Source organism: Cornus florida, unplaced genomic scaffold (genome assembly GCF_030987335.1).
Source record: "Cornus florida cultivar Cherokee Brave unplaced genomic scaffold, ASM3098733v1 CherokeeBrave_3.0.0_Hap2_Chr08, whole genome shotgun sequence".
In the NCBI taxonomy this organism is placed as follows: Eukaryota; Viridiplantae; Streptophyta; class Magnoliopsida; order Cornales; family Cornaceae; genus Cornus; species Cornus florida.
In genome coordinates, this window is record NW_026775578.1 from 60744321 (window position 1) to 60816409 (window position 72089).

At 36.3% G+C, this 72089-nt stretch overlaps 4 protein-coding genes and 1 long non-coding RNA gene across 8 annotated transcripts; 3 read left to right on the forward strand and 2 right to left on the reverse strand.

The window, feature by feature from the left end:
• The first annotated feature begins 5655 nt into the window (after positions 1-5655).
• On the forward strand, positions 5656-6706 carry LOC132271831 (1-aminocyclopropane-1-carboxylate oxidase homolog 1-like). Its single transcript, XM_059773325.1, has one exon. The coding sequence runs from the start codon at positions 5657-5659 to the stop codon at positions 6539-6541; it is 885 nt and encodes a 294-aa protein (XP_059629308.1). The 5' UTR covers position 5656; the 3' UTR covers positions 6542-6706.
• A 5831-nt stretch (positions 6707-12537) lies between these two features.
• LOC132270366 (uncharacterized) lies at positions 12538-14909 on the forward strand. Its single transcript, XM_059771543.1, has 5 exons — positions 12538-12670; positions 12929-13264; positions 13354-14163; positions 14245-14363; positions 14517-14909. The coding sequence occupies exons 1-5, from the start codon at positions 12538-12540 to the stop codon at positions 14907-14909; spliced, it is 1791 nt and encodes a 596-aa protein (XP_059627526.1).
• A 3022-nt stretch (positions 14910-17931) lies between these two features.
• LOC132270367 (codeine O-demethylase-like) lies at positions 17932-33899 on the forward strand. The gene is made up of 5 exons (XM_059771544.1): positions 17932-17972; positions 18460-18564; positions 18979-19155; positions 20024-20153; positions 33645-33899. Exons 1-5 carry the CDS (start codon positions 17932-17934, stop codon positions 33897-33899), a joined length of 708 nt encoding a protein of 235 aa, XP_059627527.1.
• A 6058-nt stretch (positions 33900-39957) lies between these two features.
• LOC132271832 (uncharacterized) lies at positions 39958-51537 on the reverse strand. Of its 4 annotated transcripts, none has more exons than XR_009469846.1 (10): positions 51184-51537; positions 50955-51088; positions 44354-44525; positions 44072-44228; positions 43792-43995; positions 43585-43674; positions 43368-43472; positions 40452-40764; positions 40292-40366; positions 39958-40207 (listed from the first exon to the last, which is right to left on the reverse strand). XR_009469846.1 is itself a non-coding variant. In XM_059773328.1 (10 exons), the coding sequence occupies exons 4-8, from the start codon at positions 44087-44089 to the stop codon at positions 40739-40741; spliced, it is 495 nt and encodes a 164-aa protein (XP_059629311.1). In that variant the 5' UTR covers positions 44090-44228; positions 44354-44525; positions 50955-51074; positions 51184-51528; the 3' UTR covers positions 39958-40207; positions 40292-40366; positions 40452-40738. The 4 variants fall into 4 exon arrangements, 3 of the variants coding, with proteins under 3 accessions (XP_059629311.1, XP_059629310.1, XP_059629312.1); XM_059773328.1 differs by having other exon boundaries at positions 40452-40816; positions 50955-51074; positions 51184-51528; XM_059773327.1 differs by having other exon boundaries at positions 40452-40816; positions 51184-51528.
• A 9292-nt stretch (positions 51538-60829) lies between these two features.
• On the reverse strand, positions 60830-61589 carry LOC132271833 (uncharacterized). Its single transcript, XR_009469847.1, has 2 exons — positions 61175-61589; positions 60830-60975 (listed from the first exon to the last, which is right to left on the reverse strand). It is a non-coding gene; the product is annotated as an uncharacterized LOC132271833 (long non-coding RNA).
• Positions 61590-72089: the final 10500 nt, after the last annotated feature.

Consider the following 72089-nt stretch of genomic DNA (forward strand, 5'->3'; position numbering starts at 1 on the left):
AGGTTTTTCAACCTTATTTCTTTTCCTAGGTTTAGGATAAGATAAGGGAGTTTGGTAGGCAAATTGATCACAAAATTCACTTACTTCCTTTCGACCAGTTAATCTTTGTGATTTTAACTGGGATTGTAATTTCAGATCATTACAGAAAGCTAGACCTTCCTGGATTACAATGTTGACTAGTCCACCATAGGTATAGTTTCTGTAAGGGATAGAGATACCATTATTCATCTCTCTAAGCTTTTTCCTGATTCTTTCGGCAAAAAAGGTTGGTAAACCATCCACAAATTTTGCCTTCCAATGCTCATGATTTGCATCATTGAGTTGGAGAACCTTTGCCAAGAAGACATCTTTATACCACCGAAAATGAGTTAAAGATGGACATCGTAAATTCTGTAGAAGTTCACGACTCCGCTCATTATTAGCACTTTCAGGGCCAACAAAATGTTGGATAATAGTGGTAATGAGGGTGTAAACCGCATCAGGAGCAGGTCCTGCTTGTTGAGTAGCTTCATCTTTAACAAGCTTGGTAGCAGAAAAGATTTCAGCTTTCTGAATGTCAGTGAGAACATTATCCCACCATCCTTTAAGGATTCCTGTAAAACCAGCAACGACAAACTTAGCAATGGTTGGGTCAGTATTGTTGTTGATTTTACAAACTTGGCTATACATCAATATTTGATGAATAACCTCGTAAATCTGATAATCAGATTTGCCATCTATGTTCCATTCATAAATGGTCTTGCCATGAAAAGATTTCTGTGTATGAAAATAATCTTCTTCATACAAGATATCTTGAGGTGTGGGTCTGGGATAATAATATCTACTCGGAGCAGGGGCTGTATTAGAGTGGATATTCTTATCATAGACAATTCGGTTTAACTCAGGCATCTGAGTAAAATCATTTTGGAATACCTCAATATGAGGTAACACATTCTCAGAATCAGAACCAATTTCAGATTCATCATGGGATAAAGTCTGAATTTTGAGTCCTTGAATTTTCTGAGTAAGAAGAGTAAGAAATTCTTCATTCTTCTTAGGATGTGTCAGATTGAAGCCTTGAACTTCAATTGTAGGTTTCACCAATGCTTTGGATAAGGAAGCTTTTGGAGGAGAAGTTTTAACAGTAATACACTTAGTATTAATTGTATTTAATACCGTGTCAATTCCCGTTTCAATTCTCCCAAGCTGGGACCCTATCGTTTATAAGCAAACATTAGTGTAATTGTTCTGCCTGTAAACATGAGAAATGTCCTTTTTAGTAGCATTACAGGATGGATCAATTATTCTGGGTTGGCTATAAGCCTTGGTTTCCACTTTAGAACCACTGTCAGGGTCAATTCTTTTCAGAATTAGATGTTCAGTGGGAGGATGGACAGAGTGAAAAACCTTATCTTCAGATGTGGTCCATGGTTTGAGAAAATCATCCAATATGTTTATATTAACAAGAGAATGATTGGTCATGTAGAACCAAGAAACAAAAGGTATAACCATTTTGTGTTCTTGTAGAAATTCATAAAATTGGGTTTTAAAAAGCTGTAATTGATTTTGGTCAAAAACTTTAAAATACCAATTTCTGAATTCTTTATATTGATCCTGTTGAAATTCAGTATTAATGGTAATTTTATCAGGGACAAAATCCATTAAAACTAATATTCATGAGGGTCATTGATGTCTGGAGGATCATCAAATTGATCCTTGACAGATTCATTTCCGATTCCCATTTCAGATGGAGTTGGGCTGAATTCAATTCTGATTTGGCGACGAGACATACCTATTGGTGCTTTCTCGTAGACTCCTCTGGGAATTTGATTCTGAGATTGCTGTATTCCTTTCAGCTTGAGTTTGGAACCAACCGCTTCAGGGATTTCTTCCTTTCGGTAATCCGACGAGATCGAATGTCGAGAAGGAGGACAAGAAACATGATAAGGAAGATGACTTCCTTTAGATGATGTAGATCTGGATAGATCGATGGATTTTCTGAAATTCAGAAAAACATCACCATCTTGGTCCTAAATAACACAGTCTAAGCTATGATTAGCAATTGGCTGTGCTGGAACGGCATTAGAAATCGTCCAGTGTTCAGGAAATGTTATCTCACTCCAAGGAATCATCCTTTTTGTGGCAACATTTGATGTGTACATGTTGGTATCCCATAACGCTGTTACTCCTTTAGAGTCTTTGCGTATGGCATTGGGACACATAGTATCAAGTACTTTGTAATGGATGCGATAAATAACACTTATCACTTCCGATCCAGGTAAGTAATCATACCCATAAGTCTGAACCCTAAGACTAACTGCCTCATGGATATTTTTATCTGTCAAAGATAAATTCAGACTAGGATAGACATTAAAATAAACCGGTCCATGACATAGACTGGTTTCCAGTGCACCCATCAAGGAAGGGTGAAATTTCAGACATCGAGCATCCTTAAGGGTTGCTTGAATACAAGCATCCATACCTAACAAGGTTAAAGGTTTAAAAGCAATTTGAATTAAACCTATATGGATGTACTTATATTTATGCATGTGCCTCTGAAGGTCACGAGAAGACAATAACTTAATTATTGTATCCTTAGTGCTTAATTGCATGGTCTGTTCCATGGTCTTGATAGTCCATAGATCAGTTAAATTAAGCATTCCGATTTTGTAAATGCTTTTTGCATTTACTGGAGGGATAGTCCGTCTGTTCAATTTATTTTGAACATTGGTCCATTCCACTACTTCCGTATTTTTTACCAGTTCTGAATCCTGGTTTTCCTGTATTCCTGAAGAGGAGGAAGAAGATGGTTGTAACATGTCTGTTAATTATTGTTAATGCTTTAAGGTCTGCATAGTATAAATATTATAATATTATATAGTGAACAGTAAGTTACTATTCTGTCGTCTTTCTGCTTAAGAGAGATTCTATTACTCGTCTGTCAACGATTTACTGGAAACAATACCCTGTGCAGCAATCTAATGCAAAAACGGGTTAAACATTCCAACGCGACTTTTGGACGACCCATAATTGAATCTGGGATAAACATAATTTAGACAGAATAATATTCATATTGTTCATTACATAATTACGATAATAATCATGCTACCAGAACCTAAAAAGCATTAACAATAAGAAATTAAGCCATCATGGCTCTGATACCGCAAGGTTAAGGAAATCTCCTTCCCCATGGACTTTGGAACACACCAAGGCAGTCCAGAAGATTAAACTCAGAGCCAAACAAATTCCTTGCTTAGCTCTAGCCAATTCTTCATGGTTCAAAATTGTGGAAACAGATGCCTCCAATATTGGATACGGTGGTATTCTTAAACAGAAAAATCCAAACACAGGAACAGAGGAGCTTGTTCGCTTCACTTCAGGAACTTGGAAAAATGCACAATTAAATTATTCAACCATCAAAAAGGAAATTCTTTCTTTGGTTAAATGCATTTATACATTCCAAGATGATTTAATCAATCAGAAATTCTTGTTACGCATTGATTGTAGTGCTGCTAAACAAGTACTGGAAAAAGATGTAAAGAATTTAAAGTCCAAATAGATATTTGCTGGTTGGCAAGCTGATTTATCTGCTTTTGATTTTTCTATTGAATATATTAAAGGCAGTTCTAATTCTTTACCTGATTTTCTAACTCGTGAATTTTTGCAGGGTTCATGAATCCGCCCCCCCATGGGCAGGGCCGGGGTAATACTCTAAAGGCTCGTGGCAAAAACAAGGCTAAGGCCAAAGTGGTTATACCACTCACTGATGATCAATTTCCATACTTGGAACATGTTGCTGATCTGCTCAACACACCTTCTAAAGGAAGCAGCAGTTCCCAGCAAAAACAACAGAAACCAACCATGAAAGAGGTTCTTGAACAAGAAACTCCATGGATACCTAATCAAAGGTATATTCAAACAGTACTGATACTGGATTCTCAAGATGAGCAATGGATGCCAGATCCTTGGGAAGTAAAATCCAGATATTTCCAAACTCAACAATATGCTGCACCGGATGGTCGCCATAGATATATCTATGAAGCCATTCTTACTGAAACTTCCTCTGTGGAGATCAACCACACGAAGTAATTTCCGAATTCCAAAGATAGTCCTCTTACTTATAGTAAAGCTATCTTTAAGAGGCTTATACGGCCTAGTGACTGGGGATTAAATCCCAATTTTTCAAGGAAAATATCCTATGGTCACAGTTATAATTATTGGGATTATATCTCAGCTTGGACATATTCGTTCTTTTATCAAAATCCGAAGCATAAGCATTCTTGGTTCTTCAAGATATGCCCTCAATCAGTTAAGGCTGATTTCCCCAGCTGGGTTATACCCTGGTAGGCTATATTTGGCCCTGATCTGGATATGTTGCCCGAATCTATCAGCCAATTATACTTACCATGGCAACAATTTCATCCTCAATTACGAGGGCAGGATAATATTCCTGTAGGGAAATCCACCCTATTGTTCTTTACTGAATTTGTAATCCCTTGGATTTGGAAATGGGATTTCCAATGTGGTTATACCACTGATAAGTTACCAGTCCTCCAGAGGATCTTTTATTACCGATGGTGGTCAGGCATGACTCAAGAACCTATCCAAGCCCTCCTCCATCAGATCAGAAAGAAAACACTGGAATACATGGATAAGATTCCAAAGTTAACTATTCCAGAACCCGAAATCTTTAACCCATTTGAACTTGTTAAAGATATGATCAGAAAACAACAACCATTAATTACCGAAGCTGATTTAATGGTTAAATGCATGGATTTTATGAGGACCAAATTTGTTAAATCCTTTGATTCCTCCACTCCTACAGTACGAGATGATGCATCCATGGTGTCAGTCTCTAGCCAGACCAGTCAAGACGGTAATCAGTTTTCCTGTCTAGCCGGTTATGCACAAGATCCCAATGAAGATCTTATTTCTGAAGATGAGCCTACAGTAGCAGACTATTGGGACTCTCTCACCAGTCACTTGATGGACAAGATGAATCCACCCAAAAAGTAAAGATTCCTCTTATCCTGCCGACAGAAGCAGCCAAAGAACTTTTTCCCAAAAGTCTTTGGTTCTACAGTATGTCCTTCATCTAATATCTACATTCCATCCGATAAGGAGACAGAACTTAGTGGTGGGCCGACCGACTGCAATATTTTAGCACACGATCCCATGCACTATGCGGATTTCAAAATGATAATTTCAAGTCCATTTTATGTATAAATAGAGGGCAAAGTTTCCCATCAATGTATCTTTCAATTTCCTTTTCTCTCTTTTGTAATATTTCTCTGTATTAGCTTGGAAGTTTAATAAAGAAAGTTTTCTGTAAGTCTGTTCAACTCTTGTTTAAATCTTGTTATTTAATCTTATATTATTAATCGTTTAGTATCATTATTATTGATCGATCCTACACACACCCTTGTGCTATATATATATATATATATATATATATATATATATATATATATCTGTTCAAGAAAGACGGCTATATACATTATAACAAGGAACTGGGTATATATATATCTGTTCAAGAAAGACGGCTATATATATAACTGATATTGCATTAAAAATTCTATATATTTATATATATCACACATGGACACACTGTACTAGTGTAAGCTGGAAGATGGCTTCTTCAGGCTTTGCAACTGTGGGTTATGAGAGGATGAAGGAAATGAAAAAGTTCGACCAGTCGAAAATGGGCGTCAAAGGTCTTTCTGATTCCGGCATCACCACCATCCCTAGCTTCTTCCTACACCCTCCCGAAACCCTCCCCAATCTCAAATCTTCTTCCACTTGCACCGCAATCCCTCTCGTCGATCTCTCAGGCATAAAATCCGAGCTTCATAGGCCAAAGATTGTCCAACAAATCCGAGAAGCCGCGAAAACCTGGGGATTCTTCCAGGTGATCAACCACGGCTTGCCAGTCTCCATGCTAGACGAGACCATCGCCGCCATCAAGGCGTTCCACGACCAGCCACCGGAGGTGAAGGCGAAGCACTACAAGCGAGAAGAGGGACGCGGTGTCATGTACACGAGCAATAATGATTTGTATCGGTCTAAGGCAGCTAGCTGGCATGATTCGCTGCAGGTGTGGACGGGGCCGGAGCCACCCAACGCGGAGGAGATACCGGTGGTGTGCCGGAGGGAGGTGGTGGAGTGGGACATCCATGCGAAGATGGTAAGTGAGACGGTGATGGAGTTACTGTGTGAAGGGTTAGGGTTGGAGGCTGCCAAGTTTAAAGAGTTGACTTTTTCTGATGCTAGGGTGTTTCTCGGCCACTGCTACCCTTACTGTCCTCAGCCTGATCTGACGCTGGGGATTACATCACACACTGATCCTTCGTTTATGACAGTCTTGTTGCAGAACCAGGTGCATGGTTTGCAAGTCAAGCATGGTGAGGAGTGGGTGGACGTCAAACCTCTTCCCGGAGGGTTGATAATTAACATTGGGGACTTTCTTCAGGTAAAATATATTTCAATTTTTTGCATTAGAAAATCAAAATACAGTTTCCCCTTTTCCTTCAACGAAATTGATTTACCGAAAAATAAAAAATAAAAAAAAATATAGAAATTTTAGAAATTTCTTATTAATATTAATTAGTAGAGAAGTTTCTATTGTTCCCTTTAGAAATTTATGTATATTAATCAATTAGAGCACCTTCTAATTATATATTTTTTTATTTGAAAATAATAATATTTAATATTTTCTATGGAATGTACACACCGGCTTTGCCGGAAAAGCGTGCGCAATCAATTAGCTTTATGTTCTATCATTGTTTGTGACCGAAATACTTAATAATTAAGTCTTCAAATTATTCTTTCATTTTTTATATTGTATGTATATTAATAAAATTATATTGCGTATAATATTTCATTCACACATACACATATATATTACCTGACATAATTAATTACATGCATACATACACTAAGTCACCCAATTCTTTTTAATGGGTGTCGCTTTCACGTTTCGGGTGCGCTTCTGCTTTCACACTTTGCACGCGTTCTGACTCAAATTCTCACTATTTATAACTTAATTTTGCTTCTCTCACTCTCCTGCTCTCGAATTTGCTCCCGTTCCCGCTTTATGTGACTTAGTATGTGTGAATCGTACGCAGCGATTCGTATTTCAGGAAAGTTTTAGATTTTATAAAACAGATATGTGCCGTTATTAACTTTACTTATTTTAGCAATTAAGCAATTAATCACATGCAAATAAAATAAAGCAAAGCAAAGTTAGAGATGACACCAGGATTTTAGCGAGAAAACCCCAGTTGATAAAATACGTCAACTGTTATGGGAAAAACCTCATGGACTTGTGTAGTCTAAAGTAAATCAATCCACTATGGAAACAAAGTATACTGAACTTTGACTCTGGCTCACACTCTATCGTTCTACCGAACACCAACCGCTGACGATCCTCTAGCTTTGCGACTCCCCGTCCAACAGTAACTTGACTTCATGTTTAGACTTGATATTTATAGAAGAGTAGCAGGTAGATCAGATAGCACTCCACGAATGCTCAAACCCTTCCAAAGTGTGACTGCGTTTATTTCTGTTCTTCAACCGTTTGAATGATGTAGAAGAAGATCTGTATAGTCTGATCGATGTTAATACGACTGTATGATCACGATTAGGATTCAAACTCCACAACTCTAACCTAACTAGGTAAATATGTGTATGTTCTAGGAAGACACCAGAAAAATCAACTTTGATTTTTTGAGAGGGATAAACTTGCTAAGGCTTTGTATGATATATGAATAATGATTAAAAACTGTAAATAAACCAATGTATATGACATGGTTTATATAGAGAATAGAATGACCTAATTTTTCTGAAAATAAGGAAAAATTCATACATAGGATTTGGTACAATTCTAGACTAACTGGTGAACAATTCAGGATAAGGAAACTGAAGTTGTATTGCAAACAAGACATCTTGAACTGGTTCAAGTTTGGCAGAGAATTTTCAAAGCCAAACTTGAGCATCTTGAACCGGTTCAGAGGGGCTGAACTAGTTCAAGGTTGGCAGATCTGAATTTTTTAGTTCCTTCAACCTAGATTCATTCTACGGTAAATTCCGACCAAAATGGTAAGTGTAGAATGTGTCCAACCTTGTTTAGAATCCTTCCTAAAGTGGTGTTCTTACCTTATTCTTCAAAAATCTTCAAGTATGGTAAGTTTGAACATCTTCCTAGTTCTGTAGTCCCTGTCGAACTTGATAACTTGTAGAACAAGTAATTTGAATTACAACTCAACTTGGACTTGTTATGTCTACGATAATTGCCAAAAATAAATTAATTTCTCACAATCTCCCCCTCGTGACAAAACCCTAAAAATAATTTTTGCAATCTACCCCAAAGCAGAAAAGTAAATTACATTCATTGTGAAAAGGCAAAAATTGGACATATGATCACCATTCTTCTTAGATACTAAACTTGACCCGATTCTTGCACACTATCAAGCAACACTACTAGTGAAGTTTAATATATAAAAATTTATAAAAACTTCCCCTTAAGTATATATATATGATTTTGATTATCTGTTCTCTCCCTCTTAAAATCATACTTTGGTATCTCCCCTTTTTTTGTAACAAATTGACAAAGAACAGTAGAGCATATTCTAAATAAGCATATACCAAAGTCATTTAAAGCATATTCCATGAATATCCAAAAAGACAGACAAGATGTGCAATAATTAAACAAAACATGATGTCATGATGCATAAGAAAATAACATTAAAAGCAGCATCATGTCCCCTCAACCACTCAGAGATAATAAACTTCATCCTTAGTCTTCACCACTCTCCTCCTCATCCTCATCTGTATACTCATCCCCTTATTCATCTTCTTCCTCATCTTCAGCTCTCAGAGATGGATCTGGAGGTGTAGGTCTGTATACATCTTCATCTGGAACTCTTGATGGTTGTCCTCTCAGCTGAGTTATCTGTTGTTTGAGATCCTGGATCTCAACCACCATCCTATCAAACAACGAATTCTGATGCTAAAGTAGATGAGAATACACGACGTTGGCATCTGCTCTTGTGAAATTTCCTTTTGGAGGAAATAGCTGAGTAATCTCTGAAACCTGTGATGACCTTTTATCAACAGATCTCCTTGCTTTTCTAGCATTCTCCCGAGCAGTCTTTGACTTGTTCAAAGTACGAGGATCCAATTCAGTCATGATAGGTTTATGATAAGCCCTTGGAGGAATCTGCACATTCTTCTGTTTAAGAATTTCCATGATGATCATTGGAAACGGAGAAGAATACTTGTGAGATTTTTTCTTGTAATGAGCTATCATAAGTTACACAATAGATTCTGCAAGCAGTATAGTCTCATTATTAGCAAGAAAATAAAGCACTTGTGCTCGCTCAAGAGGTAGTTCATCCTTTTTTTCGAAGTAGCCCAGATTAGCCATAGCAAATAAGTTGAAGAAGGCCGCTTCATCTGTCAGAAAGCAAGTTGGAATACTATCTTGGTTCAGTGAAGAGTTTGACACACATATCTTTGGAACAATCCGGGTAAAATCAGGACCCGTGACTGTCAAAGGCAGAGTATGTCTACTAAAATGACGATTGTCCTAAAGACCAAGAATAGTCTCAATATCCTTCTTTTCAACAGTATAATCAACTCCAAACAGAGAGACAATGAAGTAAGTGTCATGAACTTCACGGATAGTAGCATAGAAATAACTAATCATATCCGAACAATAATAATAGCCTTTGTCAAGCTTAGTGAAGTAAAGCCAATTATTCGATTTGATGTAGTTCACTAGTTTGCACCCTACTGTGTCTTGGAGTTTTTGATGATTAACATTCCTTTCTGTCTTTATTGGCCCATCCTTGTAAACAGAGAGATACACCTTCCAAGCTTCCTCATTGTAAAATTGGGACTCATCAAATTCAATCATACTAGTGCTAGAAATTGATGGATATCTCATTGTAGCCATGCTTGTGAACCACTTTGAGGTTCTTGGATGGAGATGCTGGTACGGGACCTTTTTGGTGGTCTTGGATTCATAATTCCTTTTCCCTTTGCTTCCTTAGTCAATTTAGGAGCCATGTTATTTAGAAAATTTCTCACTTTGAAGCTTGTAACTCTTTCAGGAATTTTATCAAACACTTGGTGTGCAACTCCAAAAGTGTTGATAGAATGGCTTAATTTCTTCTTCAATATTTCCAAAAATTAATCAACAATTGCAAGATTCTATCCTCTAAACACAATAAAGCTTCAATCTCTTCAATCAATGCAAAAACTTAATCAATCCTCCAAGATTTTAAGCCCAAACTCCATAACTTCCATTCAAACCCATTTTACAAATTTTTAATGTTCACACTCTTTAATTCTTGTCTTCAATCTTATGTATATCATGTAATGATCATATATATCATAAATGAATGACAAAAATATATGATATGATGCATATGGATATAAATTTTGAGTTGGGGTAATGACATGGAGTGAAGGAGAGCAAGAAAGATGGAGTGTTGTATGCAAAAATGAGGCCTGAAGCATGATTTAAACCAAAATACCCAAGCTCTTGAACCGATTCAGCCTTCTTAAACCGGTTCAAGAAGGACAGCGCACAATTGTGTATTAAGCTTGAACCGGTTCAGCTATCTTGAACCGGTTCAAGATGGACAGTCATTTGAGACTCGGCCATGGTTGTTAAAAGCGCGCCTGGGCACAGGCGCCTATAGGTGCAGCAACTACGCCTCACAATAGCCCAGGCGCAGCGACCTCCACTAGGCGCGAGCCTGGGCTGCGCCTTGAAGGTTGTATTAGGCACGCCTCATGTATTATGCAGCATATATTTTGTGTTTGACTGGTTATAGTTTATATTATTATATTTAGTATATATATACAGCTTTGGAAGTTCAAAGCTTTGAAAACTTAAAAGTAAAAAATTGGAATTTTGTCATCTTGTGAGGCAACATATCCAATCAATAAAAATCTGCAGAAGAAATGTGATGATGGAGTGGGAAAGTCAACAAGTCAAAAGTGGGAAAGAGAAGAGAGAGAAAGAAAGAAAAAAAGAAAAGAAAAGAGAAGAGAAACATCTAGAATCTGAATCTGTTGCTCCGACGAAGCCACAACCCAGGTCAGTAATTTCATTTAAGTTTTTTTTTTTCCTCCTCCTCTTCTCTTCTCTTCTTTACTCCTCTCCTCTTCTCTCTCTCATCTGTTTTTTTTTTTTTTTCTCTGGCTCTCCTATTTTTCTTCTTTCTCGATTTTTTTTTTTTTTCTTCTTTCTGGGTCCCTGTTTTTCTTTCTTTTTCTTCAGGCTCTGTTTAGGGGCTCTATTCCCCCCCCCCCCCACTATCTTCTAGTTTCAGATTACTCCTTTCTCTGTCTTCTCTCCGGCCAAACTGGCCTTCAATTTTTATTTTTTATTTATATATATATATTTTTTCCTTCATCTACAGTCTACTCCAGTACTCTAATTTTTTTTTTTTTTTTCCCTCCTCCTCATCTTCTCTTCTATTCTCTTCTCCTTTCCTCTCCTCTTCTCTTTCTCATCCGGTTTATTTTTTTTTTATTTTTTTCTGGGTCTCTGTTTTTCTTCGTGTCTGTAATTTTTTTTTTTCCCTCCTTTCTGAGTCTTCTCTCTAGCCTAAAATGTTGATGTAATATGATGGACTAAATATAAGCCCTTCAATTTTTTATTTTTTTTTCCCTTCATCTACAGTTTACTCCTGTAGTCTTTTTTTTTTTTTTTTTTTTCCCTCCTCCTCTTTTTTTCTCTTCTCCTCTCCTCCTCTCTCTCTCATCTGGCTTATTTTATTTATTTTTTTCTGGGTCTCTATTTTTCTTCGTGTCTGTAATTTATTTATTTATTTTTCCTCCTTTCTGAGTCTTCTTTCTAGCCTAAAATGCTGATGTGCTATGATGGACTAAATATATGCCCTTCGTCTAGCCACTGATCATGCCAATGGTAAAAGAAAATTGGACTAAAATTGGACTCCTTAGCACACAATTAATTCTATATAATTATGTATATAAGTTATATAACATTACCTTGTATATATATATCTATCATCAGTTTCTGCTCCTCTGTTTTTTCTTTCTTTCTTTATTTTCTTCATCTACTTGTCTCTTTATTATTATTTTAATCTCTGCCTCTCATTTTTTTCGGATCTCTATCTCTCATTTTTTTCTCCCTTCTTGGCTTCTTTTGAATGCAATTTACTGCATGTTATTTGCTGGAATTTGCTAGATTATTTAAATTTTGAATGTTTGTGCTTGAATACTGTTTGTTGCATTGCCTGAATGCTTGTTTGCTGAATGCTTGTTTGCTGAATTTAACTTGGTCCCATTGACTCCATTCTATTTCTCATTGTAAATAGATAGGAAAAAATGTCAAAGGATCCAGGTTGGAATTATTGTCACCTGCAAAACCCGCAAGATAGGAATGCAACAACGTGTAATTTTTGTGAAAAAGTTATGAAAGGAGGTGTTTATAGGGCTAAGCAACACATTGTAAGGGGATATAGAAATGGATAAGCATGTAAAAAGTGCCCTGAACATGTGAAAGAAGATATTAGAGAATACATGAGCAAGAAGAAAGAAGAAAAGGAACACACAAATTTGTTGTCTGATTTTGATGACATGGATTATCAAGATGAGGATGATGTAACAATTATTGATGTTAAGGGTAAAAGAGTGGCAAGTGGAACTGGAAGCAGTAATATTTGATCAAAAAAGTAAAAGCAGAAAGGTCCTATTGATTTGTACTTCACCCCTCCTCCGTAAGTAGTTGTGCAAAATAGAAAAAATGACAAGGGTAAGTAAATAATAATTGATAATGCTTGCAAGAAAGAACTTAGAAACCAAGCATGTCAACGGTTTGCAAGATGGATGTATAATACTGGGACATCATTCAATGCCCTTAATTATGATAGTTTTGCACCAGTTGTTGAAGCTATTGGCTAACATGGTCCAGGAATGAAACCTCCTTCTTATCATGAGGTGAGACTTCCCCTCCTCAAGAAAGAACTGGAGTATACAGACAATTTAATGCGGGATCATAGAGAGGAATGGGCAAAATGCGGATGCACAATTATAGCAGATGGATGGGAGGATAAAAGACACTGGTGTTTGATTAATTTTCTGGTGAATTGTCTTAAAGGGACAATGTTCATTCAATCTGTTGATGCTTCCTCTTATTCAAAGACCGGTGAAAAAATGTTTGACTTGCTTAACAAGTTCGTGCAGCAAATTGGAGTATCAAATGTGATTCAAGTAGTCACTGATAGTGCCTCTTCTAATGTTGTGGCAGGTATAAATTTAAATATGTACTTGATGTGGAAATTTTAGGTTTATTGCTTCTAGCCTTCTATTAATTCATATTTTCTTTCTTTACAATAGGGAGAATGTTGGAGGGAATGTACCGACATTTGTATTGGTCACCTTATGCTGCACATTGTGTGGACCTGATGTTGGAGGACATTGCTAAGATCGCAAATATAATGAGGACCATAAAGAGAGCTATAATGTTAAATGGTTATATTTATAACCGTTCGGGTTTGTTGAACATGATGAGGCATTATACTGGACATAAAGAGTTGCTTAGACCTGCAATGACTCGATTTGCCACTTCATTTATCACGTTATCAAGCATCCATCATCAAAAGGATTGCTTGAAGAAGATGTTCACTTCACAAGAATGGATCTCCAGTAAATGGGCGAAAGAGATAGAAGGGAAAAATGTAGCACAGATTGTGTTGATGCCTACATTTTGGACAAGCATTGTGTACTCTCTCAAAGTAGCAAGCCCTCTTGTTCGTGTACTTAAGTTGGTTGATGGTGAGAGAAGGCCTCCAATGGGATATATTTATGAGGTTATGGAAAGGGCTAAAGAAGCGATAGCTAAAGCTTTTGGTGGTAATGAGGAGAAGTATAAGGACATCTTTAAGATCATTGATACTAGGTGGAATATCCAACTCCATCGCCCTTTGCATGCAGCTGGGCATTTCTTGAACCCAGAATATTTTTACAGCAATCCAAATATTGAGCAAGTTGAAGAGGTGATGGGTGGTTTATATCAATGCATAGAAAGATTGGTTCCAACCACTGAAGAGCAAGATAAAATTTCTTTGGAGTTGAGTAGATATATGAAAGCTAATGGTCTATTTGGCTCATCAATTGCTGTTAGACAAAGAAAGTCAAGGGCACCAGGTAAACAAGTCAATTAATCATTTTTTAGTATATTTGAATTTTAATTTTGTTAATTTTTTACTAATAATATGTAAATAATAGCCGATTGGTGGTCCGCATATGGTTCTACAACTCCTAATTTGCAAAAGTTTGCTATTAAAGTGCTTAGCCTCACATGTAGCGCATCTGGGTGTGAACGAAATTGGAGTGTATTTGAACATGTAAGTTTGTAGTACTAGTAATTCAATGATAAAAAATTAGATTATAAACAGTTATACATTTATACTTATTAATTATTTGAATTAATGCAACTTCATAGCAAGAAGAGGAACCGGCTAACTCAATGTCGATTGAATGATTTGTTTTTCATCAAGTATAATAGAGTACTAAAACGACAATATGACATGTGTGATAGGATCGATCCCATCTTTTTAAAAGATATAGATGATAGCAATGAGTGGTTGGTTGGAGTAATGGATGAAGATGTAGATGCCGAAAATGAGTTGGTGTTTGAAGATGGCTCTTTGACATGGGGTGCAGTTGTTAAAGCTACCGGGGCTGGAGAGTCCAGCCATAATTTAAGATCAAGATCAGCTCCAAGGGCAACAAAGAGGACAACACCTTCATGCTCGTCTTTACTACGAATCATACATGATGACGAGGCAAACTCTGAAGAGACAGAAGAGGAAGAAGATGCTGAGCGTTACAAATCTTTTGATGGGGACGATGATGAGACTATGTTGTTTGGTGAAGAGGATGATATTTAGGTCCCTTAAGATTGTTTGGTAACTTTGGTTTTAGGAGTCCTTGTCAAAACTCAAAACTGAAACTAATATTTTGTTGCTTGGTTTATAGATTTGGTAGGCTACTAAGTATTGACTATGATACTTTATAGATTTGGTAGGCTACTAAGTATCTTTTGATGGATCTGTTTTGGAGTCAAATGATAGCTTTTGCTTAAGACATCAAGTATAAATTTATAATATATGGTTAATTGGTTTATGTTTTGCTGCTTTTGAATATTTCTTATGAATAAATAGCTTTCTTAGTTTAATTATTCTATTTTACTGGTTGCTTTATTGGTTTAATTGTGATATATTTAGATTAATTTAGTGTTTTTATTATTGGATGTTCATTGTTTAATTGTGTTAGTTTTGCTAAGAATTATTGTTTTAAAATTTTACTTGTGTGTCTCACATAACTCAAGCTCATGCCTCGCCGTGCGACTCGCGCCTAGGTTCCAAGGGACCTCTAGCGCCTCGGTGCGCCTTGGGCTTTTAATAACTATGGACTCGGCTAAATGACATGCTTGAACCGGTTCACCCCTATTGAACCGGTTCAAGACCTCCAGTTTTAAAACTATAGTGTATTTTTGAAAAAAAAAAATAATTAACTTTTCCAATGAATTTCCAGAATATTTTAACACATCGGTGATAAAAAAAAAAAAAAAAAAAACAACAACAACAACAGAAAATAAACTAAAAATCTAAAAATCAAAATCTTTTTGAATTTTCCAAATTTTTCAATTTTTTATTTTTTATTTTTTATTTTTTATAAACTTTACTCTAAATCACGAATCATCAAAATCATCCAGTTAACACATAATTCAAAACCCTTTCAGAGAATTTTTTAAAAATATCTCAGAGATCAAATATTTGACTCCACAGACTTTTCAAATAATTCCAAATCTCAGAAAGTACTCAAAACATGAAATCAAACTTGCAAATTTTACTGAAAAATTTAGAAATTAATTTAGCAAGTTCATATGTGTGTGAAATCCAATCTAATCCATCTTTAGTTGAATTTCAACAGCTGATTGTCTAAACCTTATTGATCGAAAAACATCAAGATAAAATTGTTTTGAGCAGTTTTTCTAAGCAAGACAGCTTTCACTCTAAAGAGTAGTCAGCAATTCCCCAACTCAACTTATTTCCACTTTTCACTTCAATTTCACAGTTTAATGGGAGTTTTCGATCAAATCTCAATAGGTAGCCTTTTCCTTAGCAAAGTATTCAGTAAAATATTTTTCTTTTCAGGCTGAATATTTTTCAATTTTTTTTAAGCTCCTATTTTATTTTTAGATAATAAATCCTAGTCAATAGATCAAAAGATTTTCAACCAAATTTGTCACAGATGGACTAGTGCACAAAAGTCCATGAACTTAAAAGATTCAAATCTAAAAACCCCCTAATCAATGCAAATCATCTTTCATTGTATAGATTACAGACCAAGAATCTATTCTTATTCAAATTATCATGTGTCTCAATTTGCATTCAAAGATATATCATAAATTTCTTAAAAGAATTTTCACATGTATATCAAGAAAATTATGATCAGAAACTCAAACCCTAACAAGTGATCCAATGGCAACAAAATTTTCCTTTAAACACAGGCCATGATCACTGAATTTTGTAGGAATTAGTTTGATTGTGAAGTCCTTTTGGAAACTTGTTCCAAGGACTCAACAGGTACATAATTGATCAAATCAGACTTTTTGATCCATACAGTTCTCACTCTCATTTCTTGAAACTCTCTCTCATTCTTTACCTCTTTCTTAGGCAAAATTTCAGTTCTAGAAACCTTAGGTGACACTTTCTTTTTCCCTTTAGAATGCACCCTGTTCTTAACATGAGAATTTTGAGAATCAATTTTAGAAAAGTCTTTCTTTTTTCTGTGAAGGCATGAGTTATACTTATGTTCATTCTTTCCACAAAAATTACAATGCAACAATTTAGGCACATAAGTCATATCAGAATGTGATACATCAGGCAAACATGGTTTAGGCATATTAACAAGTTTAACAAAATTTGTTTTACTTTAATTACTAGAAGAACCTTTAACAAATCCTAACCCTGTTTTATCTTTTACATCCTTACCCATGTTAATTATTTTATTCAAATTGTTTTGACTCATATTGAATCCTCTCAATTTATCTTGTTCAGATTTCAATTCAATTTCAAGATAGTCATTTTTCAAAGCGAGACATTCCTTCAAAGAGTTAACAACATTTACCTTATCTTCAAGAATGATGATCTGCTTCTCAAGCTCAGTGATGACAGACTTGCTTTCAACAGCCTTCCTTTTGCCTTCATCAATCTGTTTCTTTAGATCTTCATTCTCTCATTTTGCTTGGATAAGCTCATTTACTAGCTTATTGGCAGCCTGTTTGGTCTCTATAGTTTCTTTGACCATCTTCTTTAGTCTTTCATCGTCCTTTTCAGCCTCTTCAACTTTTTCATCATGAACTTCACTGTCTTCGTTATTTGAACTGTTAGAGTCAGATAAATTAACAACATGAGAACCCCTATCAAGAAAAGCGACATAAGAAAAATCATTAGTATCATCCCGGGGAGAATCACTATTGCTCAAAGTAGACTTTTCAACCATAGAAACTTTCATTGCTTTTCCTTTATTCCTATCCTTTTGTTCTTTCCTAGGACTAGGACAAACATTAGATGTGTGACCTTTGCTACCACAATTCCAGCAAGTAAATTCAGTTTCTTTTGATTCTTCTACTTTCTTCTCATTAAACCTAAACTTTGATGTTTTGTCAAAATTTTGAGGATTAGCCATGTTGCTATTCCTTTTCCTCTGTTGCCTTTCCAAAATCTGGCTGAATTGCCTAGACAAGAATGCAATATCATCTTCAGAATCATCATTCACAGAATGTTCAACCTGTTTAGATTTTAAAGCAAAATTTTTCTCCTTCTGATTTAAATCAAAATTCTGCATCTCAAAATTTTTTAATGAACCTAACATCTCATCAACTCGACAAGTAGTCAAATCCCAATGTTCAAAGATGGTTTCAACCCTAATCTGGAATCTTTTAGGTAAAGACCTTATGATTTTTTTACAGATTTTTTTATCACTAACTTTTTTTCCTAAGTGACGCAATTCAGAGATTATTTCAAGAAGACTAAAATAAAAATTAGAAAATGATTCATCTTCTTTCATCACAATGTTGCCAAATTTATGAGAAAGCAAATGTATTTTGGACAACTTCACTTCAAAGTTCCTTTATGAGCAACCCGTGTTGATAATCGTGCTACGCTAGCTGTCCAAGTGGCGCCACCTTTGAAAATAGGCACACCTGGCCAATACTTATTTGGCATGCCTCTGCCCCTGAAGGGACTAAGCGTTTGTCTGGCTATCATCAGTGCCGAGCGCTCGTCCGAAGCATTGAGCGCTCGCCCGGCAATCATCAGTGCCGAGCACTCGTCCGAAGCTCTCTACTCTTCCTCCCTTTCTTTTCGAGGTTGCTTCCTGCAAGCGTAACCTCGGGCATTTTTCTCTTCTCGAGCTCCCTTTTAACTGCAGGGACCTCGAGGCGCAGATCCAGGATAGAGCTCGTAGGGCCGAGAAGGCGGAACCCCGGGGGAGGCTCTTTCCTTATCTTCGATTGCGGGAATCTGAGTATCAGTGGTTAGGTGGCTGAGTTCTAAGGAATTGCCTTACTTCGAGGTCTACACAAGGGGGAGAGAATATTTAATACCCAATATCTGAGCTCGAGTAATAGAGACCACATAATATGTATTAAATGTATATCTCACAGAATGACCATTGGATAAAGAAAGAGCTACCATTGTAACCAGGGGTCCTTATCGAGCCAGAGTGACCACTGGATAAAGAGAGAGTTAGCTCTCATAACCAAGGGTCTTTATCCAAATGAAAGTAATATAAATAGGGCTTAACTCTCACCATTTAGGGGGGTGGAAAAATACAAAGGCACAACCATAACCATAAAGAATGGTCTTCTAGAACTCGAGCTACCATAGGGTGTTAAACAAATCTGCCTTCTATCTCTTAATCTCTTTTATGGAGAATCCCTTGTGCTAGCTTGGAGCTCCACGCAGCCTCTGATCTCAGCACCCCTGACAGACGTGGAATGATCTCCTCATATCATCACGAACTATCATCAACATTTGGCGACTTCACTGGGGAGGAGCATTCCATCAATGTCGAGCTTGCAAGAGATTGGCCCTCTATGGATATGGAAGAAGTTTTCTATGACCGGTGATTTTACTCCTAACTCATTTTCTTGTTGCTTGCTCTAGTTTCAAATTGACACACTCAGTCTTAAAATTTTTACTCCATTTATACTGATATACCATGTTATGTCATTTACATTCAACAATATGATATGCATGTCATGACTGTTGTACTATTCTGTATCTCTGAAAATCATTTGCTTTTTTATTTTATTGTTTGTTCACGCCGATTCATCAACTATTTCAGGCAAATTATCTGATTAAATATAATAATAATAATAATAATAATAATAATAATAATATATAAAATTCTTTTACTTCATCTCTGGGTAGATTGGTTCCTTGAGCTCTTGAGCGTTTCGTCATATATATTTACTTCACTCGGTGTAGGAGCTGTCTGTACCTTTGGTTTTTTTTTTTTTTCATATCTGATACATTAATAATTAACCCATCACTCCTATCTTTTGGTGAATGCCTCCCTCGCGAGATGATTCTTGCCTGACAGTATCTCAAATGAAATATTGTACCTTTTCTGTCATTATTATATTAGTGATTAAAATAAAAGCTAACATAGTTCCACCATTAGGTGATTAGAACAAGTTAATACCTCATGTGTTATTCAGGACCAGGATGGTGATGTTTTTCTAAATTTCAGTTTTGCATAACTCCAAGTAGTCAGCTTTCATGTGGCTGGGACTAGCTTTAGAAGGAATCATGAGATCGGTAAATCCCTTTTCATAGGGTAAAGAAAAGCCCAAGGCTGAGGCTAAATGTTTCAAATGTGGACGCATAGGCCACTATGCAAACAAGTGCAGGACTAAGGAGAAACTTAGTAGTCTTCACATAGAAGATGAACTAAGACTTCAATTAAGTAAATTGTTACTTAATACTAGTTCTTCTGAATCAGAATCATCGGCTGATTATAAGGATGTTGTTATGGAATTACAGTCTTCTTCTTCCTCTGAAGCAGAAGTTGAAAATCCAAAATGCTCCTGTAATCCCTCTCATGATGATTACTATAAGGCAATTGTTGAAATGAATGGGTTAAGCTTAAATGTTTTGACTTCGACTCAACAATCCTTATTGGATCTTATAGATCACATTCAAGATCCTCAACTCAAGATGAAAGTCTTTGAAATCGGTTCTGCTTTAGCAAGAACTACTGAGGATACTGATAATCCAGATTTTCTGCGAGCAGAAAATCATTACAGCATGAAAGAAGTTCTAAGTAGATTAGAACACCACGGACAGAATTCACGTCCTGCTAATCTCCCTGATCTCAGAATGGAGGTTAATCTTTTAAAAGAAGAAATTCGTCAGTTAAAGTCTCGTCAGACTAAGATAGACTGGAAATTACTCTTTTAAAAACAACATCTGTAACTGAAACTTCATCATCCCAGATTGAAGTTCCCTAATCCGAAAGCACGAATTATCTTCAACTCTTGAATCAAGTTACTTACCAAAAATGGTATATCTCTATCAATTTGGTAATTAATCAAGAGTACACTATCACGAATGCTATTGCCTTAGTTGATAGTGGTGCAGATATGAACTGTATACAGGAAGGATTGGTTCCTACTCAATATTTTGAGAAAACCACTCAAGATCTTACCAGTGCAAGTGGAGGAAAGATGCAGATTAAGTATAAACTTAATCATGTTTTCATTTGTAAAGAAGGTATTTGTTTACCATCTACTTTCTTACTTATCAGAAATATGGCACAACAAGTTATTTTGGGTACCCCCTTTTTAGCTTTAATCATGCCAATTGAGAAAATTGATTCTCATGGAATATGCTCTAATTTACATGGCCAGTCAATCACTTTTCAGTTTTTGACCCCACTAGTAAACAAGCATATCAATACTCTTAAAGATAATATTATCTTTAAGGAAAAGTAACTGAATTATTTGCAAAAGGAGGTATCCTCCTTAGCAATTCGTCAAAGATTGGTCCAACCCACTAAGCAACAGAAAATTGAGTTCATACGACAAAATTTTCTAAAGGAAATCTGTAGTGAGATTCCTAATGCTTTTTGGGCCAGAAAGAAGCATATTGTTTCTTTACCCTATGAAAAGGGATTTACCGATCTCATGATTCCTTCTAAAGCTAGTCCCAGCCATATGAAAGCTGACTACTTGGAGTTATGCAAAACTGAAATTCAGAAAAACATCACCATCCTGGTCCTGAATAACACAGTCCAAGCTACGATAAGCAATTAGCTTTGCCGGAACTGCATTAGAAATTGTCCAATGTTCAGGAAATGTTATTTCACTCCAAGGAATCATCCTTTTTGTGGCAACATTTGATGTGAACATATTGGTGTCCCATAACGCTGTTACTCCTTGAAAGTCTTTGCGTATGGCATTTGGACACATAGTATCAAGTACTTTGTAATGGATGCGATAAATAACACTTATCACTTCCGATCCAGGTAAATAATCATACCCATAGGTCTGAACACGAAGACTAACTGCCTCATGGATATTCTTATCTGTCAAAGATAAATTCAGACTAGGATAGACATTAAAATAAACCGGTCCATGACATAGACTGGTTTCCAGTGCACCCATCAAAGAGGGATGAAATTTCAGACATCGAGCATCCCTAAGGGTTGCTTGAATACAAGTATCCATACCTAACAAGGTTAAAGATTTAAAAGCAATTTGAATTAAACCTATATGGATGTACTTATATTTGTGCATGTGCCTCTGAAGGTCACGAGAAGACAACAATCTAATTATGGTGTCTTCAGTGCTTAACTGCATAGTTTGTTCCATGGTCTTGATAGTCCATAGATCAGTCATATTAAGCATTCCGATTTTGTAAATGCTCTTAGCACTTACTGGAGGGATAGTCCATCTGTTCAATTTATTTTGAACATTGGTCCATTCCACTAATTCAGTATTTTTTACCAATTCTGACTCCTGGTTTTCCTGTACTCCTGAAGAGGAGGAAGAAGATGGTTTTAACATGTCTGTTAATTATTGTTAATGCTTTAAGGTCTGCATAGTATAAATATTATAATATTATATAATGAACAGTAAGTTACTATTCTGTCGTCGTTCTGCTTAAGAGAGATTCTATTACTCGTCTGTCAACGATTTACTGGAAACAATACCCTATGCAGCAATTTAATGCAAAAAGCGGGCTAAACATTCCAACGCGACTTGTGGACGACCCATAATTGAATCTGGGATAAACATAAGTTAGACAGAAAAGTAGGCTTATTGTTTATTACATAATTACGATAATAATCATGCTACCAGTACCTAATAAGCATTAACAATAAAAAGTTAAGCCCTCATGGCTCTGATACCAAAAAGGGTTTGGATCGGGTTTTAGAGAGATCTAACAATTATCACAGGAATATAATAATAATTTTACAAAATAAGAAACTGAAACTTAAAGACTTACAGAAAACTTTCTTCTTTATTGAACTTCCAAACTAGTACAGAGAGAAATGTTACAAGAGGAAGAAAGGAAAATTAAAAGATACATTAAAGGGAAACTTTGCCCTCTATTTATATATGAAATGGACTTGAAATTAACATTTTGAAGTTCGCATAGTGCATAGGATCGTGTGTTTGAATAATGCAGTCGGTCGGCCCACCACTAAGTGCTGTCTCCTTATCTGATGGAAAGTAGACATCTGATTAAGGAATTACTGTAGAATCAAAGACTTTTGGGAAAAGTTCTTTGTCTTCTTCTGTCGGCAGGATAAGAGGAATCTTTACTTTTTGGGTGGATTCATCTTGTCCATCAAGTGGCTGGTGAGGGAGTCCCAATAGTCGGCTACTGTAGGCTCATCTTCAGAAATAAGATCTTCATTGGGATCTTGTGCATAACTAGCTAGACAGGAAAACTGATTACCTTCTTGATTGGTCTGGCTAGAGACTGACACCATGGATGCATCATCTCGTACTGTAGGTGTGGAGGAATCAAAGGATTTAACAAATTTGGTCATCATAAAATCCATGCATTTAACCATTAAATCTGCTTCGGTAATTAATGGTTGTTGCTTTCTGATCATATCTTTAACAAGTTCAAATGGGTTAAAGATTTCGGGTTCTGGAATAGTTAACTTTGGAACCTTATCCATGTATTCCAGTGTTTTCTTTCTGATATGATGGAGGAGGGCTTGGATAGGGTCTTGAGTCATGCCGGACCATCATCGGTAATAAAAGATCCTCTGAAGGACTGGTAACTTGTCAGTGGTATAACCACATTGGAAATCCCATTTCCAAATCCAAGGGATTCCAAATTCAGTAAAGAACAATAGGGTGGATTTCCCTACAGGAATATTATCATGTCCCCGTAATTGAGGATGAAATTGTTGCCATGGCAAGTATAATTACCGAATTGATTCTGGCAAAATATCCAGATCAGGGCCAAATATAGCCCACCAGGGTATAACCCAGTTTGGGAAATCAGCCTTAACTGATTGGGGCATATCTTGAAGAACCAAGAATGCTTATGTTTCGAATTTTGATAAAAGAACGAATATGTCCAAGCTGAGATATAATCCCAATAATTGTAACTGTGACCATATGATATTTTCCTTGGCAAATTAGGATTTAATCCCCAGTCACTAGGCCGTATAAGCCTCTTAAAGATAGCTTTACTATAAGTAAGAGGACTATCTTTGGAATTCGGAAATTTCTTCGTGTGGTTGATCTCCACAGAGGAAGTTTCAGTAAGAATGGCTTCATAGATATATCTATGGCGACCATCCGGTGCAGCATATTGTTGAGTTTGGAAATATCTGGATTTCACTTCCCAAGGATCTGGCATCCATTGCTCATCTTGAGAATCCAGTACCAATACTGTCTGAATATACCTTTGATTAGGTATCCATGGAGTTTCTTGTTCAAGAACCTCTTTCATGGTTGGTTTCTGTTGTTTCTGTTGTGTACTGCTGTTTCCTTTAGAAGGTGTGTTGAGCAGATCAGCAACATGATCCAAATATAGAAATTGATCATCATTTAGTGGTATAGTCACTTTGGCCTTAGCCTTGTTTTTGCCACGAGCCTTTAGAATATTACCCCGGCCCTGCCCATGGGTGGGCTGATTCATGAACCCTGCAAAAATTCACGAGTTAGAAAATCGGGTAAAGAATTAGAACTGCCTTTAATATATTCAATAGAAAAATCAAAAGCAGATAAATCAGCTTGCCAACCAGCAAATATCTATTTGGAAACTAAATTCTTTACATCTTTTTCCAGTACTTGTTTAGCAGCACTACAATCAATGCGTAACAAGAATTTCTGATTGATTAAATCATCTTGGAATTTATAAATGCATTTAACCAAAGAAAGAATTTCTTTTTTGATGGTTGAATAATTTAGTTGTGCATTTTTCCAAGTTCCTGAAGTGAAGCGAACAAGCTCCTCAGTTCCTGTATTTGGATTCTTTTGCTTAAGAATACCACTATATCCAATATTGGATGCATCTGTTTCCACAATTTTGAACCATGAAGAATTGGCTAGAGCTAAGCAAGGAATTTGTTTTGCTCTGAGTTTAATCTTCTGGACGGCCTTGGTGTGTTCCAAAGTCCATGGGGAAGGAGATTTCCTTAACCTGGTGTACAAAATTGCTGTATCCTGTGCAAGATCTCTGTAGTGATTTCAAACTACCAAGAAATCTCTGAAGTTGAGTTTTATCTTTAATTTCATCTGGAAATTTAGAAGCAAACTCAATACTGCGATCAATAGGTCTAATTTTCCCATCACAAATTTCATGACCAAGAAATCTGACCTTAGTTAAAAACAGTTTTAGTTTAGGAGCAGAAACTACTAAACTACTTCGGTAAATAACATCTTTGAAAATTTTCAAGTGTTTATAATGCTGATCGATTGATTTTGAAAATATGAGAATATCATCAATATAAACAACAGAAAATTCAGTAAAAGGATTAAATATGTCATTCAAAATATGTTGAAATTCTAAAGGGACATTTTTTAATCCAAATGGCATTACTGTCCATTCATATTGTCCAAAAGGTACGCAAAAAGCTGTTTTGTACCTGTCCTCCTCTGCAATCTGTACCTGGTAATATCCAGATTTAAGATCAAATTTAGAAAATATTACAGCAGATTGTAACCTATCTAAAAGATCTTTGATGTTGGGAATTGGATATCGGATCCAACTCAAAGCAAGATTGAGTGGTCGATAATCAATAACCAATCGAGGAATTCCTTTCTTTTTCAGCATTTTTATTGATATAAAAAGCTCTGCAATTCCATGGGGAGTGGCTGTCAGTGACAAGCTTCTTTGCCATTAAAGAGCTAATTTCAGTTTTGCATACCTTCAAGTAGTCAGCTTTCATGTGGCTGTGACTAGCTTTAGAAGGAATCATGAGATCGGTAAATCCCTTTTCATAGGGTAAAGAAACAATATGCTTCTTTCTGGCCCAAAAAGTATTAGGAATCTCACTACAAATTTCCTTTAGAAAATTTTGGTATCAGAGCCACGAAGGCTTAACTTTTTATTGTTAATGCTTTTTAGGTACCGGTAACATGATTATTATCTGAAAATAAATTTTTATTCTTTTATTATTATTCTACAGCTTTTGCTGAACTATTAAATTTTTTATTTATTATTTTTTTCCTTTCACCATTTATACACCTGACTCTATTTATTTTTTAATTTAAGCTTTCTGTTACTGTATTGGTAATATATATATATATATATATATATACACACTATATAGATAATGATTGACCTGACTTTACACAGCAACAGTGCATGTCACATATGTCTACAAAATGATGACGTTGTATTCTTGAGCTCAGAAAAGTTAACCCTCAATTTCTTTATTTTTGTCAAATCTTGTCCCAGTTTACTCTTTCCAAAGCACCAACATTTTTGTTACTATTACTAGTGAGTTGTCAAATCTTTACGTCTTCTCAACTCTTTTTCACCGACATTGTTTACTTTTACTATGAAAACTTATTCTGACCTCATCTTTTTAAGTCTATACCCTATACTAAAGTGCGATGATATACTATCACAATATATAATCCTATTTAAATAATAACAATAATTCTAGTGTTCCAGGATCACCGTCCTTCGTAGCAGTTTTACACCTAGCTCGAGATTGCTTTGGGCCAACACTTTGTCATGGCTTAAGCACAGTTATCAGTCGTTTCAACAAAAGTAGTAATGATGATAGTTAGTGTTGCCAACGTTGTCAATGACTTGAGGACTCGCAAGTCCTCCCTATTTATTTATTTGTTATCCTTCTCCCGTGCTCGGGTCCCTTTGTGTCACACTTTCGTTTCTCACTCAAAGTCTTCCCTCTTGCTCAAGCCTGTCATCGTACTTATTGAAAATTCCCTGCGATGCCAAGTGAGCTTCCATTTTCTTGGGCAACATCGTCTGACCTCCCTTGAACTCGAACTTGGTATGCTTATGAACTCTCGAAGAATGTCGTCCAACTCCCTTCGAATCCGAGCCCTATACCTTTTTTAACCCTCGATCGTCTAACTCGTTTGCAAACTCTAACCTAAAACTTGGCTCGTCTTTGAGGTTCCCATTCCTTTTGAACTCAACATTGGTATGTCTTCGAACTCTAAAGAACGCCGGTCAAACTCTTTCAAACACTAGCTTTGTACCTCTTCGTACCCTCAAACATCACCACCCACCTATATCGACCTCCACCTAATTTTTATTTATTTTTGGGTAGCGGTCATTCACTTCTTCATCTTTGAATTTTCGAGCAATCACAACTTTTGGTAATCTTTTGCCTTTCAAAAAAAAAACTTTTGATTATCTTTTTTCCAGAGCACTCAACAACTATCCTCTCTATATATGCATTCCATGTCGTCGCGGGAAGCGTCGTAACAAATCAAAAATACAAGAGACCCCTCAAGAGTCGAGTCTTAAAATGTTGGTCCATCCTCACTAGAACTGGGTCACTTTAAGCTTTCACCTATATATTAACCCCTCTTTCGACCCATTAATCTCTGGAGACCTCTGCACGAGGTTGCTTGACCTAAAAAAAAAATCTCTTCCTATAAAGGCTCGAGCAATGCTTCTGATTAACATTTTGTCGTAGCTCGCGTGCTATTTCTGGTCAACTCGTGCTGCTCGAGCACCGCGACTAGCACTTCCTGGAGCACCGTTTCAAAAAAATAGTAGTATTTTTCTTTCATAAAATAATCCTGGGAGCATTTACCAACTTTTTTTTTAAAGTATATATATATATATATATATGTAAAATTTCTCCTTAGTACGATCTCACCACAAACAACTTTATTTATTTATTTTGATTTTTATTTGTTTTGGGTCACTTGAGATGTGGATATTCCCTTTGAAATAGCCACAGTCCTTTCGCTTCATGGTCCTCTCATCGCGCTCGAGATCTCCTCCGCATTCAAGCTCATCCATCCCTTGTACCTAGGATATTTTCTTGTGCATATATAGTTCATTTCGATCACTACGGTTAGAGCATCCACTGATGGAGTAGTATATCTGAAGTTGGAAGTGGCATGTGATGTGCCTCTAAAGTTTGAAATTTATTGCTTCATTACGGTGATCTTGTTCTAAACTCACCTCTTATTATTTGTTTGCGTCTCCTTCTTTTTAGACGCACCTTTTAACTTGACATGGAATATTAACTTGTTTTTGGTGACACTAGCAGCAAGATTTTATTTTTTTGTATAACATCGTTTTGTTCTGTATTTTCTTTAGTCTATATGATTCCACTGCTACAAGCTCTCTTCCATGAGTTCACGAAGATTACCCCTTCGGATGAACTAGTTTTCATAAACTCATCTTTGCAAAGCTAATATTTCTTAATGAGCTTACCTCGAGGAGCTCATGCACTTTCGCAAAAATTTCTAGACTTTGCAAAATTGATTTTTCTCACTAGGTTCCCTCGAGGAGCTCATCTTTCTCACCATTATTTATTGTGCATATTTTTATAATAATGTACACAGGTATAACACAATTTTGCATTAGCACATGCACGTGGACTTATATTGTCAAACTCAAAAGGGAATAGCCTTTTTCTTCACTGACGTCTCTATAATGGTTGACTTGGACTCTATATTTTGCATATGCAAGTATATTTCCTACTGCACCTTCCCAAAAAAAAACACAACAAAGTATATATCCTACTATATATATATATATATAATGTGCTATTATTGCACCCAGGTAGCCTGTTTTTCTACTAGCCTACAAGTAGAACATCTTTCTATAGAACAGCCTTCTATGGTACTTTATTGAGAAGACCCACGTGCTATAGTCTACCTATTGCTACAACATAAAAAAAAAAAAAACAGTGCATGTACTGACAGTGGTTTTCTGGGCTAACTCTTGTAAGAGTATTATTGGTTTTTTCCCCTTTCCCATCTTATGAGCCACGAAGCATGTATATGTAAGTACATACATAACACATCTGTTGCATACCTCGACACATCTATTGTATTTCTATAATATTACCAATCACAACGAAGTCATTGGAACATTATATGTACTCACATCTTATTTTCACAAAATTGCACAATTTTACTATTTACTATATGTATCACAACATACAATAATAAATATTTGATTTATGTACCTAACAATGCATTAGCTTTATTGTACTCCGTATCATAATTTATTAGTAACTGATAACATCATAACACATTTGGTAAGCAGCCCTTAGCGGCTCGAGTACCTGTAATTTTATTATCCCTATTGACATATATATGTATGAGTTGGTTTATTGCATTTATTACTTAACTTTCTATATATATATATATGTATATATTTTAGGTGACTCTCCTTGTTATAATTTCCTTAAGTGGTCTAGTCACTCACTATCAACTTTTTTTTTTTTTTTTTTAATTTAATTTATTTATTTTTGGTCACTTAAACTTGGAACCTTCTATGCCTGGTACTTTATCTTCTAAGTAACACTTTGCGAATTAGAGTCATGCCTCGTGCTATGCTCTCTTTGTTCTCGGTCCTGGGTCCTTCATGCTCAAAATTTCCAAATCTTAGGGTTCCTCAGCGCAATCCTTTATCACAAATTTCAAGTCCTTGCCACAACTTCGGGGTTATCTAAAGAGTGATCCCCTCCATGAGGTTCACAAATTTAATCTTCTGATGAGCTTCCTCCCCCTAAGCTCACTTCCACAAAAGTTGACCTCTTTAATGGGCTCCCCTCACTTAGCTTGCGTACTTTCATTTTCTCTTAGGATAATTTTATCTTTTTTGTTTGCTAGAAGTCGTTGCGCCAACACTTCTACTAGACAGGGGGGCAGGGGAGTAAGTCATATTTTGTATTGTCTTAGAATATATATATATATATATATCCTTGAGGGACTTGTTAAAAAAAATTATTATTATTTTATTATTATGAGATCAAAATTTCTCCTTTGAGTAGGGTGTTTGATTACCCTTGTTTTCCTTTTCCATGCTCGATCTTCACCATCAACATTTTTTAAGAAAGTACGTTTGATCAGGACTAGCATGCACCTCTTAAAATACATCTCTCACTCGAGTACCCCTTATAACTCGAATGCAACTTCAAAGCGACACCTTCTCTCTCGATGCCTCTGCATCTTAGGACAACATCTCTCACAACTTCCCTACCTTGGGTCAGCATTGCACGACATATCTAATGCGTCTCAATATTTATACTCAATCCCTTTTATTTTATTTATTTCGACTAACTGATAGTTACGTTTTTCTTTTATTATTATTATTATTATTGTTATTATTATTATTACTGGTGTTGTAGTTGTTCGTTATGTCATATTTCTATTATTACACCATAATGCTTTTAACCTTGATAAATCGATCTCTTCACTGTTGAGTTGAAATTAAGAGGTACAATTATCAATTCATTTTGTTTATATATATACACACATTCTAGTTACCATTACTGTTATAAAAAACTGCATCTCGCACTATTTCATGACTTTACTAGGCGATGCAAATTACACCACATAGCCTGAATTGGAAACAAGATAGAATTATTTTATTAATTATTATATTCTATTACAACCTGTTTTCTAACAATATGATTTTTTTGTGCGAGGAACATCTCAACTTGGATAAAATATACTTAGTACATTGACTTGGGGTGCGCCTATCTATAACAAAGGCCGAAGCTCCATGGGATCCCCACGCTATCAAGAGGGAACTTTAAACACACATAAGTCTCCATGGGGTGCACCTATTTATGTATATAAATAATAATTGATAACTGAGCATTGATAAGTCTCGGTTCTGGCTAAAAGAATATAAAAAAAAAAGAAAAAAAAGAATGAGGAGTTCCTCTCTACGGATAAACCTCAATGAGTTGTCTGAGATCCTTTCTATGAATATTTTCTTTTTACTTCCAGTCTTTTGCTCGAGTTCCCTCTTCGCGACCTCGAGCAGGGAGTAAAATGTTGATAATCGCACCACGCTAGCTATCCAAGTGGTGCCATCTCTGAAAATAAGTACACCTGGCCAGTACTTATCTGGCGTGCTCCTGAAAAATGTTGATTGTTGATATATGTGCCACGACGTCTGCTGGAGTGACACCATCTCTGAAAATAAGCACACCTGGTCAGTACTTATCTGGTGTGCTCCTGAAAGGACTAAGTATACTCGAGCTACTCGTCCTATAACTGAACTCACTGGCCGAGGAAGGGGTCGATACCCTTCCTCCCTTGTGGACGCACCCCGCTCCAGTCGAATGGGCCCCTCCTCCCCTCTTTTCCAATGTTACTTCTTGCAGGCGTAACCTCGGGCATTTTTTCTCTCGAGCTCTCTGTAACTGTGAGGACCTCGAGACGCAGAGCTAGGTTAGCTCACATTTATGAAGCTGACTTTTCTATTGAGCTCCCCTCAGTCTTTTGCTCGAGCTCCCTCATCGCGACCTCGAGCAGGGGGGCAAAATGTTGATAATCGTGCCACGCTAGCTGTCCAAGTGGTGCCACCTCTGAAAATAGGCACACCTGGCCAATACTTATTTGGCATGCCTTTGCCCCTGAAGGGACTAAGCATTCGTCCGGCAATCATCAGTGCCGAGTGCTCGTCCAAAGCATCGAGCGCTCGCCTGGCAATCATCAGTGCCGAGCGCTCGTCCGAAGCTCGCTACTCTTCCTCCCTTTCTTTCCGAGGTTGCTTCCTGCAAGCACAACCTCGGACATTTTTCTCTTCTCGAGCTCCCTTTTAACTACAGGGACCTCGAGGTGCAGATCCAGGATAAAGCTCGCGGGGTTGAGAAGGCGGAACCCTGGGGGAGGCTCTTTCCCTATCTTCGATTGCGGGAATCTGAGTATCAGTTGTTAGGTGGCTGAGTTCCAAAGAATCGCCTCACTTCGAGGTCTACACAAGGGGGAGAGAATATTTAATACCCAACATCTAAGCTCGAGTAATAGAAACCACATAATATTTATTAAATATATATCTCACAGAATGACCATTGGATAAATAAAGAGCTACCATTGTAAACAGGGGTCCTTACCTAGCCAGAGTGACCACTGGATAAAGAGAGAGTTAGCTCTCATAACCAAGGGTCTTTAGCCAAATGAAAATAGTATAAATAGGGCTTAACTCTCACCATTTAGGGGGGGGGGGGGGGTGGAAAAATACAAAGGCACAACTATAACCATAAAGAATGGTCTTCTAGAGCTTGAGCTACCATAGGGTGTTAAGCAAATTTGCCTTCTCTCTCTTAATCTCTTTTATGGAGAATCCCTTGTGCTAGCTTGGAGCTCCACTTAGTCTCTGATCTCAGCACCCCCGATAGACGTGGATTGATCTACACATATCATCACGAACTATCATCAACAACCTGCAAAATATCCCAAGCTTCTTTAGCAGTTTTTCAATCAGAAATTCTAACATATTCAGATGGAACAACATAATTAATAATTGAATATAAAACTTTGCCATTAGCATCATTAAGCTCAGTTTCAATAGCAGTAAAAGAAAAAGTATCTTTTAATTCTTTGACTATTCTACCATCCATAGTTGTATCTACTGTAGGAGGTGTATAACCAGATTCAACTATTGCCCAAGTTTTACCATCAAAATTTTGCAAATAAGCTCTCATTTTTTATTTTCAAAAATTGTAATTATCTCCTTCAAATAAAAAACCCCGTTGATTAAAACCACTTTCTTTTAATGCATAAGACATGTTTAAAACAATTTTTGAAAGCACAACTAAACTTTCCAACAATGATCAACTCAATGTGTAGAGATTGGCTCTAATACCAATTTGTGAGTCATACGCAGCGGAATGTATTTCAGGAAAGTTTTAGATTTTATAAAATAGATGTGTGTCGTTATCAACTTTACTTATTTTAGCAATTAAACAGTAATCACATGCAGATAAAATAAAGCAAAATAAAGTTAGAGATGACATCAGGATTTTAGTGAGGAAACCTCAGTTGATAAAATACGTCAACTGTTATAGGAAAAACCTCGTGGAATTGTGCAGTCCAAAGTAAACCAATCCACTATATTTGAAACAAAGTATACCAAACTTTGACTATGGCTCACACTCTATCGTTCTATCCAACACAACTGCTGACGATCCTCTGGCTTTGCAACTCCCCGTCTAACAACAACTTGACCTCAGGCTTACACTTGATATTTGTAGAAGAGTAGTAGGTAGATCAGATAGCACTCTACGAATGCTCCAACCCTTCCAAATTGTGACTGCGTTTACTTCTGTTCTTCAACTGTCTCAATGATGTAGACGAAGATCTGTTTCGTCTGATCGATGTTAATACGATTGTATGATCACGATCAGGATTCGAACTTCACAACTCTAACCTAACTAGGTGAATATGTGTATGTTCTACGAAGACACCAGAAAAATCAACTTTGATTTTCTGATAATGATAAACTTGCTAAGGCTTTGTATGATATATGAATAATGATTAAAAACAGTAAATAAACCAATGTATATGACATGGTTTATATAGATAATAGAATGACCTAATTCTTCTAAAAATAAGGAAAAATTCGTACATAGGATTTGGTACAATTCTAAACGAACTGGGAAACAATTTAGGATAAGGAAACTGAAGTTGTATTGTAAACAAGACATCTTGAACTGGTTCAAAGAGGCTGAACCGGTTCAAGTTTGGCAGAGAATTTTCGAAGCCAAACTTGAGCATCTTGAACCGGTTCAGAGGGGCTGAACTGGTTCAAAGGGGTTGAACCGGTTCAAGGTTGGCAGATCTGAATTTTTTGATTTCTTTAGCCTAGATTAATTCTACGGTAAGTTCCAACCAAAATGGTAAGTGTAGAATGTGTCCAATTTTGTTTAAAATCCTTCCTAAAGTGGTGTTCTTACATTATTCTTCAAAAATCTTCGAGTATGGTAAGTTTGAACACCTTCCTAGTTCTGTAGTCCCTGTCGAACTTGATAACTTGTAGAACAAGTAATTTGAATTACAACTCAACTTGGACTTGTTATGTCTACGATAATTGCCAAAAATAAATTAATATCTCATCGTATGTACATGCATGTATATAATATGCTGAAACTTTTTAATTTGTTTTTAAACGTAGATAGTGTCTAACGGGGAGTACAGAAGTGTTCAACACAGGGTGGTGGCCAACTCCTCTAAGGAGCCTCGTATCTCTATCGTCATGTTTTTCAACCTTACCAAGTGGAAAGAACCTGGCTACTATGGACCTCTATCAGAATTGTTGACGCCGGGGAAACCAGCTATATACCGCAATTTCACCACTCAAGAGTTCATTGAAAACTTCTACAGCAAAGGAATTGATACCAAATCTCTAATAGACAAAATCACAATATGAACTAATTTTATATATATATATATATATATATATATCAATCAGTGACCATGTGTAACAGACTCCATATATGTATATGTTTTCTTTACCTTTTTTTTTTTTTTTTAAATGTTATTTCGGTATCCATTGTATGTGATCCCCAACTGCAGCTATATTAATAGTTATTTGTAGAATAACTTTGATCAACAGCTCAGTACATGTGTGCTTAAGGTCTTATTCGATATCTTATTTAATATATATATATTCAATATATATGGTTGATAAAACTTTATGCACATTGTTTAATTGGAGATGAATGCCATACTCAGCTGCATTGAATTGGTACAACTTTGTATTGCACATTGACCAAATATTGATGAGAAATGATAGACATGAGAGCATCAATTTTCAAATTGCTCATGGACGAAACATAGCAATATATAACATACTAATAATGATACATTAGGTGGAGGTTAAACAAAAATGCAAACATTTGCATAATTCTTGTTGGCACATCACATTAAAATATATATATACATATAAAATAAAAAAAGAAAAAAAGAGAGGTGAAGAAGAAGTGGGCCATACCCACAACACCCACAAAACATAAGCATGCATTTTCTCGCCTTTTGTAGCTCCTATAATTTTTTTCTAATGATTGTGCATATGAATAATGAAGATCAGCATGAAGAACAACAGGAGATCATCGATGGCGCTCGCCCTCACATTAAATCAAGCAAAATAAAAATTGATTACACCATTTCTGGTACGATTGGATGTTGTGATGGAAATACTAAATAATGATGTCCGAGGAATAAAACACAAAAATTATCAAAGAACAAATTAATCACACAACATAAACTTAGTTAATTTACTCAGAAGATTGTGTTAGTAGATTTAAATATTAATTTATATTCTGACCAACGGTTTAAAATTTTAGAACAGAGAGTTCTTAACAAACCTTTCAAGACAATTAAGCATAGATTTATTCTGCATTACAAGAATGAGTAAATATATATATTGTGTAAGAATTTTTGGGCTTCCATTGATTAACGTTATTAAAATCCGGATTGATGATTGAAACCATATACATGATTATCGGATACCCTATTAAGGTGATTATAAATTATTGGGTTATGGTATACTTTAATCACATGTAATCATGTGTTATGAGATATGGATAAGAATATAAATATATATTAGTATTATATATGGTTATCTATAATGCGATAAACATAACTCACGTTACGTTAAGTTTGTTATTATTTGATAAGGATCCCTTGATGGGAGGGATTTTATCAGATATGTTATAGATATTGTTTGGTCCTCACTCTCACATATACGTTTAATTCAGTTTAGTCTAGCCCCATTGAATAGACGTCTAAGCAAAAGTGGAGAGGGTGGAAGATCAAGCAAAACGTTTTTTTTGCAGATCTTGTAAGTTGTTCTACTTTTCGGTGCGTAATAGCTTCCGCAGGTATTTATTGTTACATGCTGTTAATTATTATATTGTTGTGTTTTAAGCATGTGTATGGTTTCCTAAATTCTATTTTCATATTGAACAATGATAATTTAGAGGAAAAAAATGATAATTCAAATCTATAACACTAATGAGTTTTTGTTTTCTGAAAACTGTCCTGTAGTTTTCTCAACCAAGCAGATTTTTAAATTAAAAAACCTGAAAACTGTTCTCTGTTTTCGTTCTGTCAAAACAGTTTTTGAAAACAATTTTGAGAGAACAAAACCAAGCAAGGCCTATAGATTTAGTGGGTTTTCACTTTTCACATGTTTTTTTGTTTTCTTGTTTTTGGTGGTTTAAAAAGACCACCGCCATCCTCCTACAGTCACCATTGCAAGAAAAACTTAGATTTAGTGTAATTTGACGAGTAAGTCTCAAGTCGTGAGCATTTGGACGAGAGTAATTGCAAATCAGAGATGTTCAACAACTAATTAGTAATAATGCGGAGTGGGTGTGAGCATATATAAGATTTAGTCTGCTGGGATAATGGATTGTCTCCATGGTTTTTCCCCTAGTTGGTTGGGTTTCTTCCAGTAGAGTTTCCACTATAAAAATCCTCATATAAATATGTGAGGACCAATAATAATAATTATTGTTATATTATTATTATTATTGTATGATATTATTGAAGATATAGATAGACATATGCTTGTATTTTTTTTATTGGGTTTAATTCAGTTAGACCCTCTATGGTTTGTCCAATCTTCAAGGAAATTTCTCATATTTATAAAAATTCACCCCTTTTTTTCACTCAAATTACCCCTCAACGGTTATGTTTGACTACATACTATATACCATCTTTGCATTATATTAAAATCCCTCTCAATAGTGCACAAATTGCCCCTTGTGTGTGTGATTTTGGCTGTTTTGAATGGTTGTGCCCGAGCGCGCTCAATCCCGTGATCATCATCAGCAACCGGCGCCATGATTGGTCCGTCAAGTCCGGCAAATGCTTTTCTAGTCAAGCTCAATAACTCCGGTGTGGCGTAAAGTCCATCTCCAGTCCTCCTCAAAAACTCCTTTTGCACTTCTATCACTAAATTCAACTCTATGAATTTCATCTCAGCACTACAGCATAAACGCATGCTTTGAAAGATGAAAAAATTATTAATAAATAATTATTACCTCCATGTGAAGAAATAATATAAAAATGTTATAGTATTAATATCATGCGCACGGATATTCATATGTATTTTTCTTGTTCTTGTGTTTTTATATTAATTATTATTTTATTTTACAAAAAATATTATGTATAAAGTACCACCTTCTTTCATTGTGTGTTTTACTAACAGTATGACCATGCTAGCTACTTTAAAGTCACAAACATTTCACTGTAGTTTGAACAAATCAAACATTTAAATATATATAAAAAAAATTTAAAATTTGTCGGATCAAAAGCTTGTTCTTCTTAGCTGGCGCAATTAGCATACACCTTAAAAGGGAAATCAGAGTATAATTTAAATGAATTATTGGTACTTCATTTGATCTTCCACTCGCTCGACTCTCCTGTTGTGGTTTTGTGGAGTCTAATTAGGTAGAAGATTTTTAGTAAGATTTAATTATATGAAATTTCAAGAGTATTGAATTTTAGAAAAAATTTAGTTTCTTAATCTGTTAGGGAAAATTTAGTTTCCTAATCTGATTTGACTTCCTTATTGGTTTAAGGAAAATTCAGTTTCCTGATTTGATTTAATTTCCTTATTGGTTTTGGATTCTACAAAAGGCAAGTTCTTGTAGGACAAGTTTGGGACTTTATAAATAGGGGTGAAAGTTAGAGATAAAAGTGTGCCAATACAAGAGAGAGCAATTGAGAGAGATTGAGAGAGATTGAGAGAGAATTCTCCTTATAATTCTTCATCTTTTTCATAGTGATTTTGTTCAGTGTGCTCCATGGACGTAGCCCTAAGATTTGGGTGAATCATGTATATATTGTGTTCTTGTTTGTGATTTTTTTTTTTATTCTTCGTGATTGCTTGTTTATTTCTTGAACAGTATTATTTATTTTGCGTTTCCGCCACAACAACTGGTATCAAATCCGGTTGATTGTGTAGTGTAACTCTAACAACTGGTATCAGAGCCTTTGGTTGAGAACCTTGGGCACAGAAGGTGTTTGACGAAATTTTGAAAGTCTTTCTATCAGATCTGTCAGATCGAGTGGGAGTAATGGCATCAGAAGATAAGACATCCACATCTATGATCGAGAAGTTCGATGGCACAAACTTCGGTTTCTGGAAGATGCAAATAGAAGACCTCTTGTTTCAGGAAAATCTGTATCAACCTTTGGGAGAGAAGCCAGAGGATACAAATGATGCAGAATGGGAATTACTTGATAGGAAGGCTTTTGCCACTGTCAGATTGACATTGTCAAAATCAGTCGCCTTCTATATCAAGAACGAGAAGACAACGATGTCTCTCATGGCAGCCCTTTCTAGTATGTATGAACAGCCTTCTGCAGCGAACAAGGTGCACTTGATTAAGAAGTTGTTCAACATGAAGATGGTCGAAGGTGGTAAGTTCAACGAATATCTAAATGCGTTCAACGAGATAGTTGGGCAATTAGAGTCTGTTGATATCGACTTCAAAGACGAGGTCCGAGCACTGCTAATTTTAGGGTAATTACCCGAGAGTTGGAGTGGCATAGTTACAGCGATCAGTAGCTCTGCAGGGAAGATTAAGTTGAAGTTTGATGAAGTTGTGAGCATGATTTTGACTGAAGAAATTAGAAAGCAAACAACAGGGGTTTCCACCAGTGGTTCGGCGTTGAATGTTGAAAGTAGAGGTAAGGGTTCAAACAAGAAGAAGGGCAACAGTAATAGAAACAGAGGCAGATCCAAGTCAAGGAATGGAATGACACAGTCTTAAAATTTCAGGAATTCCAAAGAACTCAGTGACGTTAAGTGTTGGAATTATGGAAAGAAGGGACATTACCGTGTTAATTGCAAACTTCCAAAGAAGGGAACCAAAAGAAAAACTGAAGCAAACTTTGTCTCAGAAGAATCAGATGATGCATTGATATGCTCTTTGGAGAGCAAGGCGGAGTCATGGGTTTTAGATTCTGGCGCATCGTTTTATGGCACCTCAAACAAAGAACTATTTAATAGCTATGAACGGAGTAACCTTGGTAAGGTGTATCTTGGTGATGATCAGCCTTGCAACATCGTTGGCAAGGGTGAAGTACAAATCAAGTTGAATGGGTCAGCTTGGAAGTTAAAGGATGTAAGACACATCCCTGACTTGAGGAAGAATCCGATTTCAATGGGATAATTGTTAGATGAAGGTTTTGTTACAAGCTTCAATGGAGACTCGTGGAAAGTTTCCAGAGGGGCTATAACCATTGCACGTGGTAAGAAATCTGGCACTCTCTACACAACTACCAGTGCTTGTGTGTCTATAGCAGTTGCAGAAAACAAAGAAAATCACAACCTTTGGCACCAAAGACTAGGTCACATGAGTGAAATGGGGCTCAAGATTATGCACTCAAAGGGGAAAGTACCAGGCATACGGGCAATTGATATTGACTTCTGTGAGAGTTGCGTGATGGGCAAGCAGAAGAGGGTCAGTTTCAAGAAGAGTGGCAGAGATCTCAGAAAGGAGAAACTTGAGCTAGTTCAAACAAACGTTTGGGGGCTAACCACTGTCTCATCCATTGGTGGAAAATCCTACTTCGTGACTTTCATTGATGATCACACAAGGAAGGTATGGGTTTATTTTATGAAGCACAAATCTGAGGTATTTGATGTGTTCAAGAAGTGGAAGGCTATGGTGGAGAATGAGATAGGTTTGAAGATCAAGAGATTGAGATCAGACAATGGTGGTGAGTATGAAGACACTGGGTTCAAGAAGTTTTGTTTTGATAATGGGATCAGATTAGAGAGGACTGTGCAAGGAACCCCACAACAGAATGGGGTTGCAGAACAGATGAACCGAACATTGACAAGAAGAGCCAGAAGCATGCACATACATTTGGGTCTACCCAAATAGTTTTGGGCAGAAGCGGTCAATACAGCATCCTACCTAATAAACACTACAACAGTTTTGGCTTTTACCAGCGCTCAAAAGCGCTGGTAAAAGTCTTAAAAAGCGCTGGTAATTCAATTACCAGCGCTTTACCAACGCTTTTTCAAAAACGCTGGCAAATCTAGTGTCGGTAGGCCTTTACCAGCGCTTTTGCAGAAGCGCTGGTAAAGTCCTTTTACCAGCGCTTGTCCAGACAGCGCTGGGATATAGTATTTACCCGCGCTTTCTGGAAAAGCGCTGGGATAGAGTATTTACCAGCGCTTTCTAGAAAAGTGCTGGTAGAGTGTATTTACCAGTGCTTTTTTGTAAAGCGCTGGTAAAGGGTAATTTTAAGTTTTTTTCCTCCCCTCCCTATACCAGCGCTTCTTAAAAGAGCGCTGGTAAGGGGCTTTTTTTTTTTTTTTTTTTTTTTTTTTTTGGAAAAAACATATCAATAGAACTACCAACAGTAAACATTGATCCAAATTGTTTTTAAGTTAACCCTGCCAATATGAAAATTACCGTCAAAATTGGCTACTAATACAACCACAAGTTAACTCTGGTAAATGTCAACCAAAAAGCAAAAATGTATACTAATACAACCACAAGTTAACCTGCTAATATACCATCCAAATTGTCTAAATAAAGCTACTAAATGTCAGACAAAAAGAATTAACAATTTTTGACAAAAGTAGTACAAGTTTTTCAAAAAGAACCCATCCAAGGCGAAGGAAATTCAGCAAACATAGCCACGACCCCATCTTCAACTTCAACTTCAACTTCAACAAGTCTTCTTGCCTATTTGATTTGAATTACCCTACATTTTTTATAAATTCATTACGCACACATTATAATAAATGAAAATTTAACATATATATAAGAGAAATTAAAAGTTCAAAACCTTAACTAAATTGGCATCACGACTAGATAATGAATTTAGGGATACTCTAGGAGGAGCATTTAACGAATCAGAACCCTTCAAAATAAGAAAACAAAATACATGAAATCTTGGCAAAAGTAAACATATATTTAGTAAAGAATAAAACTAATAATAAATATACCTATCCACTACAATTTTGTTGTTGCATTTGCATTAGCATAGCCACCTGTTGTTGTAAATTTTCCAACTTGTCATCATAGTTGGCTCGTAAATTTTCCAAATTGTTGTCATGGTCGGCTTGCATTTTTGATATGGTCTCCTGCAATTCTACGCGTGCAGCACGTGCCTCCTCATCAGATTTTTTCGCATTATTAATCAGTTCAGCTTTACTAGGAGAGGGCCGCCAAACATCGCTTGGTGTAGGCCCGAAGCCAAGCATCCGCACACGACCAGTTCTCTCTTCTCCCCTCACAATGGAGAACAAATCATTGGAACTGCCAATAGGCGAGTTAGAGTAACTTTTTTTTGAAGTACTTTTATGTTTTCCTGCCAAAAAAAAGTTTGAATCCTCACTATCAATGCATTTTTGATACTGTGCTTTTATGCGACTTTTATCAAATCCAAATTCCAATTTTGTACATGATACATGCAATCCAGAAATTTCTAAATTTAATGGGCATGATTCATCAAACTGAATGTTTTTCTTAAATCTTTGTTATTATTATTGATATTATTATTTTTGTCTTAGGGTTCGGGTTCCAGTTTAAGTGGAAGTGATTGCTGTGACATGGTAGTTTTTCAGTATGGCTCAATTGTCTTGTTTAATGTTCATGATCATGACGTTGATGGATATATTAAAATCGTAGAAAAACATGCTTCAAGATTTCTCCCTGAGATGAGAAAGGATGGTGAGCTTTAATGTTTAGAATTCCTATAGATGAATTATAGAGTTTAAGTTTATAAAAATTGTTCAACAAAATCATTTGATCCTTCCTTTTTCTGTGATATGCTATATGAGAAACATTTTTGCATCTGAGAGAAGTTCAAGGATTAGCTAAAAATGTCATGAGCTATCATATGAGAACAGAATAAGTTGAAAGTAATGTTTCTTATCAACCAAAAAAATAAAGATATCTTCATTGCATTTATTAACATGAAGGCTGAAGATTTTAATTTTTGCACTTTCATATGGCCGGGAATGATTTGATGTTAAAGGGTCAAGTAATCCAACTAGAGATGCACACATACCCTCATTTTGTTGATTTCAGTGATTTCCAGGTTGTTTGAAGCGGGCGCACTATTGCTGGATTTAGTTACAGTTAGTTACCTCCCTGTAGAAAATTTGGTGGCAACCAGGCATGTTGGATTATTTGACCCAATTTAAATAGCTGAAATTACCCTTTTAGCTATTATTTTTGGAAAGCAAGCATGAGTTCTATAAGTGTGTGTGCGCTTGATAGAGAGAGAGAGAAGGGAGGAAGGGAGGGAGGGAGGTAGAGATACAATTTGACCAATCGGCATATTCATATCGCGTGTGGGTTTTTTCTTTAATAAAACTTTCTTCCCCCTTTTAGGAGAAATGGAGGTGGGGTCCCACCATTTAACCTGAGTTAATTGCTTTTTTACTCTTCATGAATACATTGTCATGCACTTAAATATGTCTGGCTTACTAGAATGGTCTTGTGCTCCAATTAAAATCCATTTTTGCAGTTTAAAGGCCCACTTAAAATTGGGATAGAAGAAGTGGATTAGAAGGGAAATGGAATATTAGAGGTTTCATAGTAGCTGGTACAGGCTAGTCTATGTGCATGTATCTCAAAACAGTTTCTAATATACTTCCCTTTTACATACAAAAGTCAGTAGGGGTGCAAACTCATGAATGCACAAAATATACACAAAATGAACTATACAATAACCATGCTTTGATGTGAGTATTTCTTTAATACTGTGGGGAGGTCTAGCATGCCTCTTCCTTTATCTCTTGTTGGTTATTTGCCGTTTCTGATTACATATATCTAGAGTAGCAAAGTTGATGGCATTTGTGGTAAAAGTCTGAAGCTTGGTATTCTTGTCGATGAGATTGCACTATCAATGCATTTTTGGCCTTACAACAGCCTAAACCTCCTGCAGAGACCAATCTTTCAAGTGCAATTGGACTGGCTAGTCTAGAGGGATATTTTTTATGATCACCGGGAAAATAGTTTCTGCTCACAGTTTTTTTATTGAACAATTTTTGTTTTGTAAGTTGACAAATTTTGTTCCCATGTTTTTTTTTTCACCATACAGTCAATCTCAGGATATAGAAATGGAGTATGTTTAACCCTATGTCCCTAACCAACAATTTTTGTGAAAAGAGAGGTGCAACATATGCGGAAAATTTTAATATCATTTCATTGATGAAAAGTTGATATTATCAGCTGAACTATCTTTCCAGTTTGAAGCAAGAAAGAGATGATACCATGAGTTGTACACTATATATTGTCAATAAGTATCAAGTATATTGGTTTTTTTTTTTTTTTTTTTTTTTTTTTTTTTTTTCTCTATTTTTTACTCCTTATCTGTGACTATAAGACCTAAAACTTATACAGTTTGTGTGTTAGTGTAACTAAGTAAAATATGAGATGTGATCATTTTTATGTGAGATCAAAATTCTGGGTAGATTGTGTCCATAATTTCCCAAGAATTACTAGGTGTAGAACAAGGATGAAGCAATAAAACTTAGAAACAGAGAAAAGATGAGAGAACAAATAGAGTACAAGTGTTAATAGAAATTAAATACATGTTGGGGAGAATATGATTGACACATTGACATAAACAACAAATAGCAAATACTTCTCCACAACACAAATCAATCAACAAGAAGCCTCCATATACAATGATCGCATACTCCTATGCTTTTCAACAAATACAAGAAAGTAAATTATCTCCACACGGGCCGATGATAAACAATGAAATTAAAATGCCTCCACACGGGCCGATGACTTAAAAATTGGTCACTTCAAGGCATGTGACCCCCTAATACACCGCAAAGAGTTTAAAAATTGGCCACTTCAAGGCACGTGACCCCCTTTTTGCAAATGGAAGCGTGAAAACTTACAATCATCTCCGAAGCAGCAGCATCAGTAGCTTTGCCATCCTTATTTACATGTGTGCGAATGAATAAATCTGCACGAGAAAGCTGAATACCTTCGTCTTCCTCAATCTATAAAAGAAACATAGACATTGTGATATATATTATTATTTACCATTAACATTTATAATCATTCAACGATATAAGAACTGAAATAATTTATATTGCAAAAACTTCAACTAACCTCGGCAGAAACACGTGCAAAGCTTTTTGTCCCTGTAGTATGCATCATTGTCTGCTTCCCACGACGTTCTTCGTTTTTTTTACTGACCTCCTACAAAAAGTGAGAAAAAGTAAACGTTCTAACATTCCACCTAAAATATGACTGAAACCAGGTAAATTATAAATTCAATTCATTGACTTTAAACAAAATTGGTGGATGGAGGATTACCTTCGCCATAGGTGTACCCCAATGCCTAACCAAAAATTCCCAATGCTCCTTTTCAACATCAGGTGGTGGGTTTGCCAATCTTTTTGCATCTGTATCCTTAATCGAGTAATATTCACTTTTTAATTCACACTTGTACCCCCTCCATTTTTTTCCGATGGAGGATATTGTCCAATGTTTTGACATGATTCCCACATCATACTTTTCCTGAAAATGTGATAATTGCTGCATGTTAATCCAATTTTTCCATAAAAATTATTTTAATATCATTGAAGGGTTTTACCTTTACAACGTTCCACATATCCTCCTTCAGCTATTTAGGCATCTCCCACCAAGTTTTGTAGCACAAAGGAGCTAAATTAGCTTTCCGGGCAAGTGTTCCCAAATAATTAGTATATGTACCACTTCCAGGGCCGATCGGCTGTCCAAACTTATTAACCCTAAACAAATATTAACAATTGTAGATGTTTAGTACAAAAATAAAGATAGAAATCCTTTTTTCTCCTTCATATTGAATATAGTCTAATTATGTAAACTATATAAGATGATCTCTATATATATGTACCTTAATGGTAATAAGGTTGTCGCGTTTACGACATTCTTGCATCGTGTCGGGTCCCGTCTCTTCTTCGACGGTGGTTGGGATGATTTTGAAGTTGAAGCTTCAGTATTTTGTTCACTCACTTTTTCCACGTCATTAACCGTTCGTTTCATTGTCAGCTTATTATTTATCCTTCCTAGAAAAGAAAACAAAAAAGTGAGAATTCATTTAAGAGAATGCAATCAAATTGTTTAAAAAAGGCTGTGCACAATCCAAGAAAAATCAATAAAAAGAAATAAAAAATAATGTGCCAAGAATAGATCAAAACATATTAAAAATATATAAGCACACAAAAAAACTAAATAAGTTTTCATGGGAAGCGTACATATGCATGCTACAAAATATGATACTGCAATATTATTGTCAAACTTGCATATATATATATATATATATATATATATATATATATAGTGAATTAGAGCTTTTAATATCCAAAAAAGACATTTGACATCCAAAAAAGACGTTTCACATCCATTGAGTAGTAGATATGGAATCATCCTAAATCTCATCTTCATCAAGGTCATCATCAACATCATCATCTTCTTTTATAGTTGTTCCAAGCAAATCAGCTCTTGTCCAAAACGTGCTATCATCAGGTACATCTAAGTCGTTATCCACATGTTGTGCATGAAATGGCTATTGAACTTGATAAGATTCAATATCATGCTTTGGCATATCATAAAGGTCTCGCGGTTTTGTGCCAATAACCACTTTCCACTCATTGTCAATGGGATCATCAACATAGAATACTTGTTCAGCTTGAGATGCTAGAATGAAAGGCTCATCTGTTCCCAACGATCGTGACGAATTAAGAAGCTTAAATCGAAAATCATCCTCCTTTATTCCTCTACCCTTGGACAAGACATCAAACCAATCACACTTAAACAATACCACCTTCCTATTTACATTGTAATTTAACTCAATGATATCAGTCAGCACACCATAGTACTGAATATCTCCTGTGACGGGATTTTAATCTGTGGCTCTTACATAACTAGATGTCACTGCCTTTATGACAACTCCACTGTTCTGAGTCTTTCTCCGTCTCTCAACATCTCTAACATGAAACTTCAAACCATTGATCACAAACTTCTTGAACCGTTTAGCGACATGGTTTGGACCTTGTGCTAGCCACCTTAGCTCATTAGGAATTGGATCCTCACTATCTCGCAACTGTATTCATAAGGATATAACTTATATAAGAAGGTAATTTTTCTTAAACCTATAATACACCAACAACACAAAAGTCAAATACTTACACATTCATCAAACCATTTGTGAAATAAATCATGAGACATCTTCTCTAATTGTCTTGGTTTTTAATAGCGCTGCCTCATCTTAAGAAATCTCTTATGTTTTCTGCATTGTGAAAATATAATGTTAAACATATTGCCTATTAAACTAAATGAAGTTTGACACGAATATAATCATGTAATATATTGGGGAACTTAATCTTACTCAATGAATGGTTCTGCTCCATGATAATTGAATAAAACATACCGATGAGCTTGCACCAAAGTCATCTTATCTAAATTAATGAACTCTTACTTTCCCAAGGCACGGCCTTGTGCACCCAAATCATTCACTTCCTCTCCATTAAGCACATTATTGGAATTCCTTTGGGGCCTATCGAATCTCGTCTCAATATTTGTCAGATAACGTGAACAAAAAGTCAAGCATTCTTCCGCTAAATAACCTTCTGCTATTGAACCCTCAGGATGACTTCTATTTCGCATGTAATTTTTCAAAGTCATAAGGTACCTAAATATAAAGAATGAAATTTAATAATATCATAATTATTAAAAAATAAACAAACTATAAATGAAAATTCATTAAAAATCTTGACCTCTCAATTGGATACATCTAACGGTATTGCACTGGTCCTGCAATCCTTGCTTCGTGAGCCAAGTGAACAAATAAATGTACCATTATGGTAAAGAAGGCAGGTGGGAATATCATTTCTAACGGACATAGTATTAAAACAATCCGGTGTTCTAATTTATCCAAGTCTTCAGGCCAAAGAGTCTTTGAACACAGCTCTCGATAAAAGTTACTGAGCTCGACAAGTACAGAACAAACATTCTTAGGCAATATCCTACGAATGGCTATGGCTAGAAGTTGTTGCATCAAGATATAAATTTCACACAATGTGAAATGTTAGATGCATACCCATCTGGAACTTTAACATTTTTCAACACTCGACATAATGTGCTCTTTTCAAGTGAAGATACCGTGAAACTTACAGGAGGCAAATAAAATTTGTTTGAACCACGTTCTTGTGGGTGAAGTGAAGGCCTTACTCCCATATCCTGTAGGTCAAGTCTTTCTTTTAATCCATCCTTCCCTTTCTGATCATTCATCAATGTGTGAAGTATATTGTCACATATATTTTTTTTAATATGCATCACATCTAGATTGTGACGCAGAAGATTATACTTCCAATATGGTAATTGAAAGAATATACTCTTCTTTCTCCAATTGTGTGGCGGACGCGTCCGATCTTCACGCTTCCGAGCTTCATTCATTGTATGCACACTCTTTCCAAATGGTGGAAATTTAAGGCCCATTAATTCATGTAACAATTGTGGTCCAAATAACATAGGTGGTGCACACCTTACCTCTTTAGTGCCGTCAAATGCTGATTTACAATGCCTATATTTATGATCTTTTTCAAGAAAATAACGATGCCCATCATAACATATTTTCTTGCTATGATCTAAGAAATGAGAGCAAGTGTCTTTGTTATAAGTAGGACAAGCTAAATACCTTTTTGTACTCCAACCGGATACCATTGCATAACCAGGAAAGTCAGAAAGAGTCCAAAACAATGCTGCATGCATATGGAACATCTCATTTCCCGAAGCATCATAAGTTTCCACCCCATTAACCCACAACTCTTTTAATTCCTCTATCAAAGGCTGCAAATAGACATCGATATCATTTCCAGGTCCCTTAGGGCCAGGTATCAAGGTTGATAGAATAAAATAAGGCTGTTTCATGCACATCCATGAGGGTAAGTTATACATGAGTATCAAAACAGGCCATGTAATGTGTGCAACACTCATGGTCTTGAATGGGTTGAACCCATTAGTTGCTAATGCAAGCCTGACATTCCGAGGATCACTAGAAAAAGTTGGGTATCTTTTATCAAAGCTATCCCATGCTGGGGAGTCAGCGGGATGTCTCATCAATCCATCCTTGATTCGCTTTTCGGCATGCCATCTCATAGAAGAAGCTGTCTTACTTGACATGAACAATCTTTGGAGTCTTGGCTTCAAAGGAAAATATCGTATAACTTTAGCAGGAATTTTTTTATTTGTTGATGAGAATAATGTACTTGCATTGCCCTCAGTTTCTGAATAAAAAACTTTCCACATTGACTTGCCACAATTATGACACATTTCATCATTAGAGTGCTCCTTCCAATACAACATACAATCAAAGGGACATGCATGAATCTTATCATATTTAAGACCCAGGTCACCAATCATCTTCTTTGTTTCATTGAAGGTTTTTGGTAATGTCTCGCCATCTGGTAATCCATCTTTTATCACTTTTAACAGATCAGTGAATGATTTGTAACTCCAATTATATTTAGTCTTCACTAAATATAGCTTCACTACATAGGATAACTTTGAAAATTTTTTACACCCAGGATATAACTCTTGGTTTGCATCTTCCAATAGCCTATAAAATTTATCTAACTCTTCATTTGACACCCTTTGGTGCTGATCATTTTCTCCGTTGGTCTCTTCCCTCCCTTCAGTTGGAATACCAAAACCCTTGTGTAAGAGTCCATGCATATCATCATTTTTGTTTGCATTGATATCGTCGTGTGTTGTGTGTACATCAGTTTGCCGAGAAGATGACGGCACTTCTTCCCCGTGATAAAACCAAGTTGTGTATGACTGAATAAACTTATTGCACACCAAATTATCTCTCACCTCAGAACGTGTTTTTTTTATACAATTGCCACAATCAGTACAAGGACAATATATACGCCCATCCTTCCCAACTCGCTCAAATGAGATATCTAGAAATTCTTCAACTCCACGCAAGTATGCTGAACTTAACCTATTTGCATAGTAATGCATATAAAAAATCAAATTTCTTAAATTGTAGTTATTAGATTAAGTAACCTAATCAAACTACAATATGAAGTACCTTGACTGAGTTATCCAACTTCTATCCATGATATTACATCAAGTAACCCAAATAAAATATATGGACAAGAAATATATTATTGGTAAACATGATAACAATTTAGTCAAGGTATTTGAAAAGAATAAAAAGTAATATGTACAAAAAAAATCATGACTACTCCATTAAAACAAATTCCTCAACAAAATTTATTATTATTATTATGAAAATTGGATATTAATAGTTATAAAGTATTTACTAATGATAGCATAAAATCAGAATATTAATATGTAATAACAATATATTAACTAAACAGCATAAACTAAAACAATGCCACAAATACAGTATATATAGGAACAAATTGATATCGCAGCATATCTTATAGTCCTTTGACAAACATAATCAATCTCAGTGAACAACAATATTTAGCTTTCTCTTTTATTCTCAAAATTCTGTAAAAAATGTTTTCAAATTTTATTTATTTATTTTTTTCAAAATTCTTATTTCTAACAATAAAATTAAACACACTGAAACACGTATTTGGTTAACAGAAGCACTTCTGCCCAATAACAATAACTAAAAAGACAATATCAAAATTTTAGTGATAAATTTCTAAAGTTTTCTTCAAAAATTAAAATTGTCAATTTTCGTCCAAATATCTTTTAGTTTTTAAAAAAGTATGGTCTGTTCACATATTTTGTAGATATTCTTTTTAGAACCAAACATGCCTTTAAGTTCTAAAATATGTGTCCCAGGTCCTAACACTATACTTGTATTATTTTCCTGGACTAACAATGGCATCAATTGCCCAATTATGATGTCACTCTCATTTATTATTACGCAGGTTGGGCTTAAAGTTGAATTTTTAACCAAAGCCCAATCCAAGCCTAGCCTATATTATTATTATTATTATTATAAAATAATAGTAATCCAAGCTCAAGTGTAGACACACACATAAAGAACTCATATGTGTGTGTGTGTGTGTGTGTATATATATATATATATATATATATATATATATATATATATATATATAAACACATAAAAATAAGAGTATGGGGAATTTACCCAAAAAAGGAAAAGAAAATGGGGAAAGAGATCGATGTGGGATATATGAGTAACAGTTTTTTCCAGTTCATATGCTTAGATTAAATTGTATTTGACAAAAGCTTTTGCACTGGTAAAAATTGTTCATGGAATCTTGTATGCAATACAAAAAAAATGTCACTCTCATTTTTAGGAGAGAGATTTTCATTTGCATACAAAAAAGATGTCACTCTCACTTTTAAGAGAGACAATCATGGACTGAGAGTAGTGTGTAAGGATGCTAATGTGAAAATGATTGCCCTCACTTGATTTGTCTAAGCAAAAACAATGCCTTTTGTTGTTTTCTCACTGATAATATATTATTATTATTTTTTCAAATGGTGCTTCAAATGGTGGGTGTTGGAAGCATGGGGGGCTTGCTCTCACAAGAAGTTTGTGGCTGCATCAGCCGTCACAGCCTTTTGGAATCTGACTACCATTAAAACACGTATAATTGCAGGTAATTTAAGCAATTTTTCATAAAGTTTTTACTTTGCATTCTGAGTGTTTGTGACATTATGTGCCAGGGTAGTAGTTTCTCTAATGGTTGAAGAATAAAAATCTAAGGAAAATTTTAGATTTTTTAAAGGATAGTAATCAACACTCTCTCTAGATGGCTTTCACCTTCTGTGAGTCTGTAACTTGTAGACATTCAAATATTTTTCCCATAGGTTTTTATTCTGCTGACTATATATGACCTATTAGCTAGACAAATTTGGGGCTAGTTGGAGTGTTCTAAATTAAATCAAGGAAAATTAAGATGACATTAAGCTATTAGGACATTAACCATTTTGGGGCTTGTTGGACCATGCCCTGTGTACACTCGAACAAGTGAGATTTTGATGTCTTCTTCTTAAATTAATTGTGCAAATTAAAATACATTTTTCAATTCAAATATAGCCTTATGGTTTTGTAAGTTTTATGAACTATACATGCTATGTTTTGGGGACTTCTGCACATGAACATGCACTTCCTCAATTCTGACATGTAAAGAAAACTAGTGATTTTGATAGTTTCTCAGAGAATAAGAGTCACAATTGTCCTATGCTCACATCTCATTGATTCAAAATTAAGAATTTATTATTATTATTTTTTCCCGGTAATTTTTAAGTGCATTTGTCCACAAAAAAAGAGGCTCACACAAAAAGAAGCTCACACTGATAGAATATGACAAGTTTATGCAGGCATCCAAAAAATTGTGAAACTCAATTCCAGTTAAAATGGAGCATCTAGAAGATAAATGTGGCAAAACAGCCCAAGGAAAGAAGAAGTAAAGAAAAATTTCAAAGTCCAAAACAAAAAAGTTCAAACAATTAAACATAGGAAGTTAGGAGCACACCTTGTTTAGACTTCAGAAAGTTGTAAGGAGGAGGCAATGAGCTATCCAAGGCTTTCACGATGTCCAGTGCTCGGGGGTAAGGAGCTAGGGCTTTCGCGAAGAGAGTCTCGTCTGTCGACTCTGCACAAACAAAGCTAGGGCACGTTGACAAATATGGTAAATTCATAATTTAAATTTTAAAAAAAGAAATACACAGGTAATCAAAATCTGAAGGTGAACAGTTACTAACCTAAATTTTTTTTCGTCCGATCTGTTAGTGTAGACGAGGTTTTGGAAACCCCCAACGATGACTCTTTCTCTCTCTGTGTGTGCAGTAGCAATGACTTTGTCTCTCTAAACCAAGCCACCAGTTTTGGAATGCTGTGATGGGAGAGAGACGTGATGATCGGTGATGGAAGGAAGGGCGAGACCAGTGATGGAAGGGCGATAGACGTGATGATCGGTGATGGAAGGGCGAGAGAGCTGTGATGGAAGGAGAGAGACGTGATGATCGGTGATGGAAGGGCTAGACCAGTGATGGAAGGGCGACAAAGCTGTGATGGAAGGAGAGAGAGCGGCTGAAGGTGTTAGGAATGAAATGGGGAAAGTGGAATTCTGTGTTAATTGCCCCCCAAAACGGCGTAGTTTAGGGCCCAAATCAACGGAGGGAAAAAAGGGAGGGAAGGTAAAAAAAAAAGGAGGGAAAGGAAAAAGTGGGGTGGGGGGGGGGGGGGGGTACCATATACCAGCGCTCCTAAAACGAGCGCTGGTAATTAAAACCATATACCAGCGCTCCTACAAAGAGCGCTGGTACTACACACCCTATACCAGCGCTCCTACAAAGAGCACTGGTACTACACACCCTATACTAGTGCTCCTACAAAGAGCGTTGGTACTACACACCAATTACCCCCAAAAACGGCGTAGTTTAGGGCCCAAATCAACGGAGGGAAAAAAGGGAGGTAAGGTAAAAAAAAAAAAAAAAAAAAGGGAAGGGAAAAAGTGGGATGGGGCTACCATATACCAGCGCTCCTAAAATAAGCACTAGTAATAAAAACCATGTACCAGCGGTCTTACAAAGAGTGCTGGTACTACACACCCTATACCAGCGCTCCTAAAACGAGCGTTGGTAATTAAAACCCTATACCAGTGCTCCTACAAAGAGCGCTGGTATCGCTGCAACTAAAGACCATATACCAACGCTTTTATAAAGAGCGCTGGTAATAGTACACCTATACCAGCACTCTTTATAGAAGCGCTGGTAAAACCCTAATATGGTGTAGTGAAATCATAGACCATCGGTGCCTTTGGAGCATCAAATACCAGAAGAGGTATGGAGTGGCAAAGAGGTAAATCTTTCATGGTTAAAAGTTTTTGGTTGTATTGCATATGCGCATATTAGTGACCATGCTAGGGGAAAGCTCAACCCCAAGTTACTAAAATGCATCTTCGTTGGGTATGGCGGAGATGAGTTTGGTTATCGACTTTGGGATAATCAGAACAAGAAAATCATTAGAAGTAGAGATGTGATTTTCAACGAGAAGGTGATGTACAAGGATAGAGATGCAGCACAGTTAACTAGTCCCGTACAGAGTAAGCCTGAGTTTGTTGAGTTGGATGATGATCCATAGAGCATTGACGTAGAGCAAAATCCTCAGAGCATAGTTCACCATAGATTCCAACTCCTATGCCTGCACGCAAAAGGTCTACGCGACCTCATGTACCGAATAGGAAATATTTGGATTATATGTTGCTCACAGATGATGGTGAGCCTGAATGCTATGATGAAGCATGTCAAGTTAAAGATACTAGCAAGTGGAAGCTTGCAATGGAAGATGAGATGAAGTCTCTTATCTCTAACAAAACATGGGAACTAGCCAAGTTGCCCATGGGGAAGAAAGCTCTTCACAATAAATGGGTGTACAGGGTGAAAGAGGAATATGATGATTCCAAGAGATATAAGGCGAGAATGGTGGTCAAAGGTGTGACGACCCTGGATTTTTCAACCTAGTGTGTCCTGTGATGACCCGAACTGGATCCAAGATGTGGAAGCGAAAGAAGCAAAATGGCCTCAAGAGATGTACGTCATCCCTAGGCACCATGATGACTCCCTATAAAGTCACGGAATTCAAATGAATAATGTGCGGAAGCAAGACAAAGACAAGTCGTTAGAGATGTACATCATCCCTAGGGCACAAGAATGGACTATCAAAGAGTTTTGAGACTCAATGGAAACAAAATGTTGAGAAGGGCATCAAAACCCTACAAGAGAAGAGCCAGGGGTAAAATGGTCATTTTACCCCAAGAGGAAGGAATTTAACTTTCAACAAGTCAAATTAGATCTAAAACATCCTAAAACATCCTTTGGTAACTTCATATGAAGTACTAAGGCCAAAGGAAGTGAAATCCCAGATGAACCCTATCCCGGTTCAAAGCAAATCCGACACCCTCTCACTAAAACAAGGATATCTTGAGCTAGGAGAAAGTTCTGAAACTAAAACTGGTACCATTGGAAAGAAAATGAAAAATTAATGAAGTTAGACTCAAGAATCACCTGATTCAGAGTCCGGACAGAAAAGATATCAAGTTCTGAAGTCGAAGGCCTATCCCAGTTCGAACCAAATTCTAACTCTACCTTACTAAAACTTGAATATCTTGAGCTACAAGAGGAATCTGAAGCTCTAATTCGTACCATTGGAAAGCTCATTTTGACATGGTCAATTTAGACTCAAGAACGGACCAATTCGGAGTTAAAACGAGTAAGATATGGCCCGTTGAAAAAAATTGTCTGGAGCAGGAACATTGTTTGAGGGCGCCCGCCAAAGACCCGTGGGGGCCCGCCAAACACGGAAGATTCTAGCGGGTGCCCACCAGAATAGTGCGGGGGCCCGCCAAATGAGGCAGAGGGGTGGTCTGCAACCTCAAAAATTGCAGGAACATTGTTTTTAGCAGCAAAATGAACTTGCGATGAAGTTTTCGAGGTCTAGATGACATTTTTCAGAAAAACATGAAGAAGAAACTCCCCCTAAAATCACATTTTCTATGTGACAAAGTCAAGAATGGAATTTATTTCCCAAAGGAAATACCCAAAATGCACTTAAGCAAGATTTTTCAACAAAAAGGTGAAATGAATTCGTAGGAGTCTCAAAACGCAAATGAAAGGGTTTTTCATGAAAAAAATCATGCACGCAAACGTAAATAGATATTTTAAGCTCGCGGGAATGGTCTGCGGCTCCCAGAAATGGCCGAGTCAAAATCCGACCCCCCGATGGCCAAAAACGCAAAAATGAACTTGAAATGAAGATTTTGAAAACCAAAATTTACAAATGACTTTTAATGACCGTTTGACCCTTGGCCACACTTCATACATGACTAATGAGATCCTATGGCAGAATCAAAATGGAATTCCCACACCCAATGCAAACCTAGTGAAACAAAACTTGACATTTTTCAATATTTTCACGAAATCTCATGAAGTCAAAAATTTCATAGGATACAAAATACATGTCATTGGCCTCCGGCCTCATCTTATACATGTCGAGTACATTGTAAAGAGTGTACTCATGTACACATTACATATATGGAATCAGATATACACATTTTGACATAAAAGGGCTACAAATGGCTTTCCAAGCCCACCTTCACAAGAATGGAAGTCTTCAAGTCCACAAATCATCCAAGCATGATAAGAAACTCAACCTTGATGCCTGTACCTGAAAAATATGCCCACTACGTGGGTGAGTAACATAAAGCTACTCGTAGGAGATGAACATGCATCGACCTAACTTTTTACAATTTTATCACCTTAAGATGAAACATGTTAAAGGGCTCATGCCACCTAACGTCTATGTTAGGGGTGAGACTGAGGGAGCATCCTAAGCTACCCTAGATCATTTCTAGCATAATTTACACCGTCCATGCAATTCAAACAACATAGAAGCATGCTATACAAGGCAACAAGACATAGATTCTCAAAGCCATCAACTTGAAATCTAAAATACGAATCAACTAAGATGGTTCATGCCACCTAGCATCTATGTTCTAAATGAGTCTATAAGATTATTCCTAAGCTACATTTGAACATAAGAACATAAATCACGATATCGATGCAATTTAACCAACATTGGAACTTCCAATACAATGTATAAAGCATGAATTCCCAAAATTAACATCTTGAAACTTAAGATGGAAAATCAAATGTGGAACAACAAGTTATAACATCATCTAGTTATCAACTTGGAATTGAAATGCAAAATCAAACAAGGAGGATACTTGGACATCATGCCAGATCAGACCGACACCAAAGTTACTTTAGGGTTACTAGCCCACGGTTAACTGCCCTATGTGCCCACGAGACTACATAGAGGGACTATCCCCCGTACTAGAACCACGTCCTAACCGTAGCCAAACAACGACATCCCCAAGTTTCCAAAATCAACAAGTTGTACAATAACGTATATATCAACATGTATATACAAGATAGTCAACTATCAACCACGCACAACCAAATTTGTAGACACATACAATACATGCTCTAAGTCCACCACTATTGTGGCATGGAAGATATCAAAAATAAAGTGTGCAACTCATTACACAAGACAAGAATATATTCCATGAAGAAAACATGATCTTATGAACATAAATATAACAATAATGTTACTCAATGCTCCAAACATAACCAAGTGAATATACAACAAGTCTAAGTCCATAATCCTAATATAGAAGTAACTTCTAAAACATGCTTGAATCCATGGAACAATAAGATATAGTTTAATTAAACAAAAATAATTAAACTCTCTAGATTTCAATTCATTTCCAAAAGGCCTCAAAATAATATATCTTAAAAGACATATCATGGTCATTACATATATCAAATCAAAAGTGCAAAATGGGCAAGATACCATCATGTAGAATTTAATTAATCCTAAATTAATTAAATCTCTAATTTTCAAAAGTCACTCAAATGATCCCAAATAAATATATAACAAGCACTAAGTCATAGTCATACCATATATCAAGTCGAAAATATGATACAAGCAATACACAATTTACTAGAATTTAAATCAATTTAAATTCATTAAATCTCTAGATTTGAAAACCTATTCAAATCATTCCAAATTAACATACAACAAAGATCAAGTCATGGCCATGCCATATACCAAGTCAAAAATGAGTTATAAGCAAACTACCATTAATCATAATTTCTCAAATTAATACAACACAAGCATATAAGTCATATAAGCATAAAAAACATGCAAGATAACAAACATATAACCCTATAACATCCCCTACCTTACTAGAGAAGTGTTTCTCTAGAATCCAAGGCAAAATCAACACAAAACGGCAAACCCTTCTAGGGTTATGAAGAGGAGGATGAGGAGAACAAAAAGTGTTCCAAGCTAAATGGTCTAAGGTGAGTGGAAGGCCATCAAAAATCAAGGTCAAGGCCAAGGGTTTCAAGCTCCATCCTTGGAGGCTAGGGTTTGTGATGAGAAAGAAATGACATAAGGTGAAAAATGGGTGAGTGGAGGAAATAGAAATCCTCCACTCACTATGTGTTCCTACACCATGGTCAACACACACACAACTATGGTCAATTGCACAAAAACCCCTCCTTAAAACTAAAATCCAAAAGTGTCCCAAAAGTAATTTGCAAAACTAAATTGTGAGCCTACATTTGTCACAAATCCAAGGCTCCATCCTAGGCTTAATCTCAAACCTACACTTGTTAACCATCCAAGCCAACAAGTGCACCAATCCTAGGCCAACAAGTGGTTAAATCTCCACCCTCCACATGTCCTCATCTAAGGCCTCAAAGTGTTTCCATATAAATGTCAACAAGTGGACCAATGAGAGTGTGACACTTGTCACACTTTTCGAAAATTGCAAAAAGATCCTTTCCCATAATATCTTCCAAATTAAATTGCAAAATGGTCCCTCAGACAAAAAATAATAACTTTACAGTAATTACACAAAACCCCAAAGTTTAGAAAATTACAAAAAAGTTATGCACTTATATCCTTTACAAGAAAAGTAAACATTTAGCATGCTTTTCTACAAAAGCGAAAATACACATAGCATGGAATTTAAATATCGTGGATGCATGCAAAATCGGAATCAAATCCGAACACGAAAAGTAGGGTTATGCCAACAAAGTGACAACCGAGAAAAAGACGAAAGGTGAATAGTACCGAAAAATGAAAATGAGGAAATGACTCGGTCCTCACAAGAAAGTTGTCAATCCAAAGGAAAGAGTCTTGGAAACCATTCCCGAGCACTCGAGACGACACCAAGAGACGAAAAACCGAACTCAGAAAAGGAAAAACAACGGAAAAAAAATATCCGTAAAATCTGAGAAAAGGAAAGGAAGGAAAATGACCGGGTTGTTACAACCTTCCTACCTTAAAGGGATTTCGTCCCCGAAATCCAGCCCCAACAAAATAAAAGGCGAAACTAAGATAACTACGAAGTACATCTCCGAGTATCCCACACAATATGCTACAAAAACAAATCCCAAAATAGAAAGACAATATACAACCCAATGTCATTCGCGCCCATGTGCTCACAACAGGAAAACCTCTTCAAAAGAAGAGTGACCTCACGGGCACACGACAAGTCAAAGGTCATACACAGAACTCAAGGTCAAACAAAGGAACGGAAGACAACAACTGAAATCATCCCTCCTGCTGAACCATCATGCGGATCCAAAAACATCCACTAAAAAGGACTCCAAAATAACCACGTATCAAATCAGGGTACTGAACAAAGACGACATGGCAGTACGAATAGCGACCAGAACCCGCCCATGACGTACTCAAATGTGTGGTAGCAATGACAGTACCTAGTGCCCGCCCTCACTTACTCGGGTAGCATCGACGGCAACTAGCACTCGCCCACAACACACAACTTGTACTGTAACATGACAGTATAAGGCACTAATTCATAACCTGCCCCTACTAGGTCTACCCATGAAACCTCTCGATACAAATGACATCAATGCCAAAAATGATCAGTACCAAAGGCACCACGGAGGCCAGACATTTTGTGAGAGTTGAGATATAGTCCACAGACGTTCGGCCGGACCATCTTGGCCAATCCTAAACTTTGACAACAATGCCGTAGGCACCATTATGCTTAAGGCCCCAAATCCTCAATACAGCAAAACCAACATCTCTAACGTCTCAAAATGCTACTACCAACAATATCAATCGAGAATCCAAAACTTGAAAAGCAAATCAAAACCTCTAAAAATCAAAACGAACCTCACCATAAAACATTTCATCAGAAGTCTTACATTTCTCCCCGAAACAGATCAACTACAAGACCAATCACCACGATCAAACATCAGATCCACATCCCTATCATGGATAACTAAATCCTCGAAATACAAGTCCACTAAGTGGCACATACATCAAAATCCTAACAACCAAGGTCACAAAATGAATCTCTCAAAACCGTTCTTGGCAATACCATGCTAAATCAAAATTCCTCAATTTTCCATCGATCCATAAACAACCACTGGAAGCCTTTTGTAATGACCATTGCTACTACTTCAAGAGGTTCAAGTCAAGTTTCATTATCCTTCTACTTTATGTTGGTGACATGTTAGTGGCAGGTTTTAATTTTGAAGAAATCAGCAAATTGAAGAAGCAGTTGTCTAGTGAATTCGAGATGAAGGATCTTGGTGCAGCGAAGTAGATTCTTGGGATGAGGATTAGTAGAGACAAACAGAAAGGTACTTTGTAGTTGTCTCAGGCTGAGTACGTTGAACGGGTTCTGAAGAGGTTAAATATGAATAATGCTAAGGCGGTGAGTACTCCCTTAGCTAATCACTTCTGCTTATCTCAAGATCAGTGTCCGAAGACAGAAGATGAGAAAAACTTCATGGCTTAAATTTCATATGCCTCAGCCATTGGAAGTTTGATGTATGCCATCGTGTGCACAAGAGCAGACATTGCATATGCAGTGGGAGCAGTAAGCAGGTTCATGAAGGATCCGGGCAAGGTACACTGGGAAGCAGTAAAGTGGATATTGAGATATCTACGGGGTACCACAGACAGATATTTATGTTTCAGAAGGGGTGAAGTGAAGTTACATGGTTATGTAGATTCAGACTTTGCTGGTGAGGTGGACCACAGAAGAAGTACTACTAGGCATGTGTTAATGGTGGGTACAACTGCAATTAGTTGGGTTTTGCAAATACAGAGGATTGTAGCGTTATTTACTACAGAGGCAGAGTATGTGGATGACAGAGGCTAGTAAAGAGATGATTTGGTTACAAGGTTTGTTGACAGAGTTGGGATTTGAACAGGAGAAGAATGTTTTGCATAGTGATAGTCAGAGTGTGATACATCTGGCAAAGAATTCAGCATTTCATTCAAGGACCAAGCATATAGGACTTCGGTATCACCTTATTAGATCTTTGTTAGAAGACGGGGTGTTAACACTTGAGAAAATACTTGGCACCAAGAATCCGGCTAACATGTTGACCAAGATAGTGACCATGGAGAAACTAAAGTTGTGCGCAACTTCAGTCGGTCTTCTAGCTTGAAGATAGAGAGAAGCGCACCGACATGTATAGGACATGCATGAGAAGAAGATGGAATGGGTTTACAAGTGCTCCAGACTCCAAGTGGGAGATTGTTGTGGTTTTGTGGAGTCTAATTAGGTGGAAGATTTTTAGAAAGATTTAATTATATGGAAACTTCAAGAGTACTGAATTTTAGGGAAAATTCAGTTTCCTAATCTAATTTGACTTCCTTATTGGTTTGAGGAAAATTCAATTTCCTGATTTGATTTAATTTCCTTATTGGTTTTGGATTCTACAAAAGGCAAGTTCTTGTAAGACAAGTTTGGGACTCTATAAATAGGGGTGAAAGTTAAAGATAAAGTTGTGCCAATACAAGAGAGAGCAATTGAGAGAGATTGAGAGAGAATTCTCCTTGTAATTCTTCATCTTTTTCATAGTGATTTTGTTCAGTGTGCTCCATGGACGTGGCCCAAAGATTTGGGTGAACCATGTATATTTTGTGTTCTTGTGTGTGATTTTTTTTTATTCTTCGTGATTGCTTGTTTGTTCCTTGAACAGTGTTGTTTATTTTGCATTTCCGCCACAACAACTGGTATTAAATCCGGTTGATTGTGTAGTGCAACTCTAACATCTCCTATAGAGACTTTTAACTTGAACAATATCAAGATCCTTGTAGAGCCTTTCCAAGTCAATTGCTTCTCGTCAATAGTGTCAAGACCCCTGTAGAGCCTTTCCAATTCAATTCCATTGCATTTTTGCTTCTCAGACTTATGAATTGCACAACCCATCTTTATCTTTTTCTTTCAATTCAGTAAAAAATCAATTCAAGAAAAAATAAAATAAGAATAGGAATCCTTATATTCAAGTTAAATACACTGAAATTAAAAGCTTCGAACATCAAAACAACCATTGACCAAAAAGATTAGCAAGAATTAAAAATTCCTATATTTTTACTCCCAAATTTGATTTCCAAAAACTCACTATATAAAAATTCAAAATCTTCTCTTCGTAGAAAAATTTCAAAAGTCAAGCTCTTTCTTGTATATTGTACATATATTCATATATTTGTATATCTATATAAATTTGTTTCTCGAAGGGAGTCTTCTGCTTGCCTGCTTGAAATTCGTTAAGATTCAGATTTTGAATTAAAAAATAGTGATTTAAAAGTGAAACAGAATAGCCTCTAATATTAAGCAAGAAAAAAAGGGCGGATCAAGTGATGCTCATTTAGGAGAAAAGTGATGCAAAAGCAGAAGACTGTTAGTAATCTAAGTGATTCGCATAACTTGTAATGCCCCGAATTTTTTTTTCTAAATAAAATCTTCGATTTATTCAAATCAAAATACTTCAATTTCCACCCAGAATCTCAAAAGAAAATACCATTTTATTGATACAAATCAATTTCCTCAATTAAATACACAACTTCTCTAAAATAAATAATTTAATTCCTCTAGTCCTACTCTTCCTCCTAGCCTGCTACTATCAATCCAAGCTCATCCTCGGTACCTGAAACTGTAAGGGGGTGAGACGGGGGAAGTCCCAGTAGGAAAAACCATAACAAAAATCTCAAGGAGGTTTCATGAAAATTAGTTCACAAAATATAAATATATTTTTGAACAAAAAAAATATATATATGCAATTTAACAAAACAACATTAACAAAATGTTTGAGATAAAATCACCCAGACAATTCAAGATATAAAGAACCCTACTCTTTAAAAGAATAAATCAATACTGGATCATCATGCCTCAAGTCCATCTCGGCTCTCTGCTCAAATAAAATCTTGGCCCTTTGCCCTTTAATTTTTCTCTTCTGTTTACTCACCAAAACAGACCAATATATATAGGCAAATGACATAGCACAACAGGTCACCATACAACAAAAATCAAAACAATTGCAAACTTATCACTAAGTGCACCCCGTGCGACACCATCATCACATTTCTTGCTTTATCTTACTTTCTGCAGACACTTGCTGCCACTTTCTTTCTTTAATTTTTCTTTACATTAATTGTATACACAATACCCATGTGCACAAAGTAGTATTTAACCAAAATATCAACTAATAGGCCCACCACTAACACCATTTCAAACTTTTCTTTCTTTTCTTGCATTTTCGGATGGGTGCAGTCCTTCAGCAGACATCACAAATGAAACTATATACTATGTATATATATTCAATGTAACAAATCAAGACCCATAATATCTCATTTAGTGGGGCCCATTATCATCATCAATTTCGCTCCCTTTTTCCTCCTTAATTCTTATCTTTATCTTCATATCTTTTCATTCCATACAACACTTAACAAAGAAACATCAGCCACCGCAAAAAAACCACGTGAGAAAAAAATCAAAGCCAAAGGAAAATTGTCCACAGCAATCACAAAGTACGTGGGACCTGCCAAATTACCATTTCCATTCAATCTTTCATTCTCCTCTCAATATCGGCAGCCTCATCACCAACTGATGCAACAAAGATATATATATATATATATATATATACTGTGTAACAAAAAATAATTCAACCCATTAAAAATATTAATTAAGTAAATCCATTAGACATTCATTATACTCGGCTGGTAGCACTCATTCACCATTTCGGCACTACTCCCTTTTGATTCAATCTCCATCGGATCAAGAAATACAATATAAATTCAATTTCAACATAAATAAATCAACCCATTAAAAATTTCAATTGGGTAACTCACCAAGTCTCCAATTAAAACAAAATAATCAATTTGTAATTGATAAGCCTTAAATCATAATTAATCAAATTAATTATGACAACAAAAATTGAACCCATTAAATCTTTTAATTGGATAAATCTCCAATTCAATAATCAATAATCAATAATCCAACCTCGAATTGGTAAATCTCCAATAAAAACAAAATAATCAATTTAGTTGACCACTAAAAATCAAGAGTATAAAATTTAAAATCTTAAAAAAAAAAAATCCGGGTTGTCACATAACTGCATAAGCATTTGGGATTTTGGAAAATTGTTTCGCGATCCAGAACTGGCATGAGAGAGTGGAGCGCTTACTCCCCCGATGAGAAAAAGATTTCAATTGCTCTATCTCAGAGCCCCGAAGCACCAAGATTTCATTTTTTTTTTCTTGATAAATTTGTTTCTCTTTTTTCTATAAAAAAAAATGATCTGTTTGTATTGCCTATCCAAAAGAAGAAAAAGAAGAAGAGGAGAAGAGAGAAGAGAGAAGAGAAAAAAACAGCGAAATGCCTTACTGGTGAAATCGGCCGCTGCTCTACTTCGCGCTACTTCAACTCCTCGCTTGAACCCCAATTTTGTAACCCTAACATTGGTATTGAGATACAAAGCATCTCTATTGCTCTCTCATTTTGATCTCTCAAACTCATAATTTGAGAGATGGGTAAAAAAAGCTATTCCAATGACCTTTCATTTGACCTTTCAAAATTTGAAAATCTCAAAATTTCTCTCAAATATAAGAGCTGCCAATTTTTTTTGGCAGCTCTCTAACTCCAACCCCCCCCCCCCCCCCCCCCACACACACATATGTATAATTTCAAACACACACACACACACAATTTCAACCCAAATTCGTCTATATATATATATATATATATATATATATATATATATTTAAAAAAGATCATAAAAAATTTCACCAAATAGGATTTACTTTACAAAACAAGAATTACAGACCTTGATTAGTTGATTTAGGAAAAAAAATTAAAACAAAACCCATACATACAATTAGTAGTTGCAGAGAGAGAGAGAGGCCAAGCTTGAGAGTTGAGAGAGCGGCTGAAGCTTGCGAACGGTGAACCCGAACTAGAACAGCAGGCGATGTAAATTGAAAGATATGGGTTTTTGAACAATCTGAAATGATATACCAATATGGGTTTTGATCTTTTGATTCTTGCAGACAGATAGATAAATTGAAATATATGGTTTTTCAACTTCTGATTCTTGTAGATTTTCTAGTTTGCAGTTGCAGAGAGGGAGATAGAGAGAGAGGGGGAGTTCAGAGTTGAGAATGAGAATAGAGATGGAGGCAATTGGGGAGGCTGAAATGATTTGCCCTAAAAATATATATTTTTAATAATAACATACTCAAATATATATAATATACATATATATATATATATATATATATATATATATATATTAGTCCTTTTTTGACCAGATATTTTAGATTTTTGTTTTTTTTTAATTAAGTTTAATTTTAGTGTGACGGCCCAAGTTTTTCAACCCGGTGCGTCAGTGATGAACGGAAAGATGACCCGATAAAGGATCCGAAGTGCGGAAGCAAAAGACAAAACAACGGTCTCTAGAGATACAACATGGCTCTAAGACACCATTATGACCCTTAACGAGGTCACGGAACCCAAAGGAATCAAATGGGGAAGTAACGTTCCAAAAACGAACAAGATTAAACCTAGGGACAAAATTGTCATTTCTAGCTTAAAGTGGGTGCCACCGAGCACACCATTGGAAAGACAACAAAAAATTAATGAACTTAGACTCAAAAATCGCTTGATTCGGAGTCTGGATAAAGAAGATATGGCTAACGGAAGAAGAAGGGGCAAAACGGTCCAAAAGAGGAAACCCATGAACATCTAACCGGTTAGATGGCCTATCTAACCGGTTTAAAGGCCAAAAATAGTGACAAAAACGCTGCCCACACTCATCTAACTGGTTACGAAGCCCCATCTAAACGTTTAGATGTGAAGGGGTAGTAAGGGTGTGACCCAAAAACCTGGCAGTAGGGGTTTTTCCAGAAAAAATGGAAATTTGAGGGCCTATATGACATTTTCTGGAAAAACTCAAAGAAGAAACCCCCCTCAAAATCAAGTTTTCTATGTGACTTATGTGAAATAATTAAAAAAAAATCACTGTAAAATGCCCAAAATTCCCTCCCAAGAAAACTGGTCCAGAGAGTCCAAAAAGCTGCTAAATTTAAAAACTGAGAGCTGAACTTCGTATGCGATTTCCGATACCAAGAATACATTTTCTGGAAAAACACAAAAAAGAAACCCTCCCTAAAATCATGTTTTCTATTCACCCATGTTGAAAGAAGGAAAAAAAAATTTGAATTGAAAAGTCTAGAATGCCTCTAGATCAGAATATGCAACAAAAGTGCAAAATGAGTCCGTAGAAGGCTCAAAACACAAACGATGAGGTTTTGTCCGAAAACGACCATGCACGCAAATGTAACTTACCAATTTAGACGTGCTACAATAGTCCATGGCTTAAAAACATAGCCGATGCAAAATCCGACCCCCTAACGGGCAAAAAGGCAAAAATGGACTTGCAATGGAAAACATGGAATTCAAAAATACAAAATGGAGTCAATTGACCGTTTGGCCCTTGGCCACACTTCATACAAGATTAATGAGACCCTATAAAAGAATGAGAATGGAATTCCCACACCCGATGCAACCATGGTGAAGCAATGACTTGCGATTTTTCAAGATTTTCACAACATTTCATGAAGTTAAAAAGTTACATAGAATACAATATACATGTCATTGGCCTTCGGCCTTATCTTATACATATCAAATATATTGAAAGAAGTGTACTTAAGTACACATTACATACATGGAATCGAATATATATATTTTGACATATAAGACTACAATTGGCATTCCGAGCCAACCTTCACGAAAATGGAAGTCTCCAAGTCCACAAACCATCCAAGCATAATGAAGACCTCAACTTTGATTCTTGTACCTGAAATATGCCCCAGTATCGTAGGGTGAGTAACATAAAGCTACTCGTAGGAGATGAGCATGCATCGACCTAGCATTTTACAAATTTATCACCTTAAAGTGAAACGTGTTAAAGGGGCTCATGCTACCTAACGTTTATGTCCAAATGAGACTCGGGGAGCATCCTAAGCTACCTTAGAGTCTAAGCAACAAGAATCATGATATACATACGTGTATGAAACGAATCATGGTTGGGATAATCTAAAGAACACGACAAGAAGAATGCTTGAGCATAGATTAACATGAATTGCGTTTTCAATACAATTGAACTAGGTCTAGAGTAATCAATATAACATGACAAAAGCATATTTGAATATAAGTTAACAAGGATCACATTATCCATGCAATTCAACAATAAAAGAGCATGTTGTACAATGCAACAAGGTATAAGTTCTCAAAGCCATCAACTTAGAATCTAAAGCACAAAATAACAGTGGTGGTTCATGCCACCTAACGTCTAAGTTCTAAATGAATCAATAGGATCAATCATAAGCTTTGTTAGAACGTCAAAACACAATTTTCAATATCGATGCAATTTAACCAACATTGGAACTTCCAATACAACGCATAAAGCACAATTTCACAAAGTTAACATCATGTAACTTAAAATGGAACGACAAATAAGGAACAACAAGTTACAACATCATCTAGTTATCTACTTGAAAATGAAATGCAAAGTCAAACAAAGTGGATACTCGGACGTCATGCCGGATCATACCGACAACATAGTTACTTTAGGGTTACTAGCCCATGGGTAACCTTCTTATGTGCGCACTAGACTATATAGAGGGACTATTCCCTATACTAGAACCACGTCCTAGCCATAGTCAAACAACGACGTCCCCAAGTTTCCAAAATCAACAAGTTGTGCAACAACGCATATATCAACAGGAATATGCAAGATAATCAACTATCTACCAAGCACAACCAAATTTGAAAACCTATACAATACGTGCTCTAAATCCACAACTAATATGATATGATGAATGTCGAATCTTCAATGTGCGATTCGTTACACGCTATGCATGAAAGATGTTAAATATAAAATGTGCGAATCATTACATAAGGCAACAATACATTCAATAAGGAAAATATATTCTCACGAGTATAAACATAGCAACTATGTTATCCAATGTTCAAAACATAACCAAATGAATATACAACAAGTCTAAGTCCATGATTTGAATATAGAACTCACTTCTAAAACACAACTAAATCATGGAGCAAATTGATAGAATTTAAATAGATAAACACAATGAAATTCTATAGATTCAGATTCAATTCCAATTAACCTCAATTTAACACATGTTAAAGGACATGGCAAGGTCATCACCTATATCCATTCTAAAACTCAATTAGGTTGTTAGAACAATAAAGTAGAACTTTAATTAAATCATGCTAATTTAAATCCCAAGGTTCTAAAACAACTTCAGATAGTCCCAAATTAATATATACTAGTAAACAAGTCATGACCAATACAAATATCAAGTTAAAACTTTAATTAAGCTAATGCGACCACAAAATAGATTTGTAACACCCCCACATTTTCCACGCATAAGTTGATCAGGCTTATACATGAAAAATGAGGGATATCAAAAACAATTGGCAATATACAAGCATGGAATACAAAGTGATGATAATAAAAGAATTTAGACAGGAAAGGAAAACTAAATAATACAACATCCATCCATCCTTTATTTAATACAGTACTCCATTACAACTTGGAAATCCTATGTCAAGGATCCCTAAATATAACCCTGAGAGTTCAACGTCAAAAGTAAATAAAAACTGAAACTGAAGTAATACATAAAACTTCTACCCCGAACTGGATCGTAAGAGTAGATGAGTTCGGATGGTGGTCCCTCACTGCTAACCTCAACCTTGGAACGGGTACCGACCGTATCCTGAAATAACAACAATGGTGGGTCAACCCCACGAGCAAGTCCTCTCTACTATGACCCAAATCAGAGAATCAAATAAATTAATCATTATGAATCGGATGAGTACTATATCTGTATGCATCCTAAGGGAACTATCCAATGTATAACATGACCTCAACCAGAATAGACGGTGATCACTTAGACTCACACTAGGTGGTTAAGTGTCGCCTTTCCCTACCCGGGAAATCAGCTATTATACATGGTGCACGGTACTGACAACACAGACTATAACGAACTACACAGTGATAACACCTCTCAAAGTACTGATGAATATACTGAGTATATAAATTAGGCAACACATGCCAATAATATTACTAAATATACTGAGCATGTCAATTAGGCAACACATGCCAATAATATTAAACCACATACCCCGACAGCCACACATCTGTCTATAGCAACGAATGCATAAGGTATAAATGAGTCTAAACTTATTAGCCAGCTCACATGGTTCTATATGGCAACTCATCCATATAATATAAATGTGACATAATTAAACAGTCCATTTATTTCCTGAAATGCACACAGCATAATAATCATGGTTTGTATATCATTAACAACATAAATAATCCTGCAATGTATAACGAATAATTTATTTGAATTAAAACCATGTAACCATTTAATTTTAACATTAATGATTTAATACTGTTTAATAAAATAATAACACAATTAATGATTAACAATGTCATTAAATTAACTACATCCGTTTAATGGTGATCTGTATTGAAAACGATACCATTAATATTTAAAACTATTAATCGGACATAATAATAACTAACGGTTAATAAAATAATAATTTAATGTCCCGTTAAAGCCGTAAGTACCAACCATAGGCCCAAAAGTGCAAGTTTAAGGTTCTGGAAATTACAAAACAGGCCCTAGGGGTATTCTGGTAATTTCCAGCAGCTGTAGAGACCCCACACGCGCCCTCACGCGCCTCTTAGAGCCTCCCCACGCACAGCCCAACCTTCCCCACTCTCCCACGCGCCTCCACGCGCGTCTAGCATCAGCTACGCGCGCGCACGAGCTCCCACGCGCGCACTAATGCATCCTGATGACGTGGCTCGTCCTAATTCGTTGACTGCATCCTCCTACTATGGGCGCGCTACACTGAATCATCTCACCCTCTCATCACTCAATCCTATGCTCATAGATCCGGGTGTACCGCGGTAACATGGACCGCGATGCACCGGATCAATCAGCTTCATCTAAGGCCCAGGATGCGCGCACGCCCTCCTATGGTGCGCCGCATCACACCGGATTACTCCGGTCATCTCCCCCATTGCCGGCGACCGGAAAACTCGCCGGAGGGTCGCCGGAAAATACAGAAAAATTCCGAAAATTGCCCAAAAATTCTAGAAAAAAATTCTAAAGCCTTAAATAACAATTTCCCAAGTTTCAAATAATTACCTAGGCTAATAATAAATTATTTAACCCTTAAATAATTAATATCTCATTATTTTAATAAATTAAATAATTAATTTCTCATTGTCCTAGCATGGTTTTTTTACCTCAAAAAAATAGCCGAATAAATGTAATGAATAATTTATGGACTCAAAGGGGAAAAGTAGATAATAACTTGCCTTTTTGGATTTAAAATAAATCCGCCGGTTGCGCGTAATCGGGTAAAGTCCCTACACCGGTCCAGGCTCATTTCTTTCTCTCTTTTCCTTTCGGTCTTATACAAGAACTCACTTTTATTATTTCCTTCTTTAACTTATGTGAATCCTCAACTAAAGGGCTAACTTCTATATATACATAACTTATATAATTTAAATATTACAAATATCTATTTTTGCATTTAATTAACCACATTCCCAACCATAAGGCTTTAAGGCTAGCAAGCCAAGTCAAGCAAGATGTCCTAAGGTAAATCCTATCCTAAGATTTAATTTCTTCATCATTACATTGATTTAATACTATTATTATTTTTATTATTAATAAACTATTATAATTTTTATAATTATTAATATTATTATTATATTATTATTATTATTATTAAATACAAATTAAATACTTTAATTAAATAATATTAATTAATCTAAAACATAACCAATAAAATGTCTAAACTAATCATTATAATATATAGAACAAAAAAATCAATATTACATGCACAAATAAATAAAATTAATTAAATAATTTAACATATATAATTAAAAGGTGAATAAATCTACACATTAAAGAATTAACCTAACACAAAATTAATTTAAAAAAACTCTTTAAAATTACGGGGTATTACATTCTCCCCCCCTAATAAAGGAATTTCGTCCCCGAAATTCACTACATACCTGTATTAAAAAACTCTGGATACTTGGCACGGATAATATCTTCCCGTTCCCAAGTAGACTCTGTAGCACTATGATGACTCCACTGTACACGTACTAATGGAATAGTCTTCGTGCGCAGTATCTGATTCCTACGATCGAGAATACAGTAAGGTTGTTCCAAATAGGTTGCATCGGGTTGCAACTCAATTTCACCCACATCAATGTGTTGATATCGATCTTCTTCCTGTAGAAATTTTCGCAGCATGGATACATGAAAAACATTATGTACCCTATGAAGATTATCTGGTAGAGCCAGACGATAAGCTACTGCCCCAATCCGATCTGTAATCATAAAAGGACCCACAAAACGAGGCGATAACTTACCCTTGGACCCAAACCGCATTACTCCCTTCATGGGAGAAACCTTAAGCAAAACTTGATCACCAACCTTAAACTCCAAAATACGAGTTCGACGGTCAGCATAACTTTTCTGTCTGCTTTGAGTTGTACGCATCCGATCCCTAATGATAGCGATCTTTTCTGACGTGTCCTTAATAAATTCAGGACCCAAAAAGCTGTTCTCACCAACTCCAAGCCAACAGACAGGAGACCTACACGGTCTACCATACAAAGCCTCAAATGGTGCCATACCAATAGTTTTCTGATAACTATTGTTATAAGCAAACTCTAAAAGCGGCAAATATTCCTCCCAATTGCCCTTAAAATCAAGAACACATGCCCGCAACATGTCTTCTAAAATCTGATTAACTCGCTCAGTCTGTCCATCTGTTTGAGGATGATAAGCAGTGCTAAGATAAAGTTCTGTACCCAAAGCCTGCTGAAAGCTCCTCCAAAATCCTGATACAAATTTCGGATCTCTATCTGATACGATGGACAATGGTACGCCATGAAGTTTCACCATTTCTGCAATATACAGCTTAGCATACTGTTCTGACGTAAAGTTTGACCGAACAGGCAGAAAATGAGCGGACTTGGTCAGTCTATCAACAATGACCCAAATAGAGTTGTGATTATGCTGTGAATTAGGTAATCCCTCTATGAAGTCCATGGAAATACTCTCCCATTTCCACTCTGGTATGGGAAGTGGCTGTAACGATCCTGGCGGTCTCTGATGATCAATCTTAATCATCTGACAGGTGCTACATTTAGAGACAGAGATAGCCATGTCTCTCTTCATGCCGGCCCACCAAAACTGGCGTTTCATGTCCTGATACATCTTGTCTCCCCCTGGATGTACCGAGAACTGAGAAGTGTGTGTCTCTCTCATCACAACATTTCTCAAATTGTCAGCTGAAGGCACAATTAAACATCCCTTGTACCTCAATCCTCCATCAGTCCCTACAGAATAAAAAGGAACATCTCCGGAGGCTAACTCTGAAACCCGATCAATACACTGTTGATCTGAGAGTTGCGCTTGAATGACCTGATGAATAATAGAAGGAGTTACTACCACACATGCCATAAAAGCGTCTACTAACTCATCAACAGTCTTCAAAGCATCCCACTCTGTTGCAAACAAAGCTGAAAGGCTGACATAGGGTCGGCGGCTGAGTGCGTCTGCTACAACATTCGCTTTCCCTGGATGATACTGAATAGAGAAATGATAGTCTTTCACAAACTCCAACCATCTGCGCTGTCTCATATTCAGTTCCCTCTGTGTGAACAAATACTGTAGACTCTTATGATCGCTAAACAATCGAAAAGTCTCCCCCAAAAGATAATGTCTCCAAATACGCAAGGCAAAAACCATTGCTGCGAGCTCTAGATCGTGAGTCGGTTAATTAAGCTCATGAGGCTTAAGCTTCCTAGACCCATAAGAAACTGGTCGCTCTTCTTGCATCAACACACAACCCAAACCCTTCAGAGAAGCGTCGGTAAATACTAAATACTCGATTCCACTCTGAGGTGTGGCTAAGACAGGTGCAGAAGTTAACTTACTCTTCAATTCAGCAAAAGCAGTCTGACAAGAATCATCCCATACAAATGGTACATTCTTCTTAGTCAGATGAGTAAGTGGACCCGCAATTTTGGAAAATCCCTGGATGAACCTGCGATAATACCCTGCCAGTCCCAGAAAACTGCGAATCTCTGTCGGTGAGGTGGGCTGTCCCCACTCCATAACGGCCGCAACCTTGGCTGGATCTACTGCTAACCCTTCTTCTGACACTACATGACCCAGAAATTTGACCTCTTTCTGCCAAAATTCACACTTCTCAAACTTCGCAAACAACTGATGTTCTCGAAGTGTCTGCAACACTGTGCGTAAATGTCTGGCATGGTCCTTCTCCGACTTAGAGTAAACCAGAATATCATCAATGAAAACAATGACAAACTGATCTAAGTACTCTCTGAATACTCTATTCATCAAGTCCATAAAGACAGCTGGAGCGTTCGTTAAACCGAAAGGCATAACACGAAACTCATAAGATTCGTACCTTGTGAGAAATGCTGTCTTTGGAACATCTTGTTCTCTGACTCGTAGCTGATGATAACCAGACCTCAAATCGATCTTTGAGAAGTAAGTAGCTCCCTTCAACTGATCAAACAGGTCATCAATTCTGGGCAACGGGTACTTGTTGCGAACAGTGACCTTGTTCAGTTCTCTGTAATCAATACAAAGACGAAGAGATCCATCCTTCTTCTTTACA

Bases quoted from the DNA above. Each gene is read 5' to 3' on its own strand.
- LOC132271831 (XM_059773325.1), top strand. From the start codon at position 5,657: ATGAAAAAGTTCGACCAGTCGAAAATGGGCGTCAAAGGTCTTTCTGAT.
- LOC132270366 (XM_059771543.1), top strand. From the start codon at position 12,538: ATGAGCAAGAAGAAAGAAGAAAAGGAACACACAAATTTGTTGTCTGAT. The intron at 12,671-12,928 runs GTAATATTTGAT...AACATGGTCCAG, and splicing joins GGCAAGTGGAACTGGAAGCA to GAATGAAACCTCCTTCTTAT. The intron at 14,164-14,244 runs GTAAACAAGTCA...TGTAAATAATAG, and splicing joins AAGAAAGTCAAGGGCACCAG to CCGATTGGTGGTCCGCATAT.
- LOC132270367 (XM_059771544.1), top strand. From the start codon at position 17,932: ATGTTCAAAGATGGTTTCAACCCTAATCTGGAATCTTTTAG. The intron at 17,973-18,459 runs GTAAAGACCTTA...TTTTAACTGCAG, and splicing joins CCTAATCTGGAATCTTTTAG to GGACCTCGAGGCGCAGATCC. The intron at 20,154-33,644 runs GCAATTGTTGAA...TTTTAAACGTAG, and splicing joins CTCATGATGATTACTATAAG to ATAGTGTCTAACGGGGAGTA.
- LOC132271832 (XM_059773328.1), bottom strand. The intron at 43,675-43,791 runs GTAATCCTCCAT...CACTTTTTGTAG, and splicing joins GGGGTACACCTATGGCGAAG to GAGGTCAGTAAAAAAAACGA. The intron at 43,473-43,584 runs GTTAGTTGAAGT...TTTCTTTTATAG, and splicing joins TTGCACGTGTTTCTGCCGAG to ATTGAGGAAGACGAAGGTAT.